The sequence below is a fragment of the Erythrolamprus reginae genome, chromosome 1 (assembly GCF_031021105.1).
Source record: "Erythrolamprus reginae isolate rEryReg1 chromosome 1, rEryReg1.hap1, whole genome shotgun sequence".
Lineage (NCBI taxonomy): Eukaryota > Metazoa > Chordata > Lepidosauria > Squamata > Dipsadidae > Erythrolamprus > Erythrolamprus reginae.
Genome location: NC_091950.1, coordinates 6,258,054 through 6,325,729, shown reverse-complemented (window position 1 = coordinate 6,325,729; position 67,676 = coordinate 6,258,054). Strand labels below are relative to the sequence as shown.

The window sequence follows — 67,676 nt, the reverse complement described above, 5'->3', positions numbered from 1 at the left end:
ACATCCACCATCATCAGGCTGAAGTTTCCAAGCTTCGTGCTGTTGTAAAATGGAATGTTTGCAACTGTCATTTCTTCCTAGTATATAGTGTGGGGGTGGAGATTTGGTTTGAATGTAGCAAATAGATTGGGTGATTATGTTTCAGTGATCTGATTGGTTGGTGTAATCATAATTATTAGAAGGATTGACATGGTGATTTTTATGAAGTGTTTTTTGTTTAAGTTTGGTTTCCAAATTTCCAAATTCTAAATTCATAATTATTAGAAGGATTGACATGGTGATTTTTATGAAGTGTTTTTTGTTTAAGACTGGTTTCCAAATTTCAAAATTCCAAAATCATAATTATTAGAAGGATTGACATGGTGATTTTTATGAAGTGTTTTTTGTTTAAGGCTGGTTTCCAAATTTCAAAATTCTAAATTCTTAATTATTAGAAGGATTGACATGGTGATTTTTATGAAGTGTTTTTTGTTTAAGGCTGGTTTCCAAATTTCAAAATTCCAAAATCATAATTATTAGAAGGATTGACATGGTGATTTTTATGAAGTGTTTTTTGTTTAAGGCTGGTTTCCAAATTTCAAAATTCCAAAATCATAATTATTAGAAGGATTGACATGGTGATTTTTATGAAGTGTTTTTTTTTGTTTATTTTGTTTAAGGCTGGTTTCCAAATTTCTGGTAGGCGGGACGTGTCATCTCTTTTATTTATGCAAAGGGGTCTCCTCTCAATTTCTATGGCTTCTAGAGCAATTCTTCTATATAAATTCTCTGTTTTGTGAAGTAATTTAGTTTTTTCAAAGTCAATTTCTGACCTGTTTTTTTAATGTGCTGGACAAGGGAGGAAGTATTTTCTTCTTTTTTAACTGCATTCACATGTTCTGCAAGGCGTGCACTTACTCTTCGGTTGGTTTGTCCAATGTATGTGGCTGCACATGTTTTGCAAGGGATTTCATAGATTCCTTGGTATTCCAATTGGATTTTATCTTTGGGGCTCCTTAGGATATTAGATATTTTTTGGTTGGTGCAAAATGAAGTTTTGATGTTATGTTTGTGCAGAATTTTACTAATTTTGTCTGTGGTGCCCTTGATGTAAGGGAGGATGGTGGTACCAAGTCCTGTTGTTGATCTTGTTTTTTGGGGGGTGTCTCTTTTTTGATTAGGTTTGTGATTGTTTTCTCTTCGAATCCATTAGAAATTAATACATCTTTGAGTTTGTTCAATTCAGTTTTTAAGTGCTCATGGTCAGCTAAGCGTTTGGTTCTGGTGATGAGAGTTTTGGCCACTGAGGTGATTTGTGCGGGGTGGTGGTGTGAGTGTGCATTTAGATAACGGTTGGTATGGGTTTTCTTTTGGTAGATAGTGTGTCCTAGGCTGCCATTGGGTTTTTTATAGACCAGTACATCTAGAAAGGGAAGTTGATCATTGATTTCTGTTTCCATAGTAAACTGTATTTTGGGGTGTAGGCTGTTAAGATGTGTGAGGAAATTGTCTAGTTTTTCCTTACCATGTGGCCAAATTACAAAGGTATCATCAACATATCTCAGCCAAAGTTTAGGTTTGTATTTGGATTGCTCTAATGCATTATTTTCGAAATATTCCATATAGAGGTTGGCGATGACCGGTGAGAGAGGTGATCCCATGGGGGCTCCCTCTATCTGTTTATATCTTTGTTCATTATAGATGAAGTATGTATTGGTCAGGCAGTGGTTGGTAAGGTCTAGGATATATTTGGGGGGTTTGTGTTTGTCCTGGATAGCTGTCAAGGCTTCTTTAATAGGTATTTGTGTGAAAAGGGACACGACATCAAAACTTACAAGTAGGTCATCGGGTTGTAGGTTTTGTTTTTTGATTATTTGTATAAAGTGGAATGAATTTTGAACATTAGTAAAATTCTGCACAAACATAACATCAAAACTTCATTTTGCACCAACCAAAAAATATCTAATATCCTAAGGAGCCCCAAAGATAAAATCCAATTGGAATACCAAGGAATCTATGAAATCCCTTGCAAAACATGTGCAGCCACATACATTGGACAAACCAACCGAAGAGTAAGTGCATGCCTTGCAGAACATGTGAATGCAGTTAAAAAAGAAGAAAATACTTCCTCCCTTGTCCAGCACATTAAAAAAACAGGTCACGAAATTGACTTTGAAAAAACTAAATTACTTCACAAAACAGAGAATTTATATAGAAGAATTGCTCTAGAAGCCATAGAAATTGAGAGGAGACCCCTTTGCATAAATAAAAGAGATGATACGTCCCGCCTACCAGAAATTTGGAAACCAGCCTTAAACAAAATAAACAAAAAAAACCACTTCATAAAAATCACCATGTCAATCCTTCTAATAATTATGATTTTGGAATTTTGAAATTTGGAAACCAGCCTTAAACAAAAAACACTTCATAAAAATCACCATGTCAATCCTTCTAATAATTATGATTTTGGAATTTTGAAATTTGGAAACCAGCCTTAAACAAAAAACACTTCATAAAAATCACCATGTCAATCCTTCTAATAATTAAGAATTTAGAATTTTGAAATTTGGAAACCAACCTTAAACAAAAAACACTTCATAAAAATCACCATGTCAATCCTTCTAATAATTATGATTACACCAACCAATCAGATCACTGAAACATAATCACCCAATCTATTTGCTACATTCAAACCAAATCTCCACCCCCACACTATATACTAGGAAGAAATGACAGTTGCAAACATTCCATTTTACAACAGCACGAAGCTTGGAAACTTCAGCCTGATGATGGTGGATGTGATTTCACCGAAACGTCGCATAAACATGCAAAATATTACACAGGGCAAAACCCGAACTCAGAACAATGTACACACACACACACACACACACACACACATATATATATATATATACACATACACATACACACACACAGTGATACCTCAAGATACGAACCCCTCGTCTTACGAACAACTCGTGATACGAACCCGGGGTTCAGAAAATTTTTGCCTCTTCTTGAGAACTTTTTTCAAGTTACGAACCGGCGTTCGGAGACTGCTGGGAAGTCAGAGGGGTGCTGGGAAGCCCCCCAGGCCGGCTGTCACCTTTTAAAACAGCCGCGCGGCTTCCCAGCAGTCGCCGAAAGCCCTTTTTTTGTGGGGGTTTTTTTGGTTGCATGCATTAATTGACTTTACATTGTTTCCTATGGGAAACAATGTTTCGTCTTACGAACCTTTCGTCTTACGAACCTCCTCCTTGCACCAATTAAGTTCGTATCATGAGGTATTACTGTATATATATATATATAGTCCAATAAGGAAAAATCACTATGGTTCTCCGCTACAGAAGCCATATTCCACCCAAACACCTTAGATACATCCAAAACCATAACATACAGTGATACCTCAAGATATGAACTCCTCGTCTTACGAACAACTCGTGATACAAACCCGGGGTTCAGAAAATTTTTGCCTCTTCTTATGAACTTTTTTCGAGTTACGAACCGGCATTCGGAGACTGCTGGGAAGCCGCGCAGCTGTTTTAAAAGGTGACAGCCGGGCGGCGGGGCTTCCCAGAAGCCTCCCGAACGCTGGTTCGTAACTCGAAAAACGTTTGTAAGAAGAGGCAAAATTTTTCTGAACCCTGGGTTCGGTTCGGGAGGTTACTGGGAAGCCCCCCAGGCCAGCTGTGGCCTTTTAAAATAGCCGCGCCGCTTCCCAGCTGTCTCCCAAAGCTGAACGCGGAAGTTCGGCTTTGGCGTTCGGCTTCGGAAGACAGCTGGGAAGCGGCGCGGTTGTTTTAAAAGGTCACAGCCGGCCTGGGGGGCTTCCCAGCACCCCCCCGAACCCCGAACCCGGAAGTTCGGCACAAGTTTGGAGTTCGGGGGGGTGCTGGGAAGCCCCCCAGGCTGACTGTGACCTTTTAAAACAACCGCGCCGCTTCCCAGCTGTCTCCTGAAGCCGAACGCGGAAGTTCGGTTTTGCCGTTCGGCTTCAGGAGACAGCTGGGAAGCGGTGCGGCTGTTTTAAAAGGTCGCAGCCAGCCTGGGGGGCTTCCCAGCACCCCTATGAACCCCGAACTTGTGCTGAACTTCCGGGTTTGGGGTTCGGGGGGTGCTTGGAAGCCCCCCAGGCCGGCTGTCACCTTTTAAAACAGCCGCGCGGCTTCCCAGCAGTCGCCGAAAGCCGTTTTTTTGCGGGGGGGGTTTGGTTGCATGCATTAATTGACTTTACATTGTTTCCTATGGGAAACAATGTTTCGTCTTACGAACCTTTCGTCTTACGAACCTCCTCTTTGCACCAATTAAGTTCGTATCATGAGGTATTACTGTATAATGTATTAACAGATGAAAATTAACAACTTTTTTTCAAAAGAAATACTTCAAAATAAAGCTATAAACCTAGACTGGTACCATTACCTAAAACCAATTGAGATATAACAAAGATAAGGCAAAATACGGCTTCCAAAAAATAAATACCCTAGATAAAATCTTAACTGGCACAGATAAACAAATAATCAAAACTTTATAGCTTTTCATTACAATTTGAACTCTTTGATGAACAAGTTAAAGGTAACATGATTGCCTGGGCCCACAATTTTGGACATCCAGTAACCTTATCAGAATGGAAGAAAATTTGGACACTAAATTACAAATTAACTCAAGCATTGAAAATCTTTATAAAATGTTTTATAGGTGGCATCTCCCCCTCCACCTGTCCTGTTTACATCCTTGTCCCCAACTTGCTGGAAATGCAAGCAGGACATAGGATCTTACTACCACCTTACTACCACTTGGACCTGTCCCAATTCAAGCAGGACATAGGATCTTGACAGTGGACCTGTCCCAATTCAAAAGCCTTCTGGCTAAAAATAAAAAATTGTTTGGAACAAATTATTCTAAAACCTATCCCATTCAACCCAGAACTTTTCCTTCTAAGTATAATCAGGCACCAAATTAATAAAGAAGGCAGGTATCTGTTAATAAACTTTTTAACTGTGGCAAGAGTAGCCTTTGCTCAAAATTGGAAACTTGACCATACCCCTACGATTTGACAGTTTATTAATAAGACAATGGAGTGTGCTACGTTGACAAAGATGACCCTGGAACTTCAAGACAAAGAAGAATCACAATTTTACAAAGCCTTTTTTTCCTCCTCTTTTCCTTTTTGTTCTCTTTTTCTATTCTTCCTTTTTACTTTTCCCCTTCTTACTATATTAAGATCTAATGCAAAAATGATTTATCTGTATGTTTGCTTATCCTCATATATTCTCCATGTTTAATTTTTTCCTTTGTAGAACATTTGTATTGTGGTGGTGTTCTTTCTTTAATACAGCAACTTTTATAAATAAACAAAAACAAAATTATTTTTAATGCATTTGGATCAGTGTAAAAGTACAACACACCTTAGAAATGGAGATGAGCACCATCCCATGGAGTCAGGAATTTTGAAAAATGAGGTTATAAAAGCTGAGTTAGAAAAATTCCAATGAAGAACTAAAATAAAGAGATCAGAAAAGAAACCAGCATAGCTACACAATGAATTGTGGTATACCGAAAGACCAAAAGGACTTGTATCAAAAGAGGGGCACATATCTAAGGGAGAATAATAGTAAATAGCCCAAACCTGCAATGATTAACTTACAAGTTAAGACTCAAAATGGAGAAAGATCTGAGACAAACGTTTTAAAAAGAATAAAGCTTTTTTCAATATGTAAAAAACAAGTAAACAGTCAAGGAAACAATTAGTTCTTAACGAGAGAAAATGACAAGAAAGAAGACTGTAGCAAGGCTGCTCAAATTATTTTTTGCATCAAACGGAAAAACAGTCTGAACTATCAAAAATCTGTGCCAAATGGAAGATCAGATTCCTGATAAACCTAGAAGACAAGTGGGCAACACACGCAACCTTTGAAAACCTTTCAGGTTCTTATATGAAGTTATTTTCTCTATAGATCTTACAGATAACTGTTTTGCAGTCCTCTTCCCTTTCTTCCCCCTTTTCAACCATGTATATACTATATTCAGATTATTTTAAAATAATTGTTTTAATATGTTGTGAAGTACAATATATTGATACAGAAACTGTATTTAATGGATATTTCAAATAATACATATGGGAAGCTTCCTACCTAAAATCTATGGACTTAATTCAAAGTGGCAGAGCTTACCTGCCATGACTGAATACTGGAGACTTTCTTTCCAAGCTTCATCCTGGCTAGTGTTGATCCAGATCCAAACATTCCACATAACGCATATGCCAGAGCATAAACGGCATTGTAGACATTGTAACTTTCACCTGACATGCTTCTTTCAAAGACATAAGAGGGCAGATTCCATAAATTCTCTTTTCCTGTACAGTATCTCATCCATTGTATAAAATGGTGACCTGCTTTGTGGAACTCACAGTCAAAGACCCTTTTCCACCACAATGGGAGAATTTCATCTCCTTTTGGGTTCAAAGGATCTAAAGACAGGAGGAAATTTCTGAATTCTGAGATATCTCCGCTGTGGTCCCTAATATGCAGAGATCCACATAAATGCTTTTAAGGCATTCATTTTATATAGAAGATGGGATGTATATGGTTTCCAATATGAAGTTAAGATCCAAACTTTTGGACATGGATTTTTACCAAGTGACTTAAAGTTCAGAGCCAAAAGAAACTTTTGAACAATGTCAGGTTCTCCAAAGGAAAGAATAACTTCAACATTAGCCCATATTTCTGAATGTACAGCGAATATGAACACTTCTACATCAGAAATATCCTCTTTCACCATTTGAGTGAAGGCCAGGCAGATCTCCTTCTCCATGAGCATGGGCCTCGGGGTTGAGATGAATTCTTCTCCCCTCTCACTTTCAGAGGCAATAAACCCAACCCAGTTCCACTGGAAATAAAGGAGCAACCGGACTAAACCCACAAATTGAGGAAAATCCTTGGGATTAATCCGGAAGGAGGAAGGATAAACTCTTCGGTCTCCCTGAATGTATTCAAAGCCAATACTGAGCTGGGGAAAAAATGAAAATCTTCTTTAAAAGACAAATGTAAAGTTTGATGGTGACTTTAAGGATTCCCATTCTGCAGTTTATGGACTCCATCAGTCAAGCTGAGTCATTTTGAGAAAATGCAAAAAACACCTACACTTCTGTCAACAATACATTAGGAAGGAATTTCTCTTGGCAAGTATAGAAATGTGACCTTATGTATCACCTAGAAGTTATATAAAATATATCTTGACCCATAAAATCTAAAAATGAATCCAAATGTAGCATAACATTTAATTCAATTAAATTCAGTTTATTAGATTTGTATGCTGCCCCTCTCCGAAGACATTCACGGTGTCATATGCTATTGGTGTTCTTGTCAAGGATTAGTTCAATCCTGATTGGGCCAGAGCATTATAAAATGCAAAGCAACTTCACAATGGTTGTTAGCTATTGGCTGTTTATGTTGGCTGGCTGGAGCAGTTTAAGCGCGAGTTAATTATTGAATTAGAGCTGTAGTATTTATACGGAGAAACCTGGATTGGTTTAGTATCTACATATAAGTAAGCTTTAAGCATATAGTTAAAGCAAAGTTTGTTCCTCTAAATAGAAGACTAAGACAGAAGATTGCACTGAAGAGTAAAACGGTTTACTACTGTTTTCTACAAACGTGTTGTTGTTATTTTTTTGCACTGGTTCATAAATTGCCACACTATAAATTCTGGTATTTTGTCAAGTCCTGCCGCATAGCTCTATCTATCCAGACAGTCCTCCTTTCCTTGGACTTCTGTGTGTACTTCTGTAGTTCATCTATTCCATAAATGTATCTAAAGGAGCCCCCTTACCTGTGGGACCTTAAAAATACTGAAGATGGAGGCCATCAGCATTGAGAATTGGGACTGGTCACCTCCAATAGCAGAGAAGAGAGTGTCCTGCTGATCACATTTATAACCTGGAACCATTTGGTCACGGGTGGAGAGCAGAATGAGACTGATGAAAGAAACCCTTCTCTTCCAATTGGCGTTGTCATATATGTTGAAGCCAAGTGTGATGTTGGGGAGGAGAACCAGATCCTTGTTGATCTCTGTCACTGCAAACACCAGGGCCATGAACTGCTGGTAGTTGTTTGGTGTGGGTCTACAGTGAAAGAAACATTGTAAAATATTGCCACAAAGCTTGTGAGGGTTGGTGGAGTTTTACTTGTCTTATTTCTTTGTGGCATATCCTTTGGAGCAGGAAGTCTCTAAGGTTAATAGTGGTTATTTTTGAAGATGATTATTATTAAATTGTGATGGATTTTTGACAATGGAGAAATGCTTTTTGACCATACATCCCTCCATTATCCCTCCCTTCTTCTCTTTGCTTCAGTACCTGTAATCCTACCCATGTCAGGCCAAAGCCAGAATGATTGGAGGTTTTGGCCTATCACATCATGCTATGTTCTTTGGGAATGTTTCTTGCTGTGGGAACTTGGAGGAGGTTGGCTGCATGCCGTGACACATTCCTTTTTAGATTCCCAAGATTAGCTTTTGTTCAGCAGCTTGCTGGAAGCTGCTGGGTGTTGCAGGATACACAGGCAGAAAATGTATGGTTCATGTGATGGGCTTGTGGGAGGAGTTGCAAGGAAATGAACTCTAACCAGAGTGGAGATTCCCTCGCGACTTTAGATTCAGGTTTCTCCAGCTGTGTTAACATGGTTCTGTTAATAAATTGAAGAAGGTGAAGCCTTGAATTCTGGTTTATTTCTTGGATGCTATTGGAAGGCTGACAACCCATTTTTTCCTCCAGCAACCTAATCAATTTGGATCTCTCTTGGAACAGCTTCTTCAGATCCAAAGCAGAAGATACCAGGGGAAAATATAGCAAATTTTTATTGATGGCCACTATTCATAAGCATTGCTGATTCCAAAACTAAATTTTACATTTTGTACAGTGTTGCTCTTTTCCTTGGGCTTTCTATTTTTTTAATTTTTATTTATTATTACAGTTAGAAGGGATCTTGTAGGTCATCTAGTCTATCATGACTATGTCCAAATTAACATTTTAAGTCAACTTTTTCACTAGGGTAGTAAAATTCCTAAAGTGTTGTCCCTCCTTACTCTTTATGTGATTTATTGCTTTCCTGTTGGGAAAATTTAAAATCTAACCTATTTAATCAGTTAATTCAAATTATTATCCAAAGAACCCGAAGGTACAACAATAAGCAATGGGTGGAAACTAACCAAGGAGAGAAGCAACTTAGCACTAAGGAAAAATTTCCCGACAGTTAGAAAAACTGAGAGCAAATAACCAATAACCAATAACCAAAGCAAATAACTAGCATGTGCTGGCTGGACTCTTTCCAAATACAGAGAGAGACCCCACCCAAGTAAAGGATACACTCATACATCTAAGAACTGCAGGGGAGACTAATGCATAAGCAACAGAGGATGTAAGAATACATATTCATAGACATGGATTCAGAGGTGGATTCCAATTTTTTTGCTACCGCTCTGTGGGCATGGCTTAATTTTGTGGGAGTGGCTTAGCAGTCATGTGACCTGATGGGAGTGGCTTCATGGTTATGTGAGTGAGTGCGTGTGGCCCACTCAATATCACTCATGTAAAGGGGTGATTTACCTGGCCCCTCCCCTACCAGCCATTCCTTGTCATACCCAGCTTCAACAAATCTATAGGTCTGTAAAAATGTTGTTCACTCTTTTCAACTTTATTATCTATACATTATTATTATTATTATTATTATTATTATTATTATTATTATTATTATGTCAATACAACACAGCAAACGAGATCACTCTGCTGGATTTCATATTTCATCACCAGTCGGGCGCTTCCCAAGCACCTAGGACTGTGTGATGTAGCGGTGAATTATGTTTGCCGATCCCAGTAAAGCGGCCTTTTGCAATTGACAGATGGAGATTTTGTCAATTCCAATGGTTTTCAAATGTCCGCTGAGATCCTTTGGCACTGCGCCCAGTGTGCCAAGTACCACTGGGACCACTTTCACGGGCTTATGCCAGAGTCGTTGCAGCTCGATTTTTAGATCTTCGTATTTCACTAATTTCTCTAGCTGCTTCACCTCAATTCTGCTGTCTCCTGGGAGATAATAATAATAATTATTATTATTTATTAGATTTGTATGCCGCCCCTCTCCATAGACTCTGGGCGGCTCACAACAACAATAAAACAATTCATGAGAAATCTAATAATTTAAAAACATTTTTAAAAAAAACCGTTATACATTATAGGTCTTTCATGAACTACTGAAAGGAAGACATGAAGCCCTCTGGAAGCCCAAAACACCCTCCCAGACTCTCTATGTAAACGAAAAATCAACTGGCTGGCATGCACATGCTTGCTGGAGCTAAAGTAAGGCAATGGCTCATGTGCCAGCAGATTTGGCTTCATGTGCCACCTGTGTCATGCGTTCCATAGGTTCGCCGTCACTGGTGTAGGGTCTCCTGCTTTATCAGGGAGTTGGACTAGATGACTTACAAGGTCCCTTCCAACTCTGTTAATCTGTTAATTTAATTTAATTTTCCAAAGCACTAGAAGGCAAAACAAGAAGCAATGGATGGAAACAAAGAGAGAAAGCAACCTAAAACTAAGAGGAAACTTCCTGATAGTGAGAATCAATATAGGTGCTAAAATATTTCAGTCATAATTCCACATATAAAATAGCCATTTGTGTAATAAAACCTACATATTACACCATACAGGGAGTGGACAAAAAAATGGAAACATCATAATGTTTGAACATGTTCAAATCAATCAAAACTTGACATATTTTAATGGTTTTATAAAATTCTGTTATTTGATATGTTTTTATAAACTAGCTTTTTTTTTTTTTACAGAAATTTAAGGAAATTGGTTGTAAACTTCTAGAAATGGCAGACCTCTCAGACTTTCAAAGAGGCCAAGTTGTTGGTGCTCGAATGGCAGGTGCTAGTGTAACAGAAAGTGCCCGAATGTTTGGCGTTTCAAGAGGTCATGTCTCAAAAGTAATGACTTCTTTTGAAAGAGAAGGGAAAACGTCCTCAGCCAAGCACAGGGGATACCTTTTTAGCCATAGAGACGGATCCCCCCTGACTAGATTGCCATGCTGTGTATTGCCAGCCCCAGAGACATTCAGTAATTAAATAGTTAACATTGTGTATGTTTGTTAGCTCCACCCATTATGATGTAAAATCCTGCCATGTCATACTTGCATCATTTCCTTTCTTCTCCAAAAACTCCATCTTCTCTCTTTGTCTTCAACGATGTAGCATGCATAGAAGATGCCTCTGATAGGCATTAGCTATATTTTCTTATTTTCATAATAAAAGTAACTTCATTTGAAAGCTGTTTCTCTACTTTAATCCATCGACTCTCAGATTTGATTTATTGTAGTCCACGCGGACTATAATTTATCTACTAAATCTGTCATGGTAGCAGGAGTTTGGTTGATCCTTTAAAAATAGCTACCACATTTTTGTTATACCTGCAAAACGAAAAAATAAACAGCTTTTCTCTCAGTTAGACATTAACCAGATGTCTGATGAAAAATTTCATCACTTGATGACCCTCATGAATAAATCTAAGGAGCAACGGAATCTTACAATGCAACAGCATCAAGCAAGCAGCCAAAGCGGAGAAAATTATTTCCTTTCAACAGAACAGTCTGCCTGTGAAGAAAAAGTAAGTTCTCAAATTCTTTTACAACTAGAGGGGAAACAAATGATTTATGGTGAACAAGTAATAAAACCATCAGAGGTTACTGGCCATCAAATTTATGAGGAAAGTAATTTGGAAGAAAATACCTTAGTTCCGTCTGACTCTGCCAGTATGGGGATCTCTGAAAGCTCTGAAAGGTTTCTGCCCCCCCCCCTTAAAGGCTAAAATGAAAACAAAGCACTGTGATGACAAAAAATCTGTTACAAGCTCTACTGGGAGCTGTGAGTCAGTTAGTGATTCAGACAGAATAAGTGCTATGATCACTCATCTTGAACAGTCCATTCAGGACACCCAGGGCTACTGTGCCCATCTAGATGACCTTGGAGATTCCTTAACAGTAAAACAGAAGCAGCTGCATGATAAATGCATAGATGATCTTATATAGAGAGAAGAATTAAAAGGACTCAGAGAAATGCAAATGAATATTTTAAGAAGTGAGTTCGCAGTTTTTTCTATTCACCAAAGAGAGCAGTAGCATGCATAGAAGATGCCTCTGATAGGCATTAGCTATATTTTCTTATTTTCATAATAAAAGTAACTTCGTTTGAAAGCTGTTTCTCTACTTTAATCCATCGACTCTCAGATTTGATTTATTGTAGTCCACGCGGGCTGTAATTTATCTACTAAATCTGTCATAGATATCAATTTTGGGGCCATTACATCACGGGTCCTGTTGTGGTTGGCTCTGGCCCAGCTCCTGCCCCAGGGAATGTGGAGGTGGAGGCAGGGGAAACGTCAACATGTCCTAGGCTTGTTTTGTTGCCGGCAGAGTCAGGGAGTGCAGTTTCCTCAGATGAAGAAGATGGTGTACCCGTGAATTTTTGGGAGGCTTCTACCAGAGAGCCCAGCAGAACAGGTGCTGAGGTAGATAGGGCTCAATCCTGCCTTTTACAGAACTCATTCATTCTGGATTGGAGCCGCCACTACAGTGGCCATATCAGGTTTTCAGGATTCCAGGGTCCAGGGTATAGGCTGTTGGCAGTCTGCAGCCTTTAGAACTAGAGTTGGGTGGCATAGTTGTTCCCCATCCTCGTATTAGTGTTCAGAAGCCATGGCTTTATCATGCCGATGGCGTAAACCTGTCTGAGAAAGGTAACACCATATTTTACTGGACCTGCAGGGGTTCCTGCGAGAGCTGGCGCAGGTTGATAGATAGAGATCTGGGCCCCCTCCTTGGCAGGTTAGGGGTGGAAATTGGGAGTTGGTTAGCAACCACTGTTCCCTGCAAGCTGTGCGCGCATGCATGCACACGCCCCAAAATACCCCCCCAAACCTTTTTCCAAGGGTGCACAAGGAGCCAGGCATTGGAGTTGAGGGTGGGGAGCGACGAAAGTGCGGAGGCACCACGTGCGCTCCCCATCCCCCTGCCAGCCCATGGGTGGAAGGAAAGGGAGCCACAGCCACCCCCACTTCCCCACGGTGCCTCCGGCCCCCTCACACTCCTGGCCTCTCGCCACTGCCCCCCACCCGATCTGCCCCCTCTCCGGCTTTCTTCACCTTCCGCCTTGGGGCATGACTTCTCCTGCGGCGGTGGCGGCGGCAGCGTCTCCTCATCCGCGCTCCCAGCCAGGTAGAGGTTTCTCCGCACGCTTCGGGAATGCCCGCCCCGCCCCTCTCGCAGCTCCTTCGGTGGGAGCGCTTTCGTCCCAAGCTTTCAGCAAGGGGGCTGCAGTCGAGGCAGGGCAGGTGTTCCCAAAGCGCTTGGAGAAAGCGCTCTCGCAGCCCCCTCACTGAGAAAGAGAGAGCAAGATGAAAAGAGAGAGGGAGAAAGAAAGTGAGAAAGAGAGAGAAAGAGAAAGAGGGGGGAGAGAGATAGCAAGAGAGAGAACAAGAGAGAGAAAGAAAGCAAGAAAGATAGAAAGAGTGAGAGAGAAAGAAAGCAAGAGAGAAAACAAGAGAGAGAGAGAAAGCAAGAGAGAGAGAAAGAGTGTGTGTGAGAGAAAGCAATAGAGAGAGAGAGAAAGAAAACAAGAGAGAAAGAGTGAGAGAGAGAAAGAGAGAGAGAGAGCAACAGACAGAGCGAGATAGAAAGAGAGGGAGAGAGAAAGTGAGAAAAAGAGAGAGACAGCAAGAGAGGGAGAGAGAAAGAGAGAAATGACTCTTGATTTAAAGCATATGGTAAAAAAGCACCCAAATAATAATGGAGAAAAAAAACCCAGCCTCGTGTGTGTGTGAACACTTGAACCATTTCCAGTAGCCCTCACCTATTATTGGAAATGGTTCAAGAGTTCACATACACGCACACACACACACAAGGGGAGGAGGAGACAGAGATGGAAACAGAGAAGAAGATAGTAATAATAGTAATAGATTTTGGTTTTGTTTTATTATTAATTTATTTTAATAAAAAAGAATGGAAACTTTTTCTTGTTTGTTTGTTTGTTTATTCATTATGTATGTATGTATGTATGTATGTATTTATTTATTTATTTATTTATTTATTTATTTATTTATTTATACTTCTATGCCTCCCAGTCCCAAAGGGACTGCTGCTCAGGCACTATACTTTTCCGCCCACATCGGAAAAAAATTAGAGGGAACATTGTTAGCAACTGCTTGTTCTCCTTTGGGTATCTTTGGAGATGAGGGGCAGACTTTTTCCAAGAGCTCATGGTGTCACCACCGGCCTCAGCGATTGGGGAGGGGATGCCCTTGGGTCTTGCCCCAGCCAATTCCCAGCCAGGGATTGGACGGCAAGCCTCCGAGTCTACGGAGAGGGGCAGCATACAAATCTAATAAATCATAATAATAATAATGCATAGCATGACTCAGATCCAGGTGAGGGTATGGTCCCTTCACCTAGATCAGCAAGGAGCTATGCCCATAGTTGCCAAGGAAGGTTTTATGACATCATTTCCGGCCCGAAATTTTTGCTGACCTCTGCATTTCCCAGTTATTGTTAATTAATTAATAATTTAATTAATTAATTTATGTTAATTAATAAAGTGACCCAATTTTAAATCCAGCTTTGCCTCAGTGTTACCACTTCACTTCTGGCGCAATACCTATTAATTACAATTATCAAAAGAGCAATTCTTAATGAATCCCTCTGGATTTCTATCCCTTAAATTATTCCAGGACAAAACCTGCTTTTAAAATATGTCCCTAGGTCCTCCACTAGGGACAGGTTCTGTCACCTTGTCTTGAAAAGAATCATGCTTGGATTTGTTGAGACTCAGCTCTCCTCACTTTTCTCTTTGTTCATACATGCAATTCAGCTTCTCCACAAAACTTGATTTCTGATTTAAGAAAGACAATAATGCCTGGCTTGCATTTCTTGCTGCTGCTCTTCTGCCTCTTGCCTCCAACTACTGCTAAGAGGAGGCAAGCAGTATGTGTGTTGAGGTATTTGTTCAAGCCTAAAGGAACAGAGCACTATTACAGGCCTTGTGACCTCATTATTGGTGGGAATTTACCCCTGGAAACTCTTACGTCCTCAACTGTGCCTGATTTTCAGAAAAAATCATTTGGGCTTTTTTATCAATCTTTGTAAGTTTCACCTGGCAGGAAAAGATGCATTCATTTTTTTTTTTTACTGTCTTGTGGATTCAGGGATTTCTTTTAGAAATCCTTGTTCTACTGTTCTTTTAAAAAAAAAAAATAGTTTATTGACTTTTACAAAAGAATAAAGGGAGGAGAAATAGGGGAAAAAGGTCCAAGGAGTGAAAAGGATGTACAAAGGTAAACAAATAAATACATCATAATGCAAAATAGATAACAGTTTAAAGTATACAGAAAATTAACAATATCTTTGAGTATTTGTTTTATAATATTACTTTTTATATTATAAAAAGAGTGTATAAAGTGTATATACATAATCCATACTAGTAGGTATTCTTATAGAGGACCCAAAAAGGGGGAAAAGATGGGAATAACAAGTAAAGAATAAGGAGGTATAAGGAGGAATAGGAAATAGGAAGGGGGATGAGGGGGGATCTGCAGAGCTGCAGACGATTTCAGGATATGCAACATATTAATAGAATGAATTAATTGGAGTATATAATAAAAGAAGGTAAAGCTTCATTATAGAATTGAAACAATAATAAATTATTGTATTAAAAATATGTAATTTAGTTCTCATTTCAAATAGGTATAGAGAAAAGAGAGAGGGGAAAAGAAATTATGTTACAAGGATTTTGTCTACAAAGTCAAATTAATTATTTTCAGTACTTGGATTCGATGTGTTGGTATCTAATATTTTCACTTAGAACGTTCGAAGATGAGGTGAATTAACTGATTTTAAGTGATAAAAGATTGGTATTTTTTTTCCTGTGGTCCATCGATACCATTTATCCCAGATCTTATAAAAATCGGATTCTTTTTTATTTTGAATTTCTATAGTAATCTCAGCGCATTCCATAATATTAAAAATAACTGTTATAATCGAGGGAGTTATCTCCTGCTTCCAAACTTGGGCATAGGAAATTCTGACAGCCCCTAATATCTGTAAGATAAGATATTTTTCTTGAAGTGTACGTTTTTGTCTAAATATCTCTAAAAGGAATAATTCAGGTTTAGATGTGAAGTCTATCGATAAGACTTGGTCAATTCGAATTTTAATGTTTTTCCAAAAATTTTTAACATAGGTACAGGTCCACCATAAATGTTCCCGGTTTTGTTTTGCCTTTCCAGCATTTGGAGGATAGGTTTGAGACCATTTTGGATAGCCTAGCTGGAGGAAGGTGCCATCGATAAAACATTTTCAGTTGGTTTTCTTTATATGACATTGCCAGGGTCATCTTATAATTTGTAGTCCATATATTTTCCCATTCTGGAAGATTAATGGTATAACCGAAATTCTGGCACCAGGCGATCATGCAACCTTTAATTTGCTATTCAAAATTATTGTGTGCTAATAAGTAATTGTATAATTTAGAAATCATTTTTACAGTTGGGCCATGGAAAATTAAGTCAATTGTATTATTTTTTTGGAAACCGTCTTTTTTTGTGGTCATTATATTTAGAATTGATTTTGTAAGTAGGTTAACCAGTCCAAATTAATCCCTATATCGTGTAGTAGTTGTCATGTTAAGATAATATTGTTTTCATCAAGTAATTGTTGATATGTCAGTAGTCTGGAAGGAGAAAAAAGGTTAGGGTAAGTAATTAGTTTGTTAGGTGATATCCATCTGGGTATGGAGTGGTAATAATTCTTTTTGATGTGTTTGTTCTACTGTTCTAATGTCTTGTCCTTGATCATAAAACAGGCTAGAATTGCAATAGTCATTGTAATCTTACATCAGGAAGAAAATAAGCCACAATAAAAAGTGAGAAGGGAAAATTAATTTGAAATTCTGCTGACCTAAAAAAAATGACACAATGTTAATACGGACAGAAAAACATAGTAGAAAGCTCAAAGAAAAGCCTAGTCATTTTTCATTGAATGGTTTTATAATAAGATCAATTTTGTATTGTGGTGACGAGTTCTGATCATCATAATTAAACAAAAAAGATTTTGAGACTCTGGAAAGCATGCAGAGAAGAGCCACAAAGATGATTAGGAGTCTGGAGGCTAAAAGGATAGTTACAGGAATTGAGTTATATCTATTTAATGAAAAGAAGGACTGGGGGGAGTGGGGTATGATAACACAGTTCTAATATTTGAGGGGCTCCTACACAGACAAGGGGATCAAACTATATTCCAAAGAATGAAGATAAAAAACAATGGTTGTAAACTAACCACAAGAAAAACAAGTTACAACTAAGAAGAAATTTCCTAATGGTGAGAGCAATTAACCAATGGAACAGCTTGTGTTTCTTCTTTGTCACTAAGCCATACAAGTTTAATCAAAAAGCATCTATGAAAAAGGTTCAATGAAATCTGGGACTTGCTATTCCAAATCCCATCAAAATATGGCCCAGGCAAATTTATAGCCCAGGCACACCACATTTTTCTCTGTAATATTCCCAGTGTTTTCTTTACTATAGACCCACATTCAAGAAGTACCAGCAGTTTCTTGCATTAGTGTTTGCAATCACAGATATCAACAAAGATTTGGTTCTCCTCCCCAACATCACACTTGGCCTCCACATTTGTAACAATATTCAGATGGAGAGGGCAATTTCTTTAATCAGCCACTCCTTGCTCTCCACATGGGGCCAAATGATTCCAGACTATAAATGTGACAGACAGGATCTTCTGCTCTCTGTCATTGGAGGTGACCACCACAAATCCTCAAGGCAAATGGCCTCCATCTTCAGCATCTACAAGGTCCCACAGGTAAGGGGGCTTCACTGGATACAGTATGGAAGCTCACACACAAGTCAAGCATCAAAACAATGTTATTGAAGGGGATATCCTACAATTGAATTGACTTTTATATTTTATCTTTCAATCTATATTTTTATATACTGTAACTCCAAACAGATTGATGATGAAATAATTCTGTAATGCTGTACTTGCCAAAAATTATTTTCTAACTTTCATAAAAGTTTAGCAGCATTTCATTTCAATTTATTGCAATGTATCAGTTTAATCAGCAATTTCTTTGCTCGGCTTCGGACATGCCACAATCAGAAAAAACATGGAACTAGCAGCTCTTCCTAGGAAGAGAAGAAGTTAATCAAAGTAAGTCTGCCTGACTGGTAGGTAGAAAATGCATGCAATTGTGACTCCTTAAAGTCTGAACCAGCAGGTAGAGTGGGTGTAGAGCCGGGGTGGTGCAGCAGGTAGAGTGTTGTACTGCAGGCCACTTAAGCTGACTATAGATCTGAAGGTCAACGGTTCAAATCTCATCACCGGCTCAAGGTTGTCTCAGCCTTCCATCCTTCCGAGGTGGGTAAAATGAGGAGCCAGATTGTGGAGGCAATAGCCTAGCTCTGTTAAAAAAGTGCTATTGCTAACATGTTGTAAGCCGCCCTGAGTCTAAGGAGAAGGGTGGTATAAAAAAAAATCTAATAAATAAATAAAAGTTACTTAATCTTTGAAAGAGGAATCTCTCTTTCTCCAGCTCAGTGTTGGTTTTGAGTTCCCTCAGGAATACAGAGCAGTTTATCCTTCCTTCTTCCGGATTAATCCCAGTGACTTTCCACAGTGTGTGGGTTTAGTTCAGTTGCTCCTGCATTTCCAGTGGAACTGGGTTGGGCTTGTGACCTCTGAAGATGACAGTGGAGGACACTTCCTCTCAACTCTGAAGCCAATGCTGAAGGAGAAGGAGATCTGCCTGGCCTTCACTGAAAGTCTGAAATCTGATCAAGTTACTATTTTATTAAATGGATTAATTTTCAAAATTTTGTTTAAAGCTGATGTTATTCTTCTGTTTGGACACTCCACTGATATTGCAAAATTTTTGACAGTTCTTAATTATTGTGTAAAATATGTAAAGATATCACTTAAAATTGTTTGGATCCTAACATCTCATTGGAAATTTTCTCTGATTGGAGACTTTTCTGAAGGTTTAAAGAATTTGCATGGTGCTTTGCAGTTTAGGCATCAAAGTGGTGATGTCTCAGAATTCAGACACTGGAAAGAGGATCTCAAATGTGCAGCCATGGCAGGTAATCTCTACGACATTTTATCCAGTCCATCGATCAATATTGAGGAAGATTCTTGTATGTCTATCTTAAATTACTGTTGAATTATCTCTATTTAAGAATTTGCATGGGGCTTTGCAGTTTAGGCATCACAGTGGTGATGTCTCAGAATTCAGACACTTCGTCTTGTCTTTATACCATTTGATCGAAGAAGGGGCCAGCTTTCTCTTGTATTGGTGGGAAACACTCTTTGAGTGCCATATCCCCCAACCAGGCAAGGTCCATCCAAAAGGGAAAGAACGATGTACAGGAAAGGAGAGTTTTGAGGATATTCCGGATTTTGTTTTTGAAATAAGGATAAGAGGTGAAAGTTACAGTATCTATAATGCCATTTATGCCATCACTGCATCTCAGAACAGATTAATAAAACATTTATTTTTGTAAATAATAATAATATAAATTAAAAATAACATTTTATTTAAAGTGGGGATAAAAGTAAAGTACCATATTTTTCAGAGTATAAGACTCACGGGAATATAAGACACACGTTAATTTGGAGGGAAGAAAAGAAGAAAAAAAGAATTCTGCCCCTGCCTACCAGCATCATGGTTAGTGTGGTCCTCACTTCCACTGGGACTTTGATAACAAGCAGCACAGATATTTTTTCTCTGTTCTAACAATAAAAATGAATTTTACTTTCTAAAATTATGAATAAGAAATTACATGTAGTCATATATGATTGTATAATCTTCTGTGTTTTTGTATCATTAATAAAACATGAGTAGCAGATATAGAAGCCACAATATCTAATTTCTGACTTTCAGCTAATTGTCCCAATTTCCAAATATATCTTTTGTTTCAGATTCTTTCTAACTTGAGGAATGTTCGCTTCAACAACAATGCGGGAGATGAAGTCTCCATCTCAGAAAATGGACTGGGATTTGCTCGTTATGAAATCGTCAACTGGGTTGTCCACCCCAAGAAAGATTTAGTCCCTGTGAAAGTTGGGCACAAGGATTCCAGGGCTGCCCCAGGCCAGGATTTCACCATTAACTCTGATGCAATCACCTGGGCCACAAAGGTGGAAGGAAATGTTGTAAATTCAGTAAATGAATCACTTATGGGTGCTGAACATCCTTCTCAGGTGAAAACATGTCTATAAAATCAGAAAATACTTCTGGAATTTGGTGGATTACCTGCATTTGAGGTTAACAAATTTTGCAGATCTAATTTGTGGAAGGTCCAACTGGGTGGGAATAGAAAGAACCTCTGCTGAAACCAGGATACAATTAGATTAGACACTGATTTTCATGGGCCATTCCATGGACCATTCTTCATCATTCCTGGTTTTATAGAAGTTGTATCTCAATGTAACAAACTTTGCTATGCACTCTGATGTTCAAGATCCAGAGTTTAGACAATCTCAACAGAAAAAATTATTATTATTATTATTATTATTATTATTATTATTATTATTATTATTATTATTATGTCAGTACAACACAGCAAACGAGATCACTATACTGGATTTTGTATTTCATCACCAGTCGGGCGCTTCCCAAGCACCTAGGACTGCATGATGTAGCGGCAAATTATGTTTGCCAATCCCAGTAAAGTGGGGATTTGCAATTGACAGATGGAGATTTTGTCAATTCCGATGGTTTTCAAACGTCCGCTGAGATCCTTTGGTATGGCGCCCAGTGTGCCAAGTACCACTGGGACCACTTTCACTGACTTATGCCAGAGTCGTTGCAGCTCGATTTTTAGATCTTTGTATTTCACTAATTTCTCTAGCTGCTTCTCCTCAATTCTGCTGTCTCCTGGGATTGCGAGGTCGATGATCCATACTTTCTTTTTCTCCACGATCACAATGTCTGGTGCGTTATGCTTCAGAATTCAGTCAGTCTGAAGTCAGAAGTCCCACAGTAGTTTTGCTTGCTCATTTTCGACCACTTCTTCAGGCTTATGATCCCACCAGTTTTTGCCACTGGTAAATGGTAGTTCCGGCACAAGTTCCAGTGGATCATCTGTGCCACAGCATCATGTCTATGCTTGTAGTCAGTCTGTGCAATCTTTTTGCAGCAGCTGAGTATGTGATCGATTGTTTCATCTGTTTCTTTACAGAGTCTGCACTTTGGATCGTCTGTTGATTTTTCAATTCTGGTTTTGACAGCATTTGTTCTAATGGCCTGTTCTTGTGCTGTCAGTATTAGACCTTCTGTCTCCTTTTTGAGTGTTCCACTTGTAACCATGACCAGGTCTTTTCCTTATCCACTTTGCCTTCAATCTTCTCCAAGAACTGGCCATGCAATGCTTTGTTCCACCAACTGACAATACAGCATTGAGTTACAGTTTTTCTGTCCTGGCCTTTAGTTTGCTTCACCTTGAGAAGCTTCCTATTGTTGACCTCCATCAATGCTGAATCTTTGCTCCCCTTCACATAGTCAGCTAGTGCATGCTTCTCTCCTTCCACTGTCTGCTTCACTTGCAAAAGTCCTCTGCCGCCAATTTTCCTTGGTAAATACAGCCTGTCAACGTCACTGCGGGGGTGTAGCGCATGATGGATCGCCATTAATTTTCTGGTTTTCCTGTCCAGGTTGTCCAGCTCTGCTTGAGTCCAGTTCACTATGGCAGTTGTGTATCTAATGAGAGGTATGGCCCAAGTATTTATAGCCTTGATAGTGTTGCCACCATTCAGTTTGCTCTTCAAAATTTTTCTGGTCCCCTGGATGTACTCTTTGCTGATCACAGTTTTCACATGGCCATGCTTGATATTATCCAGTTGCAAGATGCCCAAGTATCTGTAGGCTGCTGGCTGGTGGCACTTGATGGTTTGACCATTTTGCATTTCAATACCCTCACTTTCAGTGATTTCCCCCTTTTTCAGTGCTACTGTGGCACATTTATCCAGGCCAAACTCCATGCTGATGTCATTGCTGAAGATCCGCACAGTGTTGGTTAGTGACTGTATCTCAGTTTCTGATTTTCCGTACAACTTCAGGCCATCCATATACAGCAGGTGTGAAATTTTTGCTGAATTCCTAGCAGTTTGGTAGCCAAGGTTTGTTTTCTGTAGGATGAGTGACAGCGGGATTATAGCGATGATGAATAGCAATGGGGACAAAGAATCCCCCTGGAAGATGCCCCTTCTGATGTTGACCAGTCCTTAGCTTTCATTCCCAACATAAAGCTCAGTCTTCCAATATTTCATCGTCTTTTCTATGAATTTCCTGATATTTTCATTTACTCCAATGACTTCCAGACATTTTATGATCCAGCTGTGTGGCAAAGAGTCAAAGGCTTTATTATTATTATTATTATTATTATTATTATTATTATTATTATTATTATTTCAGCAATAACAATGTTACTTACGTCTGATCCTCAAAATTATGGCCAGTACAGACCCCCTGCAATCATGTGATCAAATAACACTATCATTCTCTTTTCTCTTTCAAAAGGTGCCCTTTGCCAGGTGTGGCATGAAAAGGTGCCATGCAGGAGCGAGGAGAAGAGTTCCAGAGGGAAAGCCAGTTTGCTGCTATGAGTGTGATGCTTGCCCAGAGGGGACATTTTCTAATCAGACAGGTAGAGCAACCTTCAAATATCACCCAAGACAACAACAAAATTAATGTTATTTGAAACTCAAAGTTGTCTTTATTCAATGTACCTGCTTAATTAAAAATGTTGTATATGACTATCACTTATAATATTGCAAGTCTTCAATATTAAAATACAGTGGTACCTCTACTTAAGAACTTAACTCGTTCTGTGACCAGGTTCTTAAGTAGAAGCAATTTTTCCCTTAGGAATCAATGTAAAAGCAAATAATGCGTGCAAACCCATTAGGAAAGAAATAAAAGCTCAGAATTTGGATGGGAGGCAAAAAAAATCTTGAGTATCCGATTCTTATCTAGAAAAGTTCTTTTTTTTAACTTTTATTGATAAAAAGGATAGTTCATACAGTTGTACATCATTTATGGGTTGGCCAGAGCAAAAAAAGGACCGACATATCAATCCTTCAGGAGGGATAATGCTCATGGTAAATGATCCTGACACAAAAATTCTTATTTTCAGATGCAGCCCACTGTGACCCATGCCCAGAAGATCAATATCCCAACAAGGACAAGAACCAATGCATTGCCAAGAAGATCTACTTCCTTGCCTATCAAGAGACCCTAGGATACATTTTGGCTTCTCTGTCTCTTTTTCTTTGTCTGATCACATCTGCAGTACTGATAATTTTCTATAAACATCATGTCACACAAATCGTCAAGGCCAACAACCGAGATCTCACCTACGTCCTCCTGGTTTCTCTACTGTTCTGCTTCCTCTGCTCTTTCTTCTTCATTGGTCGACCGAGGAAGCTCACCTGTCTCTTACGACAAACTGCCTTTTCCATTCTCTTTTCTCTTGCAGTTTCCTCCATCTTGGCAAAAACTGTCATGGTGGTTCTGGCCTTCATGTCTACAAAGCCAGGAAACAGGACAAGGAAATTCTTAGGAAAACCATTGACCAACTCCATTGTCATAGGCTGTCCCCCATTTCCCAATTTTGACTTCCACTCCTTAGTAGGAGAAGCCATCTTGGAATGTAATGAAGGCTCAACTTCAATGTTTTACACAGTCCTGGCCTACCTGGGTTTCTTGGCCCTCATAAGTTTCATGGTAGCCTTTTTGGCTAGGAAATTACCTCGCAGCTTCAACGAAGCCAAGTTCATTACTTTTAGTATGCTGGTCTTTTGCTGTGTTTGGATCACCTTCCTTCCTACCTATCTGAGCACCAAAGGAAAATCCATGGTGGCTGTGGAGATCTTCTCTATCTTGGCCTCTGGGGCTGGTCTTTTGGTTTGCATCTTTTTCCCCAAATGCTACATTATTCTCCTAAGGACGAATCTGAATTGTCGAGAGGAATATAATGAGGCATATGAATCTCTGAAACTTTTAATTTTTTTTGATGTTTTTTATATTTGATTCTGATTTTCTAAAATATATAATAATAGGAGAATAGCCATTAAGTAATTGAGAATCAAGTGATGTTATTAATCATATAGTTTCTATTAATCAGGAACAACCAGTCACATTTTTGTTTTTCAATAATTAAATTTTTCCCAATTGATGTTCTAGCGATGCAGTTCAAAACTAGATATTAAAAATATGGATATTCATTTCCTACCAGATAGTTGACTAGTTTACTTGTTTTCATCAAAGGATTTTTTGGTATGTTGAATTTCATTCACTATCAGTATTTATAAGTAGATTCATTTCTTTAAATCTTTGATGATTTTTAATTTCTTTTGCCATTAAGTCAATTATTAAACATTTTTTAAGGTTGAGTTTAAATGAACTACATTATTTTAGTTTCAGTTAGTTGAGAGACAATCTTTATTATTAAGTAATATCATATAATGTAGACATAAATGATTCTTCCCTATCCTTGTATTCTTACTAATTAATTATTATTTTTTCAATATTTATGAAGAAAGTGGTGGGCACGTAGATGGAATAATGAAATGAAGGATGGGTGAGAATAAATGACTAGTTTTTATTGAGAAGGGAACATTGTGGAATAGTCTCTTTCTTGGTTAATAAACCTATATATAAAAGTGCAAGAAATGCTTTAAAAATTGGTTGTTTGGGAAACAATATGTATGTGTATATAAAGACAACAATAATATAAAGTCTGTAATCTCAAATCATTTGCAACAAATGTATGGTTAAAGAATTGTGTATAAAAGACAGCTGTGTTTGATGAAGAAATCAACTTTCCGTACAACAATTTGAATTTATTAAGTATTGAAAATGTGTTTGATTGTTTGTTTTACTCCAAATTCACTGGCTTTATTAGGCATTAATAAAGATTCATATTGAATTAAATTTGCATCAATCCTGGCTCTCAGGGGTGGGTTCTAACTTACCTCACCGCTGGTTTCTTTTCTCTTGCATCATGTGTGTGTGTCTTACGGGCAGGCACAGTGCCCAAAACTCCCCCCACCTGTTGGATTGTGTTCGCCCTCAATGTTTGTATTGTATAAGCAGATGATAACCTATTACCACATGTTCAGTGACTATTTGAAATTGGGGACAGCACTCAACAAAGAAAGTTCCAAACTGTGCCCAAAATTACAACCATTGTACCACCTCCACAGACCTGTTGTCAACCCTGAATCTGGCCAGACTGAGGCCATTTCCTTTCCTGTTGCTTCAGGGGCTAACACAGACTGGAGCTGAGGGGCAGAAAGGGGGGAAGTAGAGATAACTGGGCTACTGTAGCCAAAATAAAATTATTTCTCTTGGGAACGAAAGACATTCATGAATGTGTCCAGAAAGAGGAGACTGGGATCAAATGGACTGTGTGCTCATTGGACCTTGTGACTGATGACTTTGGGGAAGTGACAAAATTTTTACTTTTAATTAGGTGTGATTCATCAGGTTCTGAACAGGTCTGGAGAACTGGTAGTGGAAAATTTGAGTAGATCGGAGAACTGTTAAATACCCTGTGGCCACCCCCACTCCCATCTCTTCTCAGCCTCCCAAATCCCAAATCCCATCTGATCACGTGGATATTTGTTTGTTTGTTTGTTTCTTTATTTCTTTATTTCTTTATTTCTTTATCTCTTTATCTCTTTATCTCTTTATCTCTTTATCTCTTTATTTCTTTATTATTTCATTTGACTTTTATGCCGCTCCATTCCAAGGATTCAGGGTGGTTTACAACATATAAAAAACAAAATATAACATCAAATCCAATGAATATAAAAGACACTTAATCTAAAACCCCAATAATTAAAATCAATCACTGCCAATCACACAGAAAACCTACATACATTCATTTGGCCAGGGCCTAGGATCTAATCGGCTCAAAGCCTGGCAGCGTAAATGAGTATTAAGGCTCTTACAGAAGGCGAGGAGGATGGGGACAGTACAGATCTCTGGGGGGAGCTGATTCTACAGGGCTGGAGCCCCCACAGAAAAGGCTCTTCCCCTAGGCCCCACCAAGTGACATTGTCTTTTTGATGGAACCTGGAGAAGACCAACTCTGTAGGACATCTCCAGTTTCTGGGATTCATGTGGCAAAAGGTGGTCTTGCAAATAATTTGGTCTGATGCCATGTAGAGCTTTATAGATCATAACCAGGGGTGGGCTACTGCCTGGATGGGGGGGTGGGGGACGCAGTGGGGTAGTGAAAATGGAACTCCACGCAAAAGCAACCAATTTGCACTCAAAGATGTTGAAAGAAAATACGGGGTGTCCTGCATAAGCCTTGCTTGCATTGTGGTAGTAAAAATTTTGGTAGCCCTTCACTGGTCATAACCAACACTTTGAATTGTGTTTTGAAACCAATCGGCAACCAGGGCAGACTGCAAAGTGCTGAAGAAACATGGGCACATCTGGGAAATCCCATGACCGCTGGTGTTGCTGCTTTCCGCATGATTTGTAGTTTCTGAACATTTTTCAAAGGGAGCCCCACATAGAGAACACTGCAGTAGTCGAACCTCAAGGGCATGAGTGACTGTGAGTAGGGACTCCCTGGAGTGGAATGGGAATGGAGATTTGACAGTATCATTTCCCTGCAACACTCACCAAGCCATACCTACCAAGCCATGTCCACACAACAGGTAGTAAAAATAATTAATCCACCACTGTTGCGGCAGCCATTACTTCTTCTCAGCTTGCCACAAAACCAGTGTGTGTGTGTGTGGCGATTTGAATATCACTTCAAGAAAGCAACAAGAAACAAGGCCTCAAAGACAGCTGCCTCTCCACCTGGGATCAGATGGAAGGCCCCAGCTATGCATCTGCTTCTGATCCTGCTTTATTTATTTATTGTTAGAGTTGAAACGGACCATGCAGGTCATCAAGTCCAACCCCCTGCCTGAGCAGGAATCCTATAGTACCCCAGGCAAATGGCAGTCCAATCTCCTCTTGAAAATGTCCAGAGTTGGGGAGTTCACAACCTACACAGGGAGGTTGTTCCACTGGTTGCTTCTTCATCATAGACTTCCAATGGTACAAAATTTGGCCCAGGCTCCCTGTCAATCTCCTCCTTGAATGCTGCTAGCTGTGCTGGTAGCCAACAGGTCACAACAACATCACCAATAATTAGAACTATTTATAGAACATAGTATAGATAATGTAATCAATGGACCAGTTTGACTGCATAAGTTTTGGATCCTCCAACACCGTAGGATTTTAGGAAGAGAGTGGTATAGGTTTCCTGCTTGAGCATGGGATTGGACTGAAAAATCTCCAAGATTCTCTCCAACTCTGTTATTGTCCCACAGAGTGGGCCTTCTCTGGGTCCCGTCAACTAAACAATGTCGGTTGGCGGGCCCCAGGGGAAGAGCCTTCTCTGTGGCGGCCCCGGCCCTCTGGAACCAACTCCCCCCGGAGATTAGAACTGCCCCTACTCTCCCTGCCTTCCGTAAACTCTTAAAACCCACCTTTGTCGTCAGGCATGGGGGAACTGAAACACCTCCCCCGGCCACGTACAATTTATGTATGGTATGTTTGTGTGTGTGCATGTTAATATAGTGGGTTTTTTTAAAAAAAACTATTTTAAATACTTAAATTTATTGAATTTATTTGGATTTGTACGATTGTTTATATTTTTGGGTGTGAGCCGCCCCGAGTTCGCGGAGAGGGGCGGCATACAAATCTAAATAATAAATAAATAATAAATAAATTGTGTTATCCAGGATCAAATATGAAAAGTACCCAATATTGGGAGAACCAAGCATCCACAGTTTCTTTTTTTGATTTCTCCTATGATTAAATATGAGACACATGACCCACTGTGTCACATGACCCCTAGCCACACCTAACCAGTTTTTATAGCTCTGTGTTTTCTTTTCTATGATTGATACCCCATATTCTCTTTGGGCAGCCCTTCTTCCCTCTCGTGACTCCATGGCTGGCTGTTGTGCATGCATGGAGACCGTCCTCAACCAAGCGCCAAACTGCAGCAAAGGTGCACGCAGATGGCAGGCAGCTTCTCGCTTAAGAAGGGTCTTTGGATGCAGCTTCTCTTCTGCCCTAAGGATCTGGCCATTACCTTGCTATGTCCCATCCTGTCCCCTCCCCCACAGCATTTCAGCTGAGTGGGGTCAGCATGAGCCCAAAGCAGCAGGAAGCAAAGGCTGCCTTATGTGCAAATTTGGTATGAATGTGGCAACAGGGCCATTTCTCTACTGTCTGCAGCATCTAGCCATTGCCTTGCCATGCCTTCCCCACCTGCATGAGAGGAGAAGGAGAGGGAGGAATGTCAACGGAATGAAGGCAGCCTTTGCTTTCTGACCAACCAGCTTGGCTGAAAAGCTGCTGGATGGGAAGACAGGAGACGGCAAGGCAATGGCCGGGTCCTTTTGGCAGGATAGGCACTGCATCAAAAGACTGAATTTGGCACTCATTTGAGGGTCTCCCCGTGCATGCATAACCTCTTGGCCCCACCACAACCAGCCAGGGAGTCAGGAGAGGAAAGGAGGGTCACCAAAAGGGAAACCTCCGTCAGAGTTGGCTATGTTCCTTAACCAGAACACAATCTCTGGGTTGAACAAGTTTAAATTACTGTTACATCTTGAGAGATTTTTCTACCTATTTATATGCACCATGTATCCCTCTAATTATTTCATTCACCAAAGACAAATTTCTTGTGTGTCCAATCACATTTTGGCCAATAAATAATTCTATTAGGTTTAATGAAAGAACTTAGTTTCTAATTTTACCTTCTGCCAAGTATAGCAAAACCAGTAATTTGGTATATATTTTGGAATGATTGCTCAAACTTACTAGAATACAACCGATTTTCCTGTACGATAATAATAATAATAATAATAATAATAATAATAATAATAATAATAATAATAATTATAATTATTATTATTATTATTATTATTATTATTATTATTATTATTATTATTATTATTTTATTTTATTTTTAAAAAAATCTGTTCATGGCTTACAAGTAGAACACTCAAAAAGGAGACAGAAGGACTAATACTGGTGGCACAAGAACAGGCCATTAGAACAAATGCTGTCAAAGGCAGAATTGAAAAATCAACAGACGATCCAAAGTGCAGACTCTGTAAAGAAACAGATGAAACAATTGATCACTTACTCAGCTGCTGCAAAAAGATCGCACAGACTGACTACAAGCATAGACATGATGCTGTGGCACAGATGATCCACTGGAACTTGTGCCGGAACTACCATTTACCAGTGGCAAAGAACTGGTGGGATCATAAGCCCAAAAAAGTGGTCAAAAATGAGCAAGCAAAACTACTGTGGGACTTCCAACTTCAGACTGACCAAATTCTGAAGCAAAACACACCAGACATTGTGATCGCGGAGAAAAAGAAAGTATGGATCATCAACATCGCAATCCCAGGAGACAGCAGAATTGAGGAGAAGCAGCTAGAGAAATTAGTGAAATAGGAAGATCTAAAAATCGAGCTGCAACGACTCTGGCATAAGCCCGTGAAAGTGGTCCCAGTGATACTTGGCATGCTGGGCGCAGTGCCAAAGGATCTCAGCGGACATTTGAAAACCATTGGAATTGACAAAATCTCCATCTGTCAATTGCAAAAGGCTTCTTTACTGGGATCGGCACACATAATTCGCCGCTACATCACACAGTCCTGGGTGCTCGGGAAGCACCCGACTGGTGATGAAATACGAAATCCAGCATAGTGATCTCATTTGCTGTGTGTACTGACATAATAATAATAATAATAATAATAATAATAATAATAATAATAATAATAATAATAATTTATATTTGTATGCGGCCCCTCTCTGCAGACTCCTTTAGCTCTCAATACTATCCAAATAAACTTATAGCTCAGACCAAACTCCATCTTGCTTCCAGGGACTCACTTTCATCTAGGTCAAATACCTAATTTCATCTTGATTCTCAAGGCTATTTGCCCTAGGAATTAAACAAGAGACACAAACATGTTTTTTTCAGCCAGGTGTTTTAATAAAATCTTTTGCTGAGTAGATAGGAGAATACCTATTCTTTACAATTATCAAAAGAGTAATTCTTAATGTATCCCTCTGGATTTCTGTCCCTCAAATTATTCCAAGATAAAACCTGCTTGAAAATATGTTCCTAGGTTCTCCACTAGGGGCAGATTCTGTCATCATGTCTTGAAAAGAATCATTCTTGGTTTTGTTGAGACTCAACTCTCCTCACTTTTCTCTTTGTTCATGCATAAAATTCAGCTTCTCCACAAATATTATTTTCTGATTTAGGAAGGACAATAATGTTTGGCTTTATTTGGCAGCGTTTGCCTTTCCTGCTGCTGCTCTTCTGCCTCTTGCCTCCAACTACTGCTGAGAGGAGGAATTTTTTCAAGCCTACAGTAACAGACCATTATTACAGGCCTGGTGACCTCATTATTGGTGGGAATTTGCCCCTGGAAATTTGGTCCCGCAGTTTCCCTGATTTTCAGAAAGAACCATTTGAGCTTGATTTTTATACTTTGTAAGTTTCACCTGACAGGGAAAGATGCATTGTTTTTTTAATTGTATTCTGGATTCAGGGATTCCATTTAGAAATCCTGTTCCAATGTGTAGTGTACTTCTTGTCTTTCATCATAAAACAGGCTAGAATTCTCACCTCATTGTAGTCTTACATCAGGAAGTTGATAGGCCACCAAATAAAGTGAGAAGAGACAACAAATTTGAAATTCTGCTGACCTAAAGAAATGACATAATGGTAATATGGACAGATAAGCATAGTAGAAAAGTCAAAGAAAAATCTAGTCATTTTTCATTGTATGGTATTAGAATAAGATCAATTTTGTATTGTGGTGACCAGTTCTGATTAAAAAAAATGAGACTCTGGAAAGCATAAAGAGAAGAGCCACAAAGATGATTAGGAGGCCGGAGGATAAAACATACAGAGGACAGTTACAGGAATTGAGTTATGACTATTTAATGAAAAGAAGTGGGTGGGGGGCATGATAACACAGTTCTAATATTTCAGGGGCTCCTACACAGACAAGGGGATGGAACTATTTCCCAAAGAACCAAAGATAAGAAACAATGGCAGAAAACTAACCAGAAGAGAAACAAGTTAGAACTAAGGAGAAATTTCCTAATTGTGAGAAGAATTGACCAATGAAACACCTCACCTTTCTCCTTTGCCTTACAAGTTCAATCAAAAAGCATCTATGAAAAAAGCTCAATGAAATCTGGGATTTGCTATTCCAAATACCATCAAAACATGGCTAGGCAAATTTAAAAAGCACACACATTTTCCCTGTAACATTCCCATTTTTTTTTTACTGTAGACCCATACTGAAGAAATACGAGCAGTTCTTAGCCTTAGTGTTTGCAGTCACAGAGATCAACAAAGATTTGGTTCTCCTCCCCAACATCACACTTGGCTTCCACATTTGCAACAATGTTCAGATGGAGAGAAAGATTTCTTTAATCAGCCTCTCCTTTCTATCCACAAGAGATCAAATGGTTCCAGGTTATAAATGTGACAGGCAGGACCTTCTGCTCTCTGTCATTGGAAGTGACCAACCCGAATCCTCAAGGCAGATGGCCTCCATCTTCAGCATCTACAAGGTCCCACAGGTAAGGGGGCTTCATGGAATACAGGATTAAAGCTCACACAGAAGTCCAGGATGAAAACAATGTTATTGCAGGGGTTATCCTAGAATTGAATTGATTTTTACATTTTATGTTTCAATATATATTTTTATATAACTCCAAACAGATAGATAATGAAATAACTCTGAAATACTATACTTGCTAAGAAGAATTAATGTAACTAATGTAACTTTCATAAAAGTTTAGCCACCATTTTATTCCAACTTATTACTTGTATCAGGTTCACAACTTCTTTGCTCAGCTTCTGACATGTGGCAACCAGAAAAGAATACGGAAGTTGCAGTTCTTCCTAGGAAGAGAAGAAGCTAAAGCTTTCTTTAATCAAAGTAAATCTGCCTGACTGATAGGTAGAAAGACATGCAATAGTGACTCCTTAAAGTCTGCACAAAATGTTGCTTTGACTTTGAAAGAGGAATCTCCCTTTCTCCAGCTTGGTGTTGGCTTTGAGTTCCCTCAGGAATACAGACCAGTTTATCCTTCCTTCTTCCGGATTAATCCCAGTGACTTTCCACAGTGTGTGGGTTTAGTTCAGCTGCTCCTGCATTTCCAGTGGAACTGGGTTGGGCTTGTGACCTCTGAAGATGACAGTGGAGGACATTTCATCTCAACTCTGAAGCCAATGCTGAAGGAGAAGGAGATCTGCCTGGCATTCACTGAATGGCTGAAATCTGATCAACTTAGTGGTTTATTAAAGCAATTAAGATTCAAAATTTTGTTTAAAGCTGAAGTTATTATTCTGTTTGGAGACTCCGCTGATATTACAGTTTTTTTGACAGTTCTTAATATTGGCGTAAAAAATGGAATATCACTTAAAACTGTTTGGATCCTAACATCTCATTGGAAATTTACTTTGATTGGAAATGCTGCTGAGGTTTTAAAGAATTTGCATGGAGCTTTGCAGTTTAGGGAACACAGTGGTGAGGTCTCAGAATTCAGACCCTTCATCCTGTCTTTATACAATTTGATTGAAGTAGGGGCCAGCTTTCTCATGAATTGGTGGGAAACACTCTTTCACTGCCATATCCCCAAACCAGGCAAGGTCCCTCCAAAAGGAAAAGAACAATGTACAGGAAAGGAGAGTTTTGAGGATATTCCGGATTTTGTTTTTGAAATAAGGATGAGAGGTGAAAGTTACAGTATCTATAATGCCATTTACGCTGTGGCACACGCATTGCATGCAATTTATGTATCAGGAGCACAAACAGCCATGCTGAGGTTTGGAAAGAGGATCTCAAATGTGGAGCCATGGCTGGTAATCTCTACATTTTATCTAGTCTATAAATCAATATTGAGGAAGATCCTGATATGTATATCTGAAATTACTGTTGAACTAATACATTTATTTATTTGTTTATTTGTTTATTTGTTTATTTGTTTATTTGTTTATTTGTTTATTTGTTTACTTATTTACTTATTTACTTATTTACTTATTTACTTATTTACTTACTTACTTACTTACTTACTTACTTACTTATTTACTTATTTACTTATTTACTTATTTACTTATTTACTTATTTACTTATTTACTTATTTACTTATTTACTTATTTACTTATTAGATTTGTATGCCGCCCCTCTCCGTAGACTCGGGGTGGCTAACAATAATAAACAGCAGCATATAAAAAATCTAATATTTAAATTACTAAAAGCCCTTATTAAATCCAAACATACCTACAAACATACCATGCATAAATTGGTTCCAGAGAGTCGGGGCCGCCACAGAGAAGTTTCTCCCCTGGGTCCCGCCAAATGGCATTGTTTAGTTGACGGGACGCGGAGAAGGCCAACTCTGTGGGATCTAACTGGTCACTGGGATTCATGCAGCAGAAGGTGGTCCCGGAGATATTCTGGTCTGATGCCATGAAGGGCTTTAAAGGTCAAAACCAACACTTTGAATTGTGACCAGAAACTGATCAGCAACCAATGTAGACTGCGGAGTGTTGGTGTAACATGGGCATATTTAGGGAAGCCCATGATTGCTCTCGCAGCTGCATTCTTCACGATCTGAATATAGCCAAATATTTGGTGTTACGCCTGACTGCTCACATTTCAACCAATGGAAGGCTGACTCTTACCTCCCTACCCAGATGGTCCTTGGCAGCCAGCGCAGGCACTTCCGACACATGCACATGTGCGCCTCATGTGAGATTTGGCTTATGTGCATGCGTCAACTTGAGCTTTTCAGGTATACACCTATTTCCTAAATTGATGGCCACCAGAAAATGATAGAAGCCACAGTGTCTCATTTCTGCCTTTCAGCTTATTCACCCAATTTCTAAAGATCTCTCTTGTTTCAGATTCTTTCCAATTTGAGGAATGTCCACTTCAACAACAGTGCTGGAGATGAAGTCTCCATTTCAGAAAATGGACTTGGATTTGCTCATTATGATATCGTCAACTGGGTTGTCCACCCCCAAAAATATTTAGTCCCTGTGAAAGTTGGGCACAAGAATTCCAGGGCTGCTCCAGACCAGGATTTCACCATTAACTCTGATGCGATCGTCTGGGCCACAAAGGTGAACAGGAAGGAAATGTTGTACATTCAATCAATGAATCACTTTCTCTTGGGGGTGCTGGACATCCTTCTAAGGTGAAAATAGGTCTATAAAATCAGGAAATACTTTTGGAATTTGGTGAATTACCTGCACTAGAGGTTAACAAATTTCAGATCTAAATTGTGAAAAGTCCAACAATAGGTCGGAATAGGAAGAACTTCTGCTGAAACCAGGATGCGATTAGATCAGACACTGATTTCAATGGATGATTTCATGGACCATTGTTCATCATTCCTGGTTTTATAAAGGCTGTATCTCAATGTAAGAAGGTTTGCTGTCCACTCTGAAATTCAAATCCAGAGTTTAAACATTCTGAACAGAAAAACAGGAATGTGGAAATGAGGTTGATCCTTGGCCTAGGTTACCTCAAATAGTTCTCTTTTTTCTCTTAAAAATGCCATTTGCCAGGTGTTATTTGAAGTTATGTCAGCACTAACTGAATGTTAATTATGCCTGTTCCTCAAAATTATGGCCACTGCAGAACCCCTGAAATCATATGATCAAATAACCATCTCTTTCTCTTTTCTCTTTCAGAAGGTGCCCTTTGCCAGGTGTGCCATGAAAAGGTGCCAGGCAGGAGAGAGGAGAAGAGTTCCAGAGGGAAAGCCAGTTTGCTGCTATGAGTGTGACGCTTGCCCAAAGGGGACATTTTCTAATCAGACAGGTAGAGCAAACTTCAAATATCAACCTTCCAAGAGCAAGGAAGCCATTCAATAGAAAAGGTGTTGATTTTGTCACTTTTGTTAGATTTGATTAGATTCAAATATTAGACTTGGAAGGCAATGTTCCCTCTAATTTTTTTCATTGTAGATAGAAAGTGTAGTGTTTGAGTGGTACATTTTCATGCCTGGGCACCTGGATTTTTTTCAAAGATGTCACCCAAGACAACAACAAAATTAATGTTATTTGAAATTCAAAGTTATCTTTATTCAATAGACCTGCTTAATTAAAATTGTTAGATATAAGTATCACTTATAATACTGCAAGTCTGCAATATTACAATACTTGCATAGTGTTTATGGTAATGGTAAGAGCCGGGGTGGCGCAGCAGGTAGAGTGCTGTACTGCAGGTCACTGAAGCTGACTGTAGATCTGAAGGTCAGCGGTTCAAATCTCATCACCGGCTCAAGGTTGACTCAGCCTTCCACCCTTCCAAGGTGGGTAAAATGAGGACCCAGATTGTGGGAGCAATATGCTGGCTCTCTTAAAAAATGCTATTGCTAACATGTTGTAAGCTGCCCTGAGTCTAAGGAGAAGGGCATCATAAAAATTGAATGAATGAATGAATGAATGAATGAATGAATGAATGAATAAATAAATAAATAATGTATATGGTCAATCCCTGAAAGACAGTCTCATCTTACCATTTCTGAAATCTAGAGATGGCCTGCTTCTGACTGCACAAATACAATTATAGTCAATCAGTATTATTACTTCACATTAGATGTATGTGGAAAAGCTTCATTATATTAGTTTCACAATTCTTGCAAACATAATGATCTTTGTGCACAATTGTTTCAGGATCTATCAAACCATGGAGGTACACTCCTTGGAGAAGGAATGTGATTTCAACGCACATAGATGGAATGTATTTTCAGCTGATGTATATTAATGAATTATCAGTTTCATACAGAATTAATAGACTTGTACGTTCTGCATGGGAACCAGAAGTGGGCTAACTTGGAATGGGGACATGTGCTCACCCCCGTGGCTCTGAGTGGTAACGGAGTCCAGCACAATTATGCTAATGCACATGGGCAGGTAGCGAAATCGCGCACGGACATGCAGGTCATGTCTGCACGTGATTTCACTACCTACCCAAGTGCAGTAGTATAATTGTGCTGGACTCCGCTAGCACTCAGAGCCACGGGGGCGAGCACACATTACCATTCCACCTAAGCAGGCGAGTTCTGGTGTGAACATTGCAAAGACGGCAGAGAAAAATAAGGAATGTTATTATTTCCTCTCTCTATGACCCATTAAATAGGCTGTATAAAATGTTGCAAAATTATGTTCCCTACAAATTAAGAATTACTACTGTGGAAGGAGATGCAAAAGATTATTTCTGCATATGTTTAATATTAACCACACCTTAAGAACTATCAAGACATTAGGGATTAATGCAGTATTCCACTTCTTACTGTTCAATCATAAGAATGCAAAGATGGTAAAAATGTCTGCTTTGCCTAAGGCAGGGATCCCCAAACTTGTCAATTTTAAGTCTTGTGAACTCAAATTCCAAGCATTCTCCTGTCAGCTTTGCTGCTGCTGCACATGGAAATGGAGATTTTTCAGCATCCTTTCTCCAGGAGTGGACACTTTGTAGTATCTTTTCCATGCCATGCTGACCAAGACACACCATGTCCACAAAGCTACGCCCACAGAACCAATAGTAAAAAAAAATGGATTTCACCACTGATATAAAGATTGAATTATAACTGCAGCCTTAAGCTCTGTACAAGAATCTGAACTACTAATGGTCAAAGCAAATTGGTGGTAGATAATAGCCAGACCCATGCAGCTTAGAGGAAACAGTGTTTGGTCATGTAATCCAATCCCACCCCCACCCTGCCCAAGCAGGAGTCCCTACACCAGTTCAGACCAATGGCCATCCAGTCTCCTCTGGAAAGACTGGTGTTCCACTGGTTGATCGCTCTCACCATCATAAGTTCCTCCTTATTTCCAGGTTGAATCTCTCTTTGGTGAGCATTCATGCATTATTCCTTGTCTGGCCTTCTGGGATTTGGGAAAATAGCTTGACCCCCTCCTCTCTGTGATAGGTCCTTAAGTATTGGGACACTGTTATCATGTCATCCCTGATCCTTCTCTTTACCAGACAGGCCATGTTCAGTTATTACAACCTGTCTTCATATCTAGTCCTCCTATTACCCTGGTTGCTATCTCCTGCTGTTTCTCTAGAGTTTCAATGTCTTTTTTGTACTATGATCACCAAAAATGGATGCAATATTTGTGGTCTAACTAAGGCTTTATAGAGAGGTATTAGGACCTCCCTAGTCCTAGATTTGGTCCCTCTGTTAATCAATTTAAGATTTCATTGGCTTTTTTGGCTGCTGCTGCACAAGGAAATGGAGATTTTGCAGTATCATTTCTCCAGGAGTGGAGATTTTGCAGTATCCTTTCCATGCCATGCTAACCAAGACACACCATGTCCAAGAGCTACGCCCACAGTACCGGAAGTAAAAAAAAAAATGGATTTCACTACTGATATAAAGATTGAAAAAACCCTGCAATTTTAAGCTCTCTACAAAAACCTGAACTACTAATAGTCAAAGCAAATTGGCGGAAGATAAGAGTCCATGGAATTCAAGGTGGGCTGGACTTAGATCTCTTGAGGATATGAGAAGACTCCAGATTGATGATGCATTTGACCCCTTTCTCAGCCTCAGCCTGGTCCTCTCTTACAGAGCAAAAGGTAACCTACAATGTACAAACATAAAATAGAATTCCTGACTGATCCATTCATCTTCCGGAGGTTTCAGTTTTAGGTTGAAAAGAAAAAGATTAAAGATGAAAGATTCTCTCACAACCCACATCATTTATGGGTTGGCCAGAACGAAAAAGGGACCGACATGTCAATCCTTCAGGAGGGATAATGCTCATGGTAAATGATCCTGACACAAAAATTCTTCTTTTCAGATGCAGACTACTGTGACCCATGCCCAGAAGATCAATATCCCAACAAGGACAAGAACCAATGCATTGCCAAGAAGCTCCACTTCCTTGCCTATCAAGAGACCCTAGGATACATTTTGGCTTCTCTGGCTCTTTTCCTTTCTCTGATCACATCTGCAATACTGGTAATTTTCTACAAACATCATGACACACCAATTGTCAAGGCCAACAACCGAGATCTCACCTACATCCTCCTGGTTTCTCTCCTGTTCTGCTTCCTCTGCTCCTTCCTCTTCATTGGTCGACCCCGGAAGCTCACCTGTCTCTTGCGACAAACTGCTTTTTCCATTGTCTTTTCTCTTGCAGTTTCCTCCATCTTGGCAAAAACTGTCATGGTGGTTCTGGCCTTCATGGCTAACAAGCCAGGGAACAGGACAAGGAAATTCCTAGGAAAACCATTGACCAACTCAATTGTCATAGGCTGTCCCCTGGTCCAAGCAGTTCTTTGTGCCACCTGGCTGGTAACATCTCCCCCATTTCCCAATTTTGACTTCCACTCCTTGGTAGGAGAAACTATCTGGGAATGTAATGAAAGTTCAGCTTCAATGTTTTACACAGTGCTGGCCTACCTGGGTTTCTTGGCCCTCATAAGTTTCATGGTAGCCTTTCTGGCTAGGAAATTGCCTGACAGCTTTAACGAAGCCAAGTTCATTACTTTTAGTATGCTGGTCTTTTGCTGTGTTTGGGTCACCTTCCTTCCTACCTATCTGAGCACCAAAGGAAAATCCATGGTGGATGTAGAGATCTTCTCTATCTTGGCCTCTGGGGCTGGTCTTTTGGTTTGCATCTTTTCCCCCAAATGCTACATCATACTCCTAAGACCGAATCTGAATTGTCGAGAGAATATAATGAGGCAAAAGAATCTCTGAAACCTTTACTTTGGTTTGGCCATTTTTGTATTTGATCTGATTTCTAAAATATGAAATAAGAGGAACATTGCCATTAAGTAATTGAAAATCAGGTGATGTTATTAATCATAAAGTTTCTGTTAATCAGGAACAATCAGTCACCTTTTTATTTTGCGTTAATACAATTTTTCCCAATTGAGGTTCTAGTGATGAACTATGAAACTAGATATTAAAAATATAGATATTCATTTCCTCCCAGATAGCTGACCACTTTAGTTGTTTTCATCAAAGGGGTTTTTGGTATGTTAAATTTCATTCACTATCAATGCTTTTAAGTATATTCATTTCTTTAGATCCCTGAGGTCTTTGATGGTTTTTACTAACTTTTGCATTCTATCAATTATTAAACATTTTAAAGGTAGAGTTTAAATGTACTACATTATTTTAGTTTCAATTAGTTGAGAGACAAACTTTGTTATTAAGTAAGATCATATAATGTAGACATAAATCATTCTTTTCTCTCCTTCCTATTCTTACCAATTAATTATCCTTTTCAATAATTATGAAGAAAGAGGTGGGCAAGTACATGGAAGAATGGAATGAAGGATGGGTGTGAATAAATGATCAGTTGTTATTGAGAAGGGAACAAGACATTGTGGAATAGTCTTTTTCTTGTTTCATAAACTTACACATAAAAGTACATGAAATGCTTAAAAATCGGTTGTTTGGGAAACAAAATGTATGTGTAATTTAAAGACAACAATAATATAAAGTCTGTAATCTCAAATCATTTGTAACAAATGTATGGTTAAAGAATTGTGTATCAAAGACAGCTGTGTTTGATGAAGAAATCAACTTTCAGTACAACAATTTGAATTTATTAAGTATTGAAAGTGTGTTTGATTGTTTGTTTTACTCCAAAATTCACTGGCTTTATTAGACGTTAATAAAGATTCATATTGAATTAAATTTGCATCAATCCTGGCTCTCAGGGGTGGGTTCGACCTTACCTCACTGCTAGATTGTTTTCTCTTGCATCATGTGTCTGTGCCTTATGGGCATGCACAGTGTCAAAAACTCCCCCCACCTCAACAAAATAGAGCTGGAAACAAGATGGCAGAACATGCACAGCGCTGGAAATGTGGCTTCTTCATGTGCATAGGAGAAAAAAACAGCAAAAAAATACCCACCCCTTAAAATATTCTGATTCTTATTTCTTTAATAAAGAAATTTCTTTAGTAAACCTATCCATGTCTGCGCACTCTAAGAGTCCTCTCATGTATATTATTGTTCTGTGCAAGTGTTACTTTTGCTGCTATGATAATATGTAGACTTAAATATTGAGGTTTTTTATGTGGTTCCCTGTAAATAACCTTAGGAAGAATAGTTCCAGTTTCATTTCTATATTTTGATTTGTTATTTCTTTCTCCTTTGCCAGTATTGCTTTACTTTGGGACAGGACCACCACATGTAGTGGTATGTTCCTGTATTATGTTTACCTTTCCAACATTCTGGCAATGTGTTGGAGTTCATTTTTGCAATCCGTGCTGGTGGAAGGTGCCATCTGTAAAACAGTCTGAAGATGTTTTCTTTATATGAGATGCACCTTTGTCATTTTATAGCTTTTGCTTCAGACCTTTTCCAATTCTATGTTAGCATCAAAGTTTTGTGCCCATGTTATCATCACCTCATCCATCATTTTATTTCTTATTAATTCCATTTGTCCCCACCAAGTTACCAGTGATCTACTTAGGAATAATCATTGATATTAAAGATTAGGATGTAGTTTGCAACAGTACAATTTCCCATTTTATTTGTTTTCATCAAAAGAGTCTTTCAAAATATGTTGGGTTGTGTTCACCCTCAATGGTGGTATTGTACAGGTAGATGATAACCTATTTATTTATTTATTTATTCATTCGTTCGTTTGTTCGTTCGTTCATTCATTCATTCATTCATTCATTCATTCATTCATTCGTCCAATACACAAATACATAGGAAGAAAAATAGACATGTGATAATATAAAAGAGGGTGAAAGTGAACTTAGAGGAGAGGATATATGAAAGGAAGAGAATATATAAGATAGGTGAAAGAAAGGAAAGATAATTGGACAGGGCACGAAAGGCACACCAGTGCACTTATGTACGCCCCTTACTGGCCTCTTAGGAACCTGGAGAGGTCAATCGTGGAGAGTCTAAGGGAGAAGTGTTGAGGGTTAGGGGTTGACACAATTGAGTCCAGTAATGAGTTCCACGCTTCGATAACTCGATTGTTGAAATCATATTTTTTACAGTCAAGTTTGGCGCGGTTCGTATTAAGTTTGAATCTGTTGCGTGCTCTTGTGTTATTGTGGTTGAAGCTGACGTAGTCATTGACTGGTAGGACGTTGCAGTATATGATCTTGTGGGCAATACTCAAATCATGTTTTAGGCACCGTAGTTCTAGGCTTTCTAGGCCCAGGATTGTTAGTCTATTTTCGTAGGATATTCTGTTTCGAGTGGAGGAGTGAAGGGCTCTTCTGCTGAAATATCTTTGGACATTTTCAAGGGTGTTCAGTGACTATTTGAAATTAGGACAGCACTCAATAAAGAAAGTTCCAAACTGTGCCCAAAGTTTCAATCATTATGCCACCTACATTGACATGTTGTCAACCACCTACGCTGACATGTTGTCAACCCTGGAGTAAACTTCCAGACTGAGGCCATTTCCTTTCCTGTTGCTTCAGTGCTAACACAGACTGGAGCTGAGGGGCAGAGTGTGTGTGGGGGGGGGAGTAGAGATAACTGGGCTGTTGTAGCCAAAATAAAAGTATTTCTCTAGGGAACCAAAGACATTCACGCAGGTTTTCTGAAAGAGGAGAATGGGATCATGAGGCAAATGGACTGTCTGCTGATTGGACCTTGTGACTGATGACTTTGGGAAAGTGACAAATTAGGTGGAAACCGGTGGGAAACAGAGCCAGTTTTCACCAGGTTTGCACCAATATGATATATCCCAATACATTGTTCTTTGAGGAATATGCCTGTCTCAGACCTTTTTTTGCTGTGGATGTATTACTTGGAGCCCTGAGACATATGATTCTGTCAATTGTCTCAAAGGTGCTTTTCAAAAGGCAACATGACCTTCTGGGTCTTTTCCTTGAAAACTTTTCACTTCTCATCCAAGAAGCTTCTACAGTTCTAGAAGAACGTTGAGGAATGGATTTATATTCCTTAATAGTCATTGTTAGCACTCTGAAAGTGTGGAGCTCTAAGACCTGGTGACCGACCTTCAAAGTGCTAACAACCAGATGTTTGCAAAGAATATAAATCCTTCTATTACTCACCATTAAGCCAGAGCTGAAGAAGCTTCTTGAATGAAATGTTTTCAAGGAAAAACAAAGTCCATTTGCCTTTTGAAATGCATGTTTGGAACAACCATGGCTTGGATGATTGAGAGTCTCCATAGAGATGCTGGCATTTGCACTGTTGCTTCACTTAACACTGAAGTTATCACAACTCTCTCCCTCACCTATCTCCCCCATCCATCTAGGCTGCCCTACATGTCAGCACGTAGCTGCAGCAGTGGGTCTGGGCCTAAGGAGAGGTCCAAGACCTTCAGAAGCCTCAGCCAGCTGCCACTAACCCCAGGCCACTATGAGAAAACTAGAGCCATAACTGCTACTGAAAGATGCGACGAAGCACCATTCTGCAAAGTGTTCTAGACTTGGGGTATAGTATGAATGTTCCTATTGCTCAGATTTCCCAAGGATCGGCCTGTCAAGTTTCAAAGTATGCTTATACCATCGTAGCTCAGAGATGGGATTCATCAGGTTCTGACCAGTTCTGGAGAACTGGTAGTGGAAAATTTGAGTAGATCGAAGAACTGGTACATACCACCTCTGACCACGCCCACCCCCACCTCTTCTCTGCCTCCTGTGTCCCAGCTGATAGGGTGGTAATTAATTAATTAATTAATTAATTTGTTTGTTTGACTTTTATACCATGCCTCTCCAAGGACTTTGGGTGACTTACAACATATAAAAACCCCAATATAACATCAAATCCAATTAATATAAAAGGCAATTAAATTAATCTAAACCCCAATAATTAAAATCAATCACTACCATTCACACAGAAAACCCACTGTAAGAAACATATAGGGCCTAGACATAAGAACATTAGCGTAATGAACTCTTTATGAACCTTGGTTTCAGAGACAGCAGACCATGCCAGGAAGGGATTGCAAAACAGGAGGAAAACATGACTAAGTTTGGATATAAAATCTTAGGAACGATGTCCAAGATGCATTAAGGATGAAGTGACCCCAAACTCCAAGCCAGGAAACAATCAAGGAAAAGGGAAAAAACAACATGATAAAGTGATTTAGTAAGTTCCTAGGAAATATGATGAAATATGGTGAAATAACAGAAAAACAACTCCATATATGGACAGACTATGGACAGAAGGAAGGGGTGTAAACAAGACATCAACAAACCTATAAAAGATGATCCCTGTAGTTTTATTTATTGTTAGAGTTGAAAGGGACCATGACGGCCATCGAGTTCAACCCCCTGCCCAAGCAGGAACCCCATAGTACACCAGTCAAGTGGCAGTTCAATCTTCTCTTAAAAATGTCCAGAGCGTTGGAGTTCACAACATCCGCTGGTAGGTTGTTCCATTGGTTGATTGCTCTGACCATCAGGAAGTTCCTCCTTATCTCCATGTTGAATCTCTCCTTGGTCAGCTTCCAGCCGTTGTTCCTCGTCCGGCCCTCTGGTGCCCTGAAGAATAAAGTGTAAGAATAAACATGCCTGGGATAAACATATATCCATCCTAAGATAAAATACAGAAAATACAGACTAGATGGACCATGAGGTCTTTTTCTGCCGTCAGACTTCTATGTTTCTATGTTTCTATGTGATTCCCTCCTCTCTGTGACATCCCCTCGTATATTTGTGGACTGCAATCATATCCGCTCTGGCCCTCCTTTTCTCTAGGCTATCCATGCCCTGTTCCCTCAGTCTCTCTTCGTAAGTCTTGGTTTTGAGTAATTTACCTTCAGAGGAACATGGGTACCCTTCCCAGGACCTCTCCAGGTCCCTGTATGATCATGCTGGTCAAATGTGTTCCATGTTTTCTATATCTTTCTATATTTTCTATATTATGTTGTTATTAAAGACTTTTGCTTTTATTCTCTTGGTCTCGGGAATTTTTCTAACACCTACATATATTCGTTTGATCAGGGGCTAGGATCTAATGGCTCCAAGCCTGGCAACATAAATGAGTCTTAAGGCTCTTACGGAATGCAAGGTGGGTGTGGGCTGTACAGATCTCCAGGGGAGCTGATTCCAGAGGGCCAGAGCCCCCACAGAGAAGATTCTTCCCCTAGGCCCCACCAAGTGACATTGTCTATTTGATGGAACCTGGAGAAGTCCAAATCTGTGGGACCTCACCGGTTGCTGGGATTCATGTGGCAGAAAGTGGTCTTGCAAGTAATTTGGTCTGATGCCTTGTAGAGTTTTATAGGCAATAACCAGGGGTGGGCTACTGCCACAGTGGTGGTGGGGGAATGCAGTGTGGTAGTAAAAATGGAGCTCCACCCCAGAGCACCCAATTTGCACTGAAAGATGTTGAAAGAAAATGCAGGCCATCCTGCACAAGCCATGCCCACAGTGTGGTACTAAAAATTTTGGTAGCCATTCACTGGTCATAACCAACACTTTGAATTGTGTTCGGAAACCAATCGACCAGCAGTGCAGACTGCAAAGTGCTGAAGAATCATCTGGGAAAGCCCATGACTGCTGGCGTTGCTTCTTTCTGCATATAGAGTTCCCATATATTGCATATTCCCATATAGAGAACATTGCAGTAGTTGAACCTCAAGGGCATGAGGAACTGTGAGTAGGGACTCCCTGTACAAAATGGGGATTTTACAGTAACCTTTCCCTGGAGTGCAATGGGAATGGAGATTTTACAGTATCATTTCCCTGCCACGCTCACCAAGCCATACCTACCAAGCCATGTCCACACAACTGGTAGTAAAAATAATTAATCCACTACTATTGCAGCAGCCTTTACTGCTTCTCAGCTTGCCACAAAACCGGGGGGGGGGGGGGGGGGCAGATTTGAATATCAGTTCAAGAGAGCAACAAGAAACAAGGCCTCAAACACAGCTGCCCCTGCACCTGGGAGCAGATCGAAGGCCCCAGCTATGCATCTGCTTCTGATCCTGCTTTATTTATTTATTGTTAGAATTGAAAGGGAACATGCAGGTCATCAAGTCCAACCCTCTGCTTGCGCAGGAAATCCTATAGTACCCCAGGCAAATGACAGTCCAATCTCCTCTTGAAAGTGTCCAGAGTTGGGGAGTTCACAACTTATGCAGGCAGGTTGTTCCACTGGTTGCTTCTTCATCAGAGCCTTCCATAGGTACAAAAATTGGCCAAGGCTCCCTGTCAATCTCCTCCTTGAATGCTGCTAGCTCTGCTGGCAGCCAACAGGCCACAACAACATCACCAATAATTAGAACTATTTATAGAACATAGTATAAATAATTTAATCAATGGAACAGTTTGACTCTATAAGCATTGGAGCCTCCAACACTGTAGGATTTTAGGAAGAGAGTGGATAGCCACTAAAATGGTATAGGTTTCCTGCTTGAGCATGGGACTGGACTGAAAAATCTCCAAGATTCTCTCTGTTGTTTTGTTATTTATTTATTATTTAGATTTGTATGCCGCCCCACTCCGCAGACTCGGAGGTTATCCAGAACCAAATATGAAAAGTCCCAATATTGGGAGAACCAAGCATCCACAGTTTCTTTTTTTGATTTCTCCTATGATTAAATATGAGACACATGACCCACTGAGTCACATGACCCCTAGCCACCTCTAACAAGGTTTTGTAGCTCTGTGTTTTCTCTCTGGCTGTTGTGCATGCAGGGAGACCCTCCTCAACCAAGCGCCAAACTGCAGCAAAGGTGCACACAGATGGCAGGCAGCTCCTCACTTTAGGAGGGTCTTTGGATGCAGCTTCTGCCCTAAGGATCTGGCCACCATCTTACTATGTCCCTTTCTGTCCCCCCCTCCTCACAGTTCTTCGGATGAGTGGGGTGGGTATGAGTTTAAAGCAGCAGGAAGCAAAGGCTGCCTTATGCGCAAATGTGGTATGAATGTGGGAACAGGGCCGCTTCTCTCCTGTCCACAGCATCCTGCATGAGAGGAGAAGGAGAGGTAGGAATGTCAACAGAGTGAAGGCAGCCTTTGCTTTCTGCCCACCCAGCTTGGCTGAAAAGCTGCAGGATGGGAAGACAGGAGATGGCAAGGCAATGGCCGGATCCTTTTGGCAGGATAGACACTGCATCAAAAGACCCTCCTGAATTTGGCACTCACTTGAGGATCTCCCCATGCATGCACAGCCTCCGTCAGAGGTGGCTATGTTCCTTAACCAGAACAAATTCTCTGTGTTGAACAAGTTTAAAGTACTGTTACATCTTGAGAGATTTTCATTCCTATTTATATGCACCACTTATCCCCCTACTTATTTTATTCACCAAAGACAAATTCCTTGTGTGTCCAATCACACTTGGCCAATAAATAATTCTATTAGGTTTAATGGAAGAAGTTAGTTTCTAATTTCACCTTCTTCCAAGAATAGCAAAACCAGTAATTTGGTATATATTTTGGAATGATTGCTCAAACTTACTAGAATACAACTGATTTTGCTGTACCAGAATAATAATAATAATAATAATAATAATAATAATAATAATAATAATAACAACAACAACAACAACAACAACAACAACAATATATCTTGCAACTGGATAATATCAAGCATGGCCATGTGAAAACTGTGATCAGCAAAGAGTACATCCAGAGGACCAGAAAAATTTTGAAGAACAAACTGAATGGTGGAAACACTATCAAGGCTATAAATACGTGGGCCATAGCTGTCATTAGATACACAGCTGGCATAGTGAACTGGTCTCAAGCTGAGCTGGACAACCTGTACAGGAAAACCAGAAAATTAATGACGATCCATCATGCACTACACCCCCGCAGTGACGTTGACAGTCTGTATTTACCAAGGAAAATAGGTGGCAGAGGACTTTTGCAAGTGAAGCAGACAGTAGAAGAAGAGAAGCATGCATTAGCTGACTACATGAAGGGGAGCAAAGAGTCAGCGTTGATGGAAGTAAACAATAGGAAGCTTCTCAAGGTGAAGCAAACTAAGGACCAGTACAGAAAAAATGTAACTCAATGTCGTATGGACAGTTGGCGGAACAAAGCATTGCATGGACAGTTCTTGGAGAAGATTGAAGGCAAAGTGGATAAAGAAAAGACCTGGTCATGGCTTACAAGTGGAACACTCAAAAAGGAGACAGAAGGACTAATACTGGTGGCACAAGAACAAGCCATTAGAACAAATGCTGTCAAAGCCATAATTGAAAAATCAACAGACGATCCAAAGTGCAGAAGATCTAAAAATTGAGCTGCAATGACTCTGGCATAAGCCAGTGAAAGTGGTCCTAGTGGTACTTGACACGCTGGGCGCAGTACCAAAGGATCTCAGCGGACATTTGAAAACCATCGGAATTGACAAAATCTCCATCTGTCAATTGCAAAAGGCCGCTTTACTGGGATCGGGAAACACACTACATCACGCAGTCCTAGGTGCTTGGGAAGCACCCGACTGGTGATGAAATATGAAATCCAGCATAGTGATTTCATTCGCTGTGTTGTACTGACATAATAATAATAATAATAATAATAATAATAATAATAATAATAATAATAATTTATATTTGTATGCGGCCCCTCTCTGCAGACTCCTTTAGCTCTCAATACTATCCAAATAAACGTATAGTTCAGACCAAACTCCATCTTGCTTCTAGGGACTCACTTTCATGTAGGTCAAATACCTAATTTCATCTTGATTCTCAAGACTATTTGCCCTAGGAATTAAACAAGAGACACAAACATGTTTTTCTCAGCCAGGTGTTTTAATAAAATCATTTGCTGAGTAGATAGGAGAATACCTATTCCTTACAATTATCAAAAGAGTAATTCTTAATGTATCCCGCTGGATTTCTGTCCCCCAAATTATTCCAAGATAAATATGTTCCCAGTTCCTCCACTAGGGGCAGATTCTGCCGTCATGTCTTCAAAAGAATCATTCTTGGTTTTGTTGAGACTCAACTCTCCTCACTTTTCTCTTTGTTCATGCATGCAATTCAGCTTCTCCACAAACCTTGATTTCTGATTTAGGAAAGACAGTAATGTCTGGCTTTATTTGGCAACGTTTGCCTTTCCTGCTGCTGCTCTTCTGCCTCTTGCCTCCAACTACTGCTAAGAGGAGGAATTTTTTCAAGCCTACAGTAACAGACCATTATTACAGGCCTGGTGACCTCATTATTGGTGGGAATTTTCCCCTGGAAATTTGGTCCCGCAGTTTCCCTGATTTTCAGAAAGAACCATTTGAGCTTGATTTTCATGCTTTGTAAGTTTCACCTGACAGGGAAAGATGCATTATTTTTTTAATTGTATTCTGGATTCAGGGATTCCATTTAGAAATCCTGTTCCAATGTGTAGTGTACTTCTTGTCTTTCATCATAAAACAGGCTAGAATTCTCACCTCATTGTAGTCTTACATCAGGAAGATGATAGGCCACCAAAAAAGTGAGAAGAGACAACAAATTTGAAATTCTGCTGACCTAAAAAAAATGACATAATGGTAATATGGACAGATAAGCATAGTAGGAAACTCAAAGAAAAATCTAGTCATTTTTCATTGTATGGTATTAGAATAAGATCAATTTTGTATTGTGGTGACCAGTTCTGATCATCACAATTAAATAAAAAAATGAGACTCTGGAAAGCATAAAGAGAAGAGCCACAAAGATGATTAGGAGGCTGGAGGATAAAACATACGGAGGACAGTTACAGGAATTGAGTTATGACTATTTAATGAAAAGAAGTGGGTGGGGGGCATGATAACACAGTTCTAATATTTCAGGGGCTCCTACACAGACAAGGGGATGGAACTATTTTCCAAAGAACCAAAGATAAGAAACAATGGCAGAAAACTAACCAGAAGAGAAACAAGTTAGAACTAAGGAGAAATTTCCTAATTGTGAGAAGAATTGACCAATGAAACACCTCACCTTTCTCCTTTGCCTTACAAGTTCAATCAAAAAGCATCCATGAAAAAAGCTCAATGAAATCTGGGATTTGCTATTCCAAATACCATAAAAACATGGCTAGGCAAATTTAAAAAGCACACACATTTTCCCTGTAACATTCCCAATTATTATTTTTTTACTGTAGACCCATACTGAAGAAATACGAGCAGTTCTTAGCCTTAGTGTTTGCAGTCACAGAGATCAACAAAGATTTGGTTCTCCTCCCCAACATCACACTTGGCTTCCACATTTGTAACAATGTTCAGATGGAGAGAAAGATTTATTTAATCAGCCTCTCCTTTCTATCCACAAGAGGTCAAATGGTTCCAGGTTATAAATGTGACAGGCAGGACCTTCTGCTCTCTGTCATTGGAGGTGACCAACCCGAATCCTCAAGGCAGATGGCCTCCATCTTCAGCACCTACAAGGTCCCACAGGTAAGGGGGCTTCACGGAATACAGGATTAAAGCTTACATAGAAGTCCAGGATGAAAACAATGTTATTGCAGGGGTTATCCTAGAATTGAATTGATTTTTACATTTTATGTTTCAATATATATTTTTATATAACTTCAAACAGATAGATAATGAAATAACTCTGAAATACTATACCGGTACTTGCTAAGAAAAATTAATGTAACTAATGTAACTTTCATAAAAGTTTAGCCACCATTTTATTCCAACTTATTACTTGTATCAGGTTCACAACTTCTTTGCTCAGCTTCTGACATGTGGCAACCAGAAAAGAACACGGAAGTCGCAGTTCTTCCTAGGAAGAGAATAAGCTAAAGCTTTCTTTAATCAAAGTAAATCTGTCTGACTGATAGGTAGAAAGGCATGCAATAGTGACTCCTTAAAGTCTGCACAAAATGTTGCTTTGACTTTGAAAGAGGAATCTCCCTTTCTCCAGCTTGGTGTTGGCTTTGAGTTCCCTCAGGAATACAGACCAGTTTATCCTTCCTTCTTCCGGATTAATCCCAGTGACTTTCCACAGTGTGTGGGTTTAGTTCAGCTGCTCCTGCATTTCCAGTGGAACTGGGTGGGGCTTTTGACCTCTGAAGATGACAGTGGAGGACATTTCATCTCAACTCTGAAGCCAATGCTGAAGGAGCAGGAGATCTGCCTGGCATTCACTGAATGGCTGAAATCTGATCAACTTAATGGTTTATTAAAGCAATTAAGATTCAAAATTTTGTTTAAAGCTGAAGTTATTATTCTGTTTGGAGACTCCACTGATATTGCAGGTTTTTTGTCAATTCTGAATTATTTTGTAAAACATGGAAAGATATCACTTAAAACTGTTTGGGTCCTAACATCTCATTGGAAATTTACTCTGGTTGGAGACATTTCTGAAGGTTTAAAGAATTTACATGGGGCTTTGCAGTTTAGGGAACACAGTGGTGATGCCTCAGAATTCAGCCACTTTATCTTGTCTTTATACCATTTGATCAAAGAAGGGGCCAGCTTTCTCCAGAATTGGTGGGAAACACTCTTTGAGTGCCATATCCCCCAACCAGGCAAGGTCCCCCCAAAAGGGAAAGAACAATGTACAGGAAAGGAGAGTTTTGAGGATATTCCGGATTTTGTTTTTGAAATAAGGATGAGAGGTGAAAGTTACAATATCTACAACGCTATTTATGCTGTGGCACATGCATTGCATGCAATTTATGGATCAGGAGCACGACCAGCCATGCTGAAGTTTGGAAAGAGGATCTCAAATGTGGAGCCATGGCAGGTAATCTCTGAGACATTTAATCCAGTCCATAATCAATATTGAGGAAGTTTCTTATATTTATATCTGAAATTACTGTTGAACTAATATAGCCAAATATTGCTATACCCCTGATTGCTCACATTTCAACCAGTGTTGGGCTGCCACTTACCTCCCTATCCAGACGGTCCTTGACAGCCAGCGCAGGCACCTCCCCCACATGCCCAGGCATGCCTCATGCGAGATTTGGCTTCAATACATGCACAAAAGCAAAAAACCAGCGATTTTTGCCATTAATTTGTCGGTTCTGCCATTCCTGGGTCATTTCCACTACCCAGACGGTTTCCTCCCTTTGTGGAGGGAGGAGCCCCTGACTGGTTTCAACCAAAGCACCAACTGGAGCTTTTCAGGTATATATATATATATATCTGTTTGCTAAGATGATGACCTCAGAAAATTATAGAAGCCACGATATCTCATTTCTGCCCTTCAGATAATTCACCCAATTTCTGAAGATCTCTTTTGTTTCAGATTCTTTCCAATTTGAGGAATGTCCGCTTCAACAACAGTGCGGGAGATGAAGTTTTCATCTCAGAAAATGGACTGGGATCTGCTCATCATGATATCGTCAACTGGGTTGTCCACCCCAAAAAACATTTAGTCCCTGTGAAAGTTGGGCACAAGGATTCCAGGGCTGCTCCAGGCCAGGATTTCACCATTAACTCTGATGCGATTATCTGGGCCACAAAGGTGAACTGGAAAGAATTGTTGTAAATTCAGGAAATTAATCACTTTCTCTTCCATGGACCATTCTTCATCATTCTGGGTTTTATAAAAGCTGTATCTCAATGTAACAATCTTCGCTGTGCACTTTGAGGTTCAAGATCCAGAGTTGAGACATTCTCAACAGAAAAACAGGAATGTGGAAATGTGGTTTATTCTTTGCCTAGGTGACCTCAAACAGTTCCCTTTTTTCTCTTAAGCTGTTCTGTTCGGGTCGAATGTGACCCGGAGTCACGTTTGAGACCCTCTAAAGAATTTCCCCTGCATATTTGAAACTCAAAACCTCATGACTTTTTATCACTTGAGGGGTTCTTTCTTTGAGAATGTTTTTTGAGGATTGGGGGGGGGGCTTAGTTTTTGCTGGGCAAAAAAAGTCACACTTGTACTGTTTGGGTTGTATATGACCTGGACCGAAAAAGGTTTAATTTAAGTACTTACATTTGGTCTTTTTGAAAGCTTTTTTCACTGGGATACTAATTTGAACTTTTCTCAACACAATGAGAGTAAAATTGAGATGAAAAAATTAATGCTTATATTTTTATGAATGCCCACCCCTAGCATTTTTGCAAAAATTCCCCAATTTATAGATAGTTTAGCCTGCAAACTGCATACAATTTTGCTATAAAAATATTGCTTATTTGTTTATTTTGCTCATAAAAGCCTACCCCTAGCACTTTGTGCAATTTTGTTCATTTTTATCTCACTCCTTTGACCGAGAGGTTGCCAATTCAAACCCCCTCCCCCCTTTTTGCATTTCACCATTAACTCTGATGCGATAATCTGGGCCACAGAGGTGAACTGGCAAGAAATGTTGTAACTTCAGTAAATGAATCACTTTCTCTTGGGGGTGCTGAACATCCTTCTAAAGTGAAAACAGGTCTACAAAATCAGGAAATTTGGTGAATTACCTGCACTTGAGGTTAACAACTTTGCGTACAATTTTGCTATAAAAAATCATTACTTATTTGTTTATTTTGCTCATAAAAGCCCACCCCTATCGTTTTTGTGCAATTTTGTTCATTTTTATCTCACTCCTTTGACCGAGAGGCTGCCAGTTTAAACTCCCTCCCCCTTTTTGCATTGGATCACAATTTTGAAAATCCCTAATCATTAGAAAAATAGAAATGAACTGAAAAAAGTTATGCTTATTGGGGGGGGGTTTGCTCAGAAATAGGGCCTCCCCCCCCATCTGTGTGCAATCATTTTCACTTTACCTTTGTTTTAGGCTCTAAATCCTTCCAGATGCAACCTTTTGAAAACTTTTTTCACTGGGATACTAATTTGAACATTTCTGAACATAATGATATGAAAATTGAACTGAAACAATTGATGCTCATTTGGGATTTTGGCTCATAACAGGCCCCCCCCCCATTTTGGGTGATTTTTTTTTACAGCTTTTTATTTTTTTAATCTCAAAAACATTATTCTCCCTTGGTATTGATAAGATACATTGAACATTTCTGAACATAATGATATAAAAATTGAACTGAAACAATTTCATTTCATTTTATTGGATTTGTATGCCGCCCCTCTCCCTAGACTCGGGGCGGCTACCAACAGTGGTAAAAACAACATGCAACAATCCAATACTATAGTAGCTAAAAACCCTTATTTTAAAACCAATCATGCATACAAATGTACCATACATAAATTGTAGAAGCCTAGGGGGAAAGAATATCTTAATTCCCCCATGCCTGACGACAGAGGTGGGTTTTAAGAAGTTTACGAAAAGCAAGAAGGGTGGGGGCTATTCTAATCTCTGGGGGGAGTTGGTACCAGAGGGCCAGGACCGCCACAGAGAAGGCTCTTCCCCTGGGTCCCACCAAACGACACTGTTTAGTTGATGGGACCCGGATAAGGCCCACTCTGTGGGACCTAATTGGTCGCTGGGATTCATGCAGCAGAAGGCGGTCCCGGAGATAACCTGGCCCAGTGCCATGAAGGGTTTTATAGGTCATAACCAACACTTTGAATTGTGACCGGAAACTGATAGGCAACCAATGCAGACTGCGGAGTGTTGGTGTGACATGGGCATATTTAGGGAAGCCCATGATTGCTCTCGCAGCTGCATTCTGCACGATCTGAAGTTTCCTAACACTTTTCAAAGGTAGCCCCATGTAGAGAGCATTACAGTAGCCGAGCCTCGAGGTGATGAGGGCATGAGTGACTGTGAGCAGTGACTCCCGATCCAAATAGGGCCGCAACTGGTGCACCAGGTGAACCTGGGCGAACGCCCCCCTCGCCACAGCTGAAAGATGTGTTGCTTATTTGGTTTTTTTGCTCAGAAATAGGGCTGCGGCCTTGCTGTTTTCCATTATTTTCAGTTTTTATATAGATTTGGCAGAAAATATTTGGAATATCCTTTTGAAAAGCAAGTACATAATGGCCAGACAGTTCATTTTATGAAATAAATCCATTTTACTAAAAACAAGCATGTAATTTTGAAATTAACAACATAATTTTTATATAACCTGAAAAAATTGAGCACACCCTGTTGGGGTCCGTTTCTGAGCAAAATAAACCAATAAGCATCATTTTTTCCAGTTCAATTTTCATTTCATTATGTTCAGAAATGTTCAATCTAGTAATTCAATGCCTAAATTATTGAAAATATTTTTATTTAGGGGCCTAGAAAAATTTATAAAGTGACATGCTTGAAAAAATGGGGGATGGGCTGCCCATTTATGAGCAAAATAAACAAATAAGCATCAATTTTTTCAGTTCAATTTTCATTTCATTATGTTCAGAAATGTACAAACAAGTAATCCACCACCAAATATAGCAAAATTGTATGCAGTTTGCAGGCTAAACTGTCTATAAATTGGAAAAATGTAGCAAAAACGATAGGAGCGGACATTTACGAGAAAAATAAAAATATAAGCATTAATATTTTCATCTCCATTTTACTTGTATTGTGTTCAGAAAAGTTCAAATTAGCATCCCAGTGAAAAATGTTTTTAAAAAGACCAAATATAAGTACCTAAAATAAACCATTTTTGGTCCAGATTGTATACGACCCGAACAGTACAAGTGTACAGTAGTCCCTCACCTATCACTGGTGTTACGTTCCAGACCTGGCCGTGATAGGTGAAATCCGTGATGAGGAATTTATCGACTGATAGTACTTATTTAAGTATTTATATTGTAATTGTTTGGTAAGTTTTCATTGTTTTAAGTGTTTATAAACCCTTCCCACACAGTATTTATTTTAGATACAGTATTTAAATACAGTATTTACAATTTTAGATTTTATTTTTTTTTTTAAAAACCCTGCTGATCGAATTCGGCGGGCTGTTTAAATCTGCCGATCGACTTCCTCAGAAACCTGCGATGAAGTGAAGCCGCAGTAGGTGAAGTGCGGTATAGCGAGGGACTACTGTATAGTCATTTTCAACAGAACCATTTGCCAGGTGTTATTTGAAGTTATGTCAGCACTAACTGAATGTTAGTTATGCCTGATGCTCAAAATTATGACCAGTGCAAACCCCCTGCAATCCTGTGATCAAATAACCCTCTCTTTCTCTTTTCTCTTCCAGAAGGTGCCCTTTGCCAGGTGTAGCATGAAAAGGTGCCAGGCAGGAGAGAGGAGAAGAGTTCCAGAGGGAAAGCCAGTTTGCTGCTATCAGTGTGATGCTTGCCCAGAGGGGACATTTTCTAATCAGACAGGTAGAGCAACTTTCAACTTTCAAATATCAACCTTCCAAGAGCAAGGAAGCCATTCAATGGAAAAGGTGTTGATTTTGTCGCTTTTGTTAGATTCAATTAGATTCAATTGTTAGACTTGGAAGGCAATGTTCCCTCTACATTTTTTTTCAGGGTAGGCAGAAGGATTTAATGTCTGAGCAGCATTAAATCCTTAATTTGTTTCTCAGATGTCACCCAAGACAACAACAAAATTAATGTTGTTTGAAACTTAGTTATCTTTATTCAACGTACCTGCTTAATTAAAATTGTTATATATAAGTATCACTTATAATACTGCATGTCTTCAATATTTGCATGGTGTTTATGGTAATGTACATGGTTAATCACTGAAAGTCTGTCTTATCTTATAGTTTCTCACATCCAGAAATGCCCTAGATCTGACTGCGCAAATACTATTATAGTCAATCAGTACAATAACTTCAAATTAGATGGAAAGTGGTATCTCTACCTAAGAACACCTCTACTTAAGAACTTTTCTAGATAAGAACCAGGTGTTTAAGGTTTTTTTGCTTCTTCTTAAGAACTATTTTCTACTTAAGAACCTGAGCCCAGGAAATTTGAGAGTGGCACGAAGGCCCAGCCAGTTTCCTGCCATTCCCCCTTTAATCCCAGCCATCTCAGGCTTTTCTGGGCTGCCAGAGGAGCCTTTCAGTGGTGCTTAAGGAGGCTTTGGCAGTCCAGACCAAATGAAGCATTTTCCTTTCCCTGGGTACTTGGAGAAGAAATAAACCTCTGCCAGTGCCCAGAGAAAAGAAACGCTCCCTTCACTCTGGAAAGCCAAGAGTGAACAGATTGTTTCCCTTTCTCTGGGTACTTGGAGAAGGAATAAACCACATCGCTGTGGTGACTCCCTCGCGCTGCCTCCCATACACCCTGCGTGAGGTTGCTTCCCGGAGCATCTGGGTGTGGAAAGGCAAAGGGGGGGGGGCGCTTCACCCCAGCTGGATCAACTCGGCTTCAGCCAAACCGAGGAGTCAACGCAGTGAAGGAAAGGCGCCGACTACAAAGTGAGTGAGCGAGAGGAGATGGGATCCCTTCAGCATGGGAAGGAAGAGGAAGCAGGTCGCAGGAGCAGCTGCCTTTCGGTCAAAGGAGCGGGAGGTTCCCCCCTCTCGCCCACCTGTGTTTCTCTCTCTGGCACAATGTATGGGAGGCAGCCTATTGTCGGGTGTATGGGAGGCGAGTCCTCCTTCTCCTTCTCGCTGCCTCAGAGTCCCTCTTTTTTTTTAAGCCTTAAAGTTTTGGATTTTTTTGATTCCCCTCACCTCACCTTCTTCCTTTGGCAGCGACTGTCCTCCTCCTCTTTTTCCTCCTCCTCTCCCACCCAAATTCCGAGCTTTTATTTCTCTTCTAATGGGTTTGCATGCATTATCTGCTTTTACATTGATTCCTATGGGAAAAATTACTTCTACTTACAAACCTTTCCATTTAAGAATCTGGTCATGGAACGAATGAAGTTCTTAAGTAGAGGTATCACTGTATATGGGAAAAAATTGGCTTTACTGAAGGCAAATCATGTCAGACTAATCTCATTGATTTCTTTGACTATGTCACAAAGGTGTTGGATGAAGGTGGTGCCGTGGATATTGCCTACCTGGACTTCAGCAAAGCCTTTGATACGGTTCTACATAAAGAGCTGATAGATAAATTAGTGAAGATTGGACTTAATCCCTGGATAGTTCAATGGCTTTGCAGCTGGCTGAAGCGTAGACATCAGAGAGTTATTAACGGCGAGTATTCTGAGCTGAGTCAGGTTACAAGCGGTGTGCCACAAGGGTCTGTTCTGGGTCCTATTCTTTTTAATATGTTTGTGAGTGACATAGGGGAAGGTTTGGTAGGGAAGGTTTGCCTATTTGCCGATGACTCTAAAGTGTGCAATAGGGTTGATATTCCTGGAGGCGTCTGTAATATGGTAAATGATTTAGCTTTACTAGATAAATGGTCAAAGCAATGGAAACTGCAGTTTAATGTTTCCAAATGTAAAATAATGCACTTGGGGAAAAGGAATCCTCAATCTGAGTATTGCATTGGCAGTTCTGTGTTAGCAAATACTTCAGAATAAAAGGAATTAGGGGTAGTGATTTCTGACAGTCTCAAAATGGGTGAACAGTGCAGTCAGGCAGTAGGGAAAGCAAGTAGGATGCTTGCTGCCTAGCTAGAGGTATAACAAGCAGGAAGAGGGAGATTATGATCCCGCTATATAGAATGCTGGTGAGACCACATTTGGAATACTGTGTTCAGTTCTGGAGACCTCAGCTACAAAAAGATATTGACAAAATTGAACGGGTCCAAAGACGGGCTACAAGAATGGTGGAAGGTGTTAAGCATAAAACGTATCAGGAAAGACTTAATGAACTCAATCTGTATAGTCTGGAGGACAGAAGGAAAAGGGGGGACATGATCGAAACATTTAAATATATTAAAGGGTTAAATAAGGTCCAGGAGGGAAGTGTTTTTAATAGGAAAGTGAACACAAGAACAAGGGGACACAATCTGAAGTTAGTTGGGGGAAAGATCAAAAGCAACATGAGAAAATCTTATTTTACTGAAAGAGTAGTAGATCCTTGGAACAAACTTCCAGCAGACGTGGTAGATAAATCCACAGTAACTGAATTTAAACATGCCTGGGATAAACATATATCCATCCTAAGATAAAATACAGAAAATAGTATAAGGGCACACTAGATGGACCATGAGGTCTTTTTCTGCCGTTAGACTTCTATGTTTCTATGTTTCTAAAATTCATAATATTAGTTTCACTTTTCCTGTAAACATAATGATCTCTGTGCATAACTGTTTCAGGTTCTGGAAAACAATGGGGATACAAACCTAGAAGAAAGAATGTGATTTCTGTGCACATTGAGGGAATGTGGTTTCAGCTTATGTATATTAATGAATTATAATTTTTATAGAGAATTAATAGACTTGTATTTTCTGCATGGGAACCAGAAGTGGGCTGCTAATGTGGAACAGTGACGTGTGCTCACCCCCGTGACTCTGAGTGGTAGCAGAGTCCAGCACAATTATGCTAATGCACATGGGCAGGTAGCAAAATTATGCGCAGACACGTAGGTCATGTCCGTGCATGATTTTGCTATCTGCCCAGGTACAGTAGCATAATTGTGCTTGGCTCCGCTAGCACTCAGAACCATGAGGGCAAGCACACATCACCGTTCCACCCTAGCAGCCGAGCTCTGATGGGAACATTCCAAAGATCACAGAGAAAAATAAGGAATGTTATACTTTCCTCTCTCTATGACCCATTAAATAGGCTGTACAAAATGTTGCAAAATTATGTTCACCATAAATTAAGAATTACTACTTTGGAAGGAGATGCTTTATTTAAGTCAGATATCCCCAAACATCGCAATTTTAAGACTTGTGAACTTCAACTCCCAGAATTCTGGAAGCTGACGTCCAAAGATCTTAAAATTGCCAAATTTGAAGACCTCTGGATTAAAGTTTTAAGTATTCTATAGTTTTGCTTATTCATGCAGTGGGTACATGGAGTAACTTGCATACTACATTTTTAAAAAATGAGATACTGTACATTTGCTGGTCAAATTACTTCGTATGAGGTTCGAAAGAAGTCCAAACAAACAAACAAACAAACAAACAAACAAACAAACAGAAAGACAGACAGACAAACAGACAGAGAAACAAACAAACAAACAAACAAACAAACAGGAAACTCTCATAGAAACATAGAAGATTGACGGCAGAAAAAGACCTCATGGTCCATCTAGTCTGCTCTTTTACTATTTCCTGTATTTTATCTTAGGATGGATATATGTTTATCCCAGGCATGTTTAAATTCAGTTACTGTAGATTTACCAACCACGTCTGCTGGAAGTTTGTTCCAAGGATCTACTACTCTTTCAGTAAAATAATATTTTCTCATGTTGCCTTTGATCTTTCCCCCAACTAACTTCAGATTGTGTCCCCTTGTTCTTGTGTTCACTTTCCTATTAAAAACACTTCCCTCCTGAACCTTATTTAAACCTTTAACATATTTAAATGTTCGGATCATGTCCCCCCTTTTCCTTCTGTCATCCAGACTATACAGATTGAGTTCATTAAGTCTTTCCTGATACATTTTATGCTTAAGACCTTCCACCATTCTTGTAGCCCGTCTTTGGACCTGTTCATTTTTGTCAATATGTTTTTTTAGGTGAGGTCCCCAGAATTGAACACAGTATTCTAAATGTGGTCTCACCAGCTCTCTATATAGCGGGATCGCACTCTCCCTCTTCCTGCTTGTTATACCTCTAGCTATGCAACCAAGCATTCTACTTGTTTTCCCTACTGCCTGACCACACTGTTCACCCATTTTGAGACTGTCAGAAATCACTACCCATAAATCCTTCTCTGCAGTTACCATTGCTTTGACCATTTATCTAGTAACCCTAAATAATTTGCCATATTATAGACGCCACCAGGAATATCATCCCTATTGCACAGTTTAGAGTCATCGACAAATAGGCAAACCTTCCCTACCAAACTTTCCCTTATGTCACTCACAAACATATTAAAAAGAATAGGTCCCAGAACAGACCCTTGTAACCAGTCTCTGCTCAGAATTCTCGCCATTAACAACAACTCTCTGATGTCTACGCTTCAGCCAGCTGCAAATCCACTGAACTTTCCAGGGATTAAGTCCAATCTTCACTAATTTATCTATCACCTCTTTATTTGGAACTGTATCAAAGACTTTGCTGAAGTCCAGATAGGCAATATCGGTACGTATAATTCAGCTTTTTCAGTTTGACAGGGGCAGCGCAGGGAAGAGGCAGACCTGGTCACACAGCCTTGCAGCTTACAGGAAACAGTGATTGGAAGGGACCTAGTAGGTCATGTAATCCACCCCCACCCTTCCTAAGCAGGAGTCCCTACACCATTTCAGACAAATGACAGTCTAGTTTTCAGACCCAAAGTCATATTCCACCCTGAGTCTATGGAGAGGGTTGGCATACAAATATAAATAATAATAATAATTTTGAGAAGTCCAAGTTTGGCCTGACACAGCTTGAGAGTGAGAGAGAGAGAGATGCCTCCACACATTCCTTTCTCCAGATGCCATAGTAACAAACACAGGAAGGAATCAGGAGAGCTTTATTTACCACCGACCTGGCATTGAGTAGCAGCAGCCTAAGTCCAGGGCCAGAATTACACTCATCACCAGTACCTTGGGTTGAGCTCATGGAGCCGGAAGAAGGAATCGCTACTAAGCAGCGATCCCTCCTTCCCCTGGAATGGCTAGCTCCATGCCCCCCCCAATCCTGCATAGGATTGGCCCTCATGACTGCACTTGTGGGTGTGGGGATGTGAGATGGGGCTTTGACCTGGATGTAAGCTAAGGGACTCAGGCTTGGAATGATTCCAGTCAAATCCAGACATGGTCATTAATAAATCCTACTCAGTGAGAAGCACAGGCATGGAATTGTTTTATTTCTCAGAATGCCATTTTGGTTAGCTAACACTAGTCTCCTCTTGAAAGATTCAAGTGTTGGAGCTCTCACAACCTCTGCTGGCAAGCTGTTCCACTGGTTGATCACTCTCACCATCATAAATTCCTCCTTATATCGAGATTGAATCTCTCTTTGGTCAGCATTCAGGCATTATTTATTTATTAGATTTATTAGATTTATTAGATTTTTATGCCACCCCTCTCCGCAGACTATTCCTTGTATGGCCTTCTGGTGTTTGGGAAAACAGCCTGACCCCCTCCTCTCTGTGATTGGTGCTTAAGTATTGGAACACTGTTATCATGTCAGCCCTGATTCTTCTCTTTGCCAGACTGGCCATGCTCAGTTCTTGCAACATTTCTTCATATCCAGTCCCCTTATTACCCTGTTTGCTCTCTCCTGCAGTCTCTCTAGGGTTTCAATGTCTTTTTTGTAGTGTGATCACCAAAACTGGATGCAATACTTGAGGTCTAACGAAGGATTTATAGAGAGGTATTAGTACCTTCCTAGTCATAGATTGTGTCGCTCTGTTAATGCAACTTAAGATTGGCTGCCGCTGCACATGGAAATGGAGATTTTTTAGTATCCTCTCTCCAGGAGTGGAGATTTTGCAGTATCCTTTCCATGTCATGCCGACAAAGACACACTATGTCCACCACACCACGCCCACAGAACCAGCAGTAAAAAAATTGGATTTCAACACTGATATAAAGATGGCAATATAACTGCAATCTTTAGCTCACTACAAGAATGTGAACTACTAATGGTCAAAGCAAATTGGCGGTTGATAGGAGTCCATGGAATTCAAGGTGGGCTGGACTTAGATCTCTTGTGGATATGAGAAGACTCCAGATTGATGATGCATTTGACCCCTTTCTCAGCCTCAGCCTGGTCCTCTCCTACAGAGCGAGAGATAACCAACAATGTAAATGTAAAATAGAATAATAAAATAGAATTCCTGACTGATAGATGCATTCATCTTCTGGTGGTTTCAGTTTCAAGTGAGAGAGAAAAAGATTAAAGATTAAAGATGCTGTCACTATTCACATCATTTATGGGTTGGCCAGAGCAAAAAGGGACCGGCATGTCAATCCTTCAGGAGGGATAATGCTCCTGTAGACAAAAAGTAAATGATCCTGACACAAAAATTCTTATTTTCAGATGCAGCCCACTGTGACCCATGCCCAGAAGATCAATATCCCAACAAGGACAAGAACCAATGCATTGCCAAGAAGATCCACTTCCTTGTCTATCAAGAGACCCTAGGATACATTTTGGCTTCTCTGGCTCTTTTCCTTTCTCTGATCACATCTTCAGTACTGATAATTTTCTATAAACATCATGACACACCAATTGTCAAGGCCAACAACCGAGATCTCACCTACATCCTCCTGGTTTCTCTACTGTTCTGCTTCCTCTGCTCCTTCCTCTTCATTGGTCGACCCAGGAATCTCACCTGTCTCTTACGACAAACTGCTTTTTCCATTCTCTTTTCTCTTGCAGTTTCCTCCATCTTGGCAAAAACTGTCATGGTGGTTCTGGCCTTCATGGCTACCAAGCCAGGGAACAGGGCAAGGAAATTCTTAGGAAAACCAATGACCAACTCCATTGTCATAGCCTCTCCCCTTGTCCAAGCAGTTCTTTGTGCCACCTGGCTGGTAACCTCTCCCCCATTTCCCAATTTTGACTTCCACTCCTTGGTAGGAGAAACTATCTGGGAATGTAATGAAGGTTCAGCTTCAATGTTTTACACAGTGCTGGCCTACCTGGGTTTCTTGGCCCTCATAAGTTTCATGGTAGCCTTTCTGGCTAGAAAATTGCCCGACAGCTTTAACGAAGCCAAGTTCATTACTTTTAGTATGCTGGTCTTTTGCTGTGTTTGGATCACCTTCCTTCCTACCTATCTGAGCACCAAAGGAAAATCCATGGTGGCTGTAGAGATCTTCTCTATCTTGGCCTCTGGGGCTGGTCTTTTGGTTTGCATCTTTTTCCCAAAATGCTACATTATTCTCCTAAGACCGAATCTGAATTGTCGAGAGAATATAATGAGGCACTAGAATCTCTGAAACTTTTATTTTGGTTTGGCCTTTTTTGTATTTGATCTCACTTCTAAAACATGAAATAAGAGGAGCATTGTCATTAAATAATTGAAAATCAGTTGATGTGATTAATCATAAAGTTTCTGTTAATCAGGAACAATCAGTCACCTTTTTGTTTTGCATTAATACCATTTTTCCTGATTGAGGTTCTAGTGATGAACTTTGAAACTAGATATTAAAAATATAGATATTCATTTCCTCCCAGACAGTTGACCACTTTAGTTGTTTTCATCAAAGGATTTTTTTGGTATGATGATTTTCATTCACTATCAATGTTCACAAAACTCTGTAGCTTCTTTTGTGTATGTGGGGCCCATTCGTCTCCTTCTTTAATTTGAACCCGGTAGTACACCTCAAGTAAATCTAGTTTATTTATTTATTTTTATTTATTCGATTTTTTAGTGCCGCCTTTCTCCTTAGACTCAGGGCGGTTTACAACATGTTAGCAATAGAACTTTTTAACAAATTCAGCCTATTGCCCCCACAATCCGGGTCCTCATTTTACCCACCTTGGAAGGATGGAAGGCTGAGTCAACCTTGAGCCGGTGATGAGATTTGAACCGCTGACCTACAGATCTACAGTCAGCTTCAGTGGCCTGCAGTACAGCACTCTACCTGCTGCACCACCCCAGCTCTAGTTTGGTTAAAAAAAATCCCTTTCCCCATATAAGCCAACATGTCCTTCATGATGGGCAGGAGATATACATTTTCCATGCAAATCGCATTCAGGCAACATTTCAATACTACAGAAAAAATGGCATGAGAGATGCCTATTACAAAGTAACCCCAACACTCCCCTTGGCAATTCACCCAATCCCCATTGTCCATCTTCGTCAGGTGGATGCATCTTTGCCGGCACGTCACGTTCTTGGAATGTCTGGCTTAATGTTTCTCTGTTGATAAGCGTAACTGTGCCAGCTTGCAGCTGACCCCTTTCATCCCCCCCTTCTCATGAGAAACAAAACTTTCCCGGCCTCCTCCAGCAGACTCCCCCCTTCCAATACCCAAACACCTCCCTCCACCACCACCCCATTGCTTATGACAGCTGAAACACAGTTGAAGATAGGAAGAGATGCAGCTAGGCTGACACATTAGTTATATATAAGATGTAAACAATTTAATATGAACTGATATTTCATTTTTGAAAATAAGTAATGTGGGGGCATTTAATTTTGAGAAAATAGGGTTTAAAATGAATGATGAGTAAGAAGTAAGGGAATAAATGGATTAGATTTATTAAGCAAGAGAAAACAATTAGCAGAGGAAGTAAGCAATTGTGTTAAAATTAAATTGGAGAATGAAATAATCTGTGTAAATCAGGTGACGAAATTAGAGAAAGGAGGTAGCATAAGATTAATAACATATGCTGAGAGTAATAGATATGAAATTAAGTATTAATAATATTCAGGAGATGATATATATTTACTAAGTTGTATTGATGTATGTGATGTATGTTTTTTAGCGGGGAAAAAATAATAATTTTAAAAATGTGATTAGAATTATATAATGGATAATTAGATAACTAGACTGTTAAATTTATCTGAGTCTTAAGAGCCGGGGTGGCACAGCAGGTAGAGTGCTGTAATGCAGGCCACTGAAGCTGACTGAAGATCTGTAGGTGTTTGGTTCAAATCTCATCCCAGCTGAAAGTTGACTCAGCCTTCCATTCTTCTGATGTGGGTAAAATTGAGGACCTGGATTGTGGGGGTAATATGCTGGCTCTGTTAAAAAGGGCTATTGCTAACATGTTGTAAGTCACCCTAAGTCTAAGGAGAAGCGAGGCATAAAAATCGAATAGATAGATAGATAGATAGATAGATAGATAGACAGACAGACAGACAGACAGACAGACAGACAGACAGACAGACAGACAGACAGACAGACAGACAGACAGACAGTGGCATAGAAGTCAAATAATTAAACTAAACTGAACTAAACTAAATTCAATTAAATTATCCGCTCACGATTTGGTGGGCATAAGAGGAAGCAGGATAGAAAGAAAGAAAGAAAGAAAGAAAGAAAGAAAGAAAGAAAGAAAGAAAGAAAGAGGAGTGAGTAGAAGGAAGAAAGAAAGAGGGGGAGATGGTAGTAAGAAAGGGAGAGAAGGAGTAAAATAGTAGGTACTAGAGGTGGAATAGCTTCCTGAGATAGAAAGAGGGGAGTGGAGAGAGGAAAGATTAAGATGGATTGAATAATAAAATTAAAATTGGAATGTAATTTAATTTATTGTACTATTATTTTTAAGCAATAATATATGTATATTGACTTCTATTCAAGTTATATGTGATATTATGTATGTGTTTGATATGGAGGAAAAAAAACTTTTACTATGAAATTGATCAACTGCCAAAAATTAAATAATGGGAGAACATGATGTATGTGGCCATGTGTGCTTGAGTTAACTTATGGTCTTTGTTCTGTCCGGCTCTCTGCTAGAATCCTCCCGAAAATTCACAGGTACAAATTTCCAACACACACACGTTTGAAAATTCAAAACAATGTTCTTTATAATGAAAATTCACTTAAACTAAGCCCTCTTTTTGTATAGCAAAGAGCACTCGTCTCCAAACAAACTGGTAATTTATACAAGTCCCTTATCAGTTCTGTGATACTTAGCTTGCAGCTGTGAGGCAATTCACAGTCCTTCTTCTTTCACGAAGTGAAACACACTTTGCTCTGGTTTAGTTTCAAAGTGGGGAAAAATCAGCACACAAAGGTCAAAGTCAGCAAAGCAGGCATGAAACACAATGATCAGATAATCCTCCACAATGGCCAAACCCACAGGCTGCTATTTATAGCAGCCTCACTAATTACCACAGCCCCACCCAACCACAGGTGGCCTCATTTTCTTTGATAATAATCTCTCAGTTGTTGCTGCCTATGCATCGCTCTCCTCATGAATGACTGTATCATTAACTCTTGTTCCGAATCCAAGGAGGAGCTAGATAATTGATCTCCTTCTGAGCTGTCTGCCACACTCTCCTGCTCCCTGTCACTCATGTCTTCTTGGTCAGAGGAGCCTTCATCAGCAGATTCCACCAGGAGCAAAACAGGCCTGCAGCATGTGGATGTCTCCCCCACATCCACAGTCCTTGGGGCAGGAGCTGGGCCAGAGCTAACCACAACAGTCTTAATATAATAGCAGAATTGGAAGGGACCTTGGAAATCTTCTAAACCAGTGATAGCGAACCTTTTTTCCTCAGGTGCCGAAAGAACATGCAGGCACACTGTCACGCATGTGAGAGTGCCCACACCCATAATTCAATGATTGGGAAGGGCAAAGACAGCTTCCCCAGCCACCTGGAGGCCCTCTGGAGGCAAGAAACGGCCTGTTTCTCAACTTCTGGTGGGCCCAGTAGGCTCATGTTTTTCCCTCCCCAGCTCTAAAAACTACCCTGGAGCAGGTGGAAGGTTAAAAACGCCCATCCCCATTGGGCCGGAGGCTTTCTGGAAGCCAAAAACACCTTCCTATAGCCTCTGTGCATGCCAAAATTCAGCTGGATGGCACACACATGCACATTGGAGCTGAGCTAGGGCAATAGCTCGTGTGCCAGCAGGTATGGCTCCTCGTGCAACCTGTGGCACCCGTGCCATAGGTTTGCCATCACTGTTCTAGACCAATTCCCTGCTTAGGCAGGAAACCCTACACCACTTCAGACAAATGGTTATACAACATCTTCTTAAAAATTGCCATGATTGGGGCATGCACAACTTCTGGAGGCAAGCAGTTCCACTGATATCCTGTTCTAAGTGTCAGGATATCTCTTCTTGTTTCTCGGTTACTTCTATCCTTGATTATTTTCCACCCGTTGCTTCTTGTCCTACCCTCAGGTGCTTTGGAGAATTGTTTGACTCCCACTTCTTTGTGGCAACCCCTGAGATATTGGAAGACTGCTATCATGTCACCCCGTCCTTCTTTTCATTAAACTAGTTTCAAGTTTCAAGTTTTTTAAAAAAATAATATTTATTGATTATATACAAATATAAAAAACAATACAAAACCATGTTTTATTGGATTTATATGCCGCCCCTCTCCGAAAACTCGGGGCGGCTAACAGCAATCATAGACAGTATACAATAATAATCCAATACTAAAAGCAAATTAAATATACAAAACCAAACATACATACAAACATACCATGCATACCATTATAACGGCCTAGGAGGAGAAGAAATCTTAATTCCCCCATGCCTGGTGGCAGAGGTGGATTTTAAGTAGCTTACGAAAGGCAAGGAGGGAGGAGGCAATTCTAATCTCTGGGGGGAGTTGGTTCCAGAGGGCCAGGGCCGTCACAGAGAAGGCTCTTCCCCTGGGTCCTGCCAAGCGACATTGTTTAGTTGACGGGACCCGGAGAAGACCCACTCTGTGGGCCCTAACTGGTCGCTGGGATTTGTGCGGCAGAAGGCGGTCCCTGAGGTAATCTGGTCTGGTGCCATGAAGGGCTTTATAGGTCATAACTAACACTTTGAATTGTGACCGGAAACTGATCGGCAACCAATGCAGACTGCGGAGTGTTGGTGTGACATGGGCATATTTAGAGAAGCCCATGATTGCTCTTGCAGCTGCATTCTGCACGATCTGAAGTTTCCAAACACTTTTCAAGGGTAGCCCCATGTAGAGAGCGTTACAGTAGTCGAGCCTGGAGGTGATGAGGGCATGAGTGACTATGAGCAGTGACTCCCGGTCCAAATAGGGTCGCAACTGGTGTACCAGGCGAACCTGGGCGAACGCTCCCCTCACCACAGCTGAAAGATATTTCTCTAATGTGAGCTGTGGATCGAGGAGGACGCCCAAGTTGCAAACCCTCTCTGAGGGGGTCAATGATTCTCCCCCCAGGGTAATGGATGGACAGATGGAATTGTCCTTGGGAGGCAAGACCCACA

At 39.9% G+C, this 67,676-nt stretch overlaps 2 protein-coding genes across 2 annotated transcripts; both read left to right on the top strand.

The window, feature by feature from the left end:
- The first annotated feature begins 11,345 nt into the window (after nt 1-11,345).
- On the top strand, nt 11,346-38,886 carry LOC139169286 (vomeronasal type-2 receptor 26-like). Its single transcript, XM_070759487.1, has 12 exons — nt 11,346-11,638; nt 20,010-20,291; nt 22,609-22,735; nt 23,225-23,875; nt 28,236-28,306; nt 30,432-30,631; nt 31,443-31,734; nt 31,991-32,096; nt 32,181-33,022; nt 34,067-34,285; nt 34,859-34,988; nt 37,982-38,886. Exons 1-12 carry the CDS (start codon nt 11,492-11,494, stop codon nt 38,884-38,886), a joined length of 3,972 nt encoding a protein of 1,323 aa, XP_070615588.1. The 5' UTR covers nt 11,346-11,491.
- Nucleotides 38,887-49,350: 10,464 nt separating this feature from the next.
- LOC139162603 (vomeronasal type-2 receptor 26-like) lies at nt 49,351-62,750 on the top strand. The gene is made up of 5 exons (XM_070747276.1): nt 49,351-49,467; nt 49,940-50,764; nt 51,272-51,490; nt 55,060-55,189; nt 61,855-62,750. The coding sequence occupies exons 1-5, from the start codon at nt 49,351-49,353 to the stop codon at nt 62,748-62,750; spliced, it is 2,187 nt and encodes a 728-aa protein (XP_070603377.1).
- Nucleotides 62,751-67,676: the final 4,926 nt, after the last annotated feature.

Bases quoted from the DNA above. Each gene is read 5' to 3' on its own strand.
- LOC139169286 (XM_070759487.1), top strand. From the start codon at position 11,492: ATGTCTGATGAAAAATTTCATCACTTGATGACCCTCATGAATAAATCT. The intron at 31,735-31,990 runs GTAAGGGGGCTT...TACTTGTATCAG, and splicing joins GCATCTACAAGGTCCCACAG to GTTCACAACTTCTTTGCTCA. The intron at 32,097-32,180 runs GTAAATCTGCCT...TGACTTTGAAAG, and splicing joins TAAAGCTTTCTTTAATCAAA to AGGAATCTCCCTTTCTCCAG.
- LOC139162603 (XM_070747276.1), top strand. From the start codon at position 49,351: ATGGTTCCAGGTTATAAATGTGACAGGCAGGACCTTCTGCTCTCTGTC. The intron at 49,468-49,939 runs GTAAGGGGGCTT...CCCTTTCTCCAG, and splicing joins GCACCTACAAGGTCCCACAG to CTTGGTGTTGGCTTTGAGTT. The intron at 51,491-55,059 runs GTGAACTGGAAA...TTTCTCTTCCAG, and splicing joins CGATTATCTGGGCCACAAAG to AAGGTGCCCTTTGCCAGGTG.